Raw genomic sequence first — 72,089 nt, 5'->3', positions numbered from 1 at the left:
TCCAATAAACAAAAATATCAGTAACAAACATATTTTTCGATAGCGACTGATCTGAAGGGCTGTATGGAATCATTTATAAGAGCCGAACTTCAAATTTAGTCCGATTCTGGATAAATGGCAATTTTGTGATTGGCTCGAAAATTTGCCCAAAAATCAAAAGCTTGTGACCAGCGACCGGAAGTTATTAGCGCATCTAATTGAGAAATATTTGCTAGGTAGCTGCAATAGCTATATATATCTAGTAATGACTTATAGCCTTGAACCTATCTAGCCCTGATAAATATTTTTATGAAGATTAAATTTCTATATGTACGAACTTCTCCTTGTGCCTTATATTACGTGCTTGATAGTATCGAAGATTGCTATCGTTGTCATTCCGATTTTTTTTTCAACACAATAGAGGCCTAATATGGATTGGTTATCTATTAAGGAATAGTATAGAAAAAAAGGGGTCAAATGAAACGACGATGCAAGGTTTAGTCTCTGAGCTATTTGACCGAAACTGATCAGACGACACAATTTAGTAAGCACTTTCTAGTAAGCACTCAAAAGTACTCATGAGACATCAATTCTTTCTGCTACTCTTACTTGATCAAAAACAACCTTTAAAAAGAGTAGAAGACAAATGTCTAAATATAAACCGTACGTCCTATGTGAGGATGCAGCATTATGTTCACGGTCTGATTACTGCCATCTTTTAATTTATATCATATAATAGCCTATATTTATTCTTTCGCTTCTTTAAATGTCCTTACGACCCTTGCCAGTGTGGCTTATACGCGCGGACGGCTCATCTTGGGGGAAAATATTTTTTCAAATATACTTGCTAAACTTGCGGAGCGGTTTGCAAATTTTGTCAGATAATATAATTATTATAATATAAACGGTGTTCTTTAAAGCCAACTCATTAATACGGGGTCGGCTTTTGTTGGCCCAGTTGATCCTTTTAGGCAATACATATTATAAAATTAAAGCCTTATTTATTTTACGTTTTTGTCACTCGTATAGTTTTCTTTGGCCTTCGTAGAAACCGTGATAGTTGCCGAAATAAATTAGAGTGGGCTTAAAGAAAGTAAAGCGTGTAGTTATGTATAAGACGCACACGCACAGAGACGCACACCAAGTGAAGCCCTTTCGCAATAAAGGATTTCATCTCTCTATGGTCCCTGTCTGTGCTATGGGGTCGAAGGAAACTCGGGTATTCAGATGGGATATGTGAGTCTCTGTGGCGTAGCATCTCTGTTGTCACTGTAGCCGCTGAACATCCCCACTTTTTTCCCTGCTTTTTTTGTAAAAAAGATCCATCGATTTTTCTTGGACAGAGTCGCGCTAGCGCAGCACTAAAGGCGCAGGCCCATCACTCCGTTTTGCCCTTGATCGGATTTCATACCGAAAAAAAGGAAACACTGGACTGCTTCAACCACTATACCATGATGCAATTTCACAACGAAATTGAAGACATTTCACCCTATTCCTGCTTCCTTTGGCCCTCTTTACCAGACTGTCGGCCAGTCGGATTATTCGTTGCTAGCGGATGCACGTTACCACGACGTCGAAGCGCGTACACGGCAGCGCATGCTATAGCCGCCCACGAGAACCCTCACGTAGGCAATGGAACGCGAGCACACATACCCGTATAGACAGCCAGGCTGAGTAAGTGAACGCTACACGTCCTCGTACTCTTACCGTTACGTGGCACTTTTCATTGATGGCTTGTTATCCACATGGAGCGCGTACTTCTGCACTGAAAAATTGAAGCTGGTGAGTCTGACGGTCAATGCCACTTCATATTTTCCTGCATATCTACAGCAACAGTAGCACCCAACGATAGGAGCTCTTAGTCCTGAAATGTTGTCTATTGACTCAACAGACAATATTTGAAGAGTGTTGATAAATATAAATAATACGGCGAACAATGAGGAGTAGCAGTGCATTTTTTCAAGGAATTACTCGTTGAATGCCACCAGTGAAGCACTATCTAATGCATATGATACAAAAACATAGTAGTATATACTCATACGAGCTCTGTTCCTCCAACCTATATATATAACTGGTGGGCTAGTCAAATGAACGGTTTTACATTACAGCAGCGCCGTTCAACTTAACTGCCAACTGGTTTCATCGACATATAACTAATATTGAAAGATAATTTACTATATAGCCTTTCCTCAGCCCGCGGAAATTCAAAATGGTTACCGTAAATACAGTGCTAATAACAACAGCTGATTCACTAACTTCAGTCAACACTTAATTTAATCTTTTAACACTTTCTTGCCCGATTGCGGTCCTTAAATTTTTCGCTTTTCTGGTGTACACGTTATTTTCAAAAGCACCCACAGCGAAAAAATTATTGGCGTCAGGTCTGGGGAAGAAGTAGGCTCTTTTGTGAGACCTCTTTATCCAACCCAGCAACTTGAAATATTGATTAAATTCTGTTGAATAAAATTCACTATCTACATGGGTGTCTGTGAGAATGTGTAGTAAAATAGATTATTTGAATAAATTTTCCTGTCTGTACTTTTTAGGAGCCTTCCATATATATGTAATTTTTGTTATGATCTGTTCCCGAAACCGTATCTAAACAAAGGCAGATATTTAGGTAATAGATTTCCTTATGTTAGAAGTATATTTCCTAACGGTCATGTTTGTTCAATACAAACATTATTTACCGCGATTACAGTTTTAAATCCTAAACGGTTCACAGACTCGTTCTAAGTGATCTTTTCGCGATACTGCGAACGTTTTCTTAATAGCGTGAGTGAACAAAGTGACATTGCTTTATCGGAACTTGTAGGACTCTCGCTTAATAACGTTCCATGTACGGTAACTGAACGGGCTCAACTCTGAGCTGGTCGGTGGCCATACGTGCTCAGTCCTGAGCATGCCTGCATTGTCAGGCGGCCAAACCTACACGTTTGTCGACTTGGATCTGAAGCCTTCGTTCAGGCACTCTAGCTGCCTGCGGTTGTACGACAGTGTGTCGAGCATGCAGATAAACTTCTTTAGTGATGTGATTGCTGCAAGTATGGCTACATGACGCCTCCTTTACTGGAAACCAAACTCAGCGAACGAACTTCTGCAGAAAGTCTACTTTTACTCACAATAGGCACATTCTTTGGATCAGGAGCGAGCCAAAAGCGATCATTTCTATGGTTTACTTTCGCATCACGAATAAAAAGCTTTTATCGGAAGAATGATTTTAAAAAGAATTGGGTAACAAACAACCGGGTTAAATCCTTTGTTTTGACTGCCTTTAGAAAACATCTGACTGACCAAATTACAAAAATGGCACACTGTTATTCACACGATGTAAATCGCTTTAGAAAAAAGGCCTTAGCAAGACCCTTTTTTAATGTAGTCATTACGAGGTTAAAGGCTGACCGCCGCGTTGGAATATAGTTAATATCATTCCTGTAAGCTAATTATGGACTTCTGTTCAACTCGTACTCAAAAAATTGCTGAACTTTATTATACCATTGTCTGTCAGTGTTCTATTACGAAGCAATTCCTTTTTAATTTTTATGATTAACCTTACTTTTGAATTTTCTCACACCTAATAATACGATGTTAGCTCGTCTGACATGATATATATATATATATAAGCATTGCAATAATCTAGAATTCATAGGCTTAAATGTCTTTAGCTAACGTCCCGTTAAGCGTTCTGTTCGACGGGTGGCTTCCAGCACGAAACGAAGTGTGTCTATGTCCAAATGCGAACCTCGGCCATTTTAAGGTTAGCAGGCAACCCCCTAAGCTATCACGGGGAACAAGAACTCGTAGGTCTAGTCTCAGTAAATCCATCTTCGGAAGAAGAATTGTAAAATATTTAAAAGTGACATCAACGACCCTTTGCCGCATAATGAGATAAGAGATAGTTATTGGATAGTTATATAGACGCAGTTGGTCTGGAATCGGGGCAACTCCAAGACCCATGCTTATGTACAGATGTAAGAATATATCCTTTAAATCGAGAAGAAACATCATTTTCAGAACAGCAGAGAAATGGAAATAGGTTCAACCGAGGTCAGCTAGATCTTGGGATGCTACAAGCGGAAGTTAATAAGACGTGATGCTACATATCCTTTTTCACCTGACGGAGAGCAACGTTATTAATAGAATCGACCGTTGATCCGTTCTATTGATGTTTGTCGGTAAAGTCCTTTTGCTATAGCCCGTTTAAATCTATACGCTTTCCAAAAGCCGTACAGAATTACAGCTCCTGTATTTTCTCCTACTTCAGCATAACATCGTAACGAAAGGGGGTATTCCGCTTTTCGACACTAGGTACTCCTCTGCGTAACGAGAGAAGCCCCTTTGCCTACAGAGTTCGATTCCGTTTTTCCCAAAACAAAAAGCATTAGTTGAAGCCTTAGTCAGCTTCTGAGCTAGCGGATGTGGACCATCGGATGCATGCGCTTGATGAAGGATGGTTGCACGACCAATACTCTGTAACAAGTTTACCCTTAAGGTACTCCAGTACTATGCTCTATGAGGAGTGCAGGTAGCATGCGTGAATGATTAGTATCAGCGATATTTTTTAAGTCAACATATCAGAAATAGTCAAAAACTTGCTAAGTATCTCCAATAGCTTAGTATTATCAATTTTAATGCTTTAGCTATAGATATTGTTCCCCTAGCAGAAATTTCTTTCTATTTCTACTGCGCTGTCTGTCACTATTGGAAAACAACGAAACGCCAATTGACGGGGTAGTTTTTATTAGAAGAATCGCATCTTCTGCAAATACCCTTAAGCGGTACTTGCATGTTATCATGAAAAATAATATATTGTTCTTGAGAGAATAAATAAATAGGTAAATACTCGTACAGCGAGTTCAATAAAACACAGAGTATTCCATATAGAGTTGTAAAGTGAACGCGCTGCTAGGTTTTAGCCGAAGTAGAAACATTCACTAATTTTATGTACCTTAAGCACAAATATAAGAGGCTGTTGAAAAATAGGCGTTTAGCTAGCTACTGTAGGGGTCTGCAGGCTTGGCTCTGTGTCTATTTGGTCGTCGATTTGACTTCTGAATATTAAACCTAGCCTAGAGTAGTTTCCAGTACATATCGAGAGTTGTCCTATAGTCTGAACGGCTAAGGCGCAATTTTTCAAACACGCTGTCATGCTAACCATGACTAACAAGCATCCTAACTGAGGACTGGCCTTTGATGTTATTCCTAAAGGGAGTAGTTCTGAACATTTTCTCGTTTAAATAGCTAAAGGTATTAACGATCAATACGCTCGCCCACGTAACTTGTTTATTTCTTATAGTTATGTTAACAGCTTGTTTTGACACAAACGGATTTAGTCTGCATCACACTAGCTAGAATAGCTAAATGGGGTATTACAAATCTACACCGGCCGATATTCTCTTGGAATTTTGTAACTCAACCCCCATCAAAAAATTCGTGGTAATTATCGCGTTACATAAATTCGATTGGGTTGGTCCAGTTCTTCTAATTTTGTTTCAGTGAGCTCGCTATAGCTATCTCGTTTCCTTGTTCCGATAGTAAGTCTATTACAGTTACCCAGTACTAGAGATGCCGTTATCCAATAAAAGTAGTCTAGTGACCTCTTATTCACTCCGTCTCAACTGTCCCGTTGCTTTGGTTTCTCGTATACCCAACTTACCATAGATCATCGTATCGTCAACTCTAGTTTTCCGCACTTTACCCTATCAGGTCCGTCATTTTCTGATTGGAGAAGTCATTTTTTCTGATTAAGTGAATTTCCCACTTTGGGTCACTAATTCCATTAGCTTGTTCAAATATTGATCTGTTACCCTGCTGGCATGTATCTGCTTTTCTGTTGAAATACTACAGTAAATAATCTGCGTTTCACAGAAAATGTTTTCCATCAATTTAGTTCCCATATGATTTATTAAAAATAGAATCGGTATGTAAATAAGCTAAGAAACATTAAGCTTACTCTAGTCTAAGTAGACAAAGGCTTTTGGGTTGCTTCGGTACCACGGTCAACGACGTCTGTCGACCCTCAGACCGTGGACTGTGCCTGCACGTTCAAAAAGCATGAGGGAACGAGAACATATTATACCAAAGCCATCACTGATATAGCAAGCTTTGCCAGGCTTTGTGCGCCCTTCAAGTGCCCTTAGGAACGCAAGGAATCGTGCAATAGTTACACCGTACGAAGTTGTCAAGGACCAAACAACTTTTATATTGACCCTAACGCTAGTGAGCTTTCTTATATATTTATATATTAGGAAGTCATCATTTTAAATTATGATACAGATCGAAAGGACAGAAATAGTTCCACTTAGCCAAACAAACCTCTGTTACATGGACAGGAAAATGTTTTACACTAATTGACCATTGCATTCTTTGAAATTCATCTAACAACATCCTTCTATGAGCACTCTTCTTAGAAACACCTTCGATTTTATCATGACAAGTTTACACGACTTTATCTATAATAATTATAATAAATAATAACATACAGAAATTTACATACCAGCCTCACAGAATAATACCATACTATATTAAAAGCTATAATCAGTGTCAACTATGAAAGTATAATGTCTATATAAATGTATCGACAATCAGCTCACTAAGGTAATAATAATAACTCGTTAATTTCTATATCCTGTTTGACCCTCATTCCTCCTCTGTCTCAGCTATATACGTCTATATTATTCGTGCATTGCCTATGATGAGCGGACGAAAAAAATTCTGTCGAAGATCGATCTACTTTTTTTGTATGTTTCTTGAAATCTTCCTAGTGACTGCTTCGTACGGATAACTGGATATTGCTTCGTCTTTGTTAACGACCAGCTCGCCAGAAAAACGTGGCTGTTGCTTTGTGTCGTATATTTTCGTACGATCGGCTAGAAAAATAATGGAAAAACGTGAATTTCTCTACAAGTGTTACTCTGGATCCTGCTGAGTTCATATCCAACTTCCCATTTCACTCCTTTTTCAAATAGAATCTACAGCTCGACCGTAACAAGCCTCTTATTTCACTAGCCTCATTGACATCCGGTCACCTTTTGTCAAACTTGACTCCGTTTTCATTGCGCTGGCTGGCAAAAGAAAAGAATCAATGCTCGTTTTATCAGCACTCGTTGTTCCTTATATAAGGAGGAAATAGACTCCAAAGCAAGGAAAGGAATCCGTTTTTACTAGGAATGTATAACCGACTATCAAGACGGGATGAGGTGAGGAAAAAAGGGAGGGACGAAAGGGTCTCCTTGTAGAGGGCCACCTATACGCATGAGCCAAGTATATAGAGAAATATAAAAAAATGACGAGGTTTTCTCACGGCTCTGTATATATCGTCTGTCCCATTTCAGTAAATCTTTTGAGTAGATATGGGGTTGTACTGTAGAGGCACTCTAATATTACTAAAGGCAGAACTACAATTTCAACACCTCGCGACAGCTAAGCTTCACAACAATAAATAGGCAAGACGGCCCCTCCCAGCCAGCTTAAGGCTCATTCACTGCGTCGAGCTGCCGCTACTTGAGCCAAAGCGACATATCTCCCAAAAGAAGACTGCTTCCGGACGCTATCAATGGACATAGCGTGATCAATAGGTTCTCATCGACGAAGCCTACTTGCCTAGGCTCTTCAAAGCTCTCCATTTGAATGGCGTGCCTAGCAGCTTTTCAGTCGGCAAGATTAAACTGGACTAATGCGATATGTGGAATGAGGAAGAGGCGGGAGCCAAGAGTATTAACAAAGAAATAGTAATGGTACAAAGCCGTAATAAATGAACGGCAATAGACTTGAAGTTACAGTAACCTGTATTCGTATAATTTTATAGGTCCTTTACGCTGCGGTCTATACTGCATTATGCGCTAACTTATATTTGTTTGTAAACATCGATACTACAGAGTGTTAGAAGTTCTACGCAACTCTATGGGATCCTTGTCAAGTCTGACGTCCTGCATAAGTATACGATACTAACTAGATACGTATTTAGAAAAGAAATGGCAAAGATTAGAGAGAGAGCAAGCTTCAATGAATAAAAAATCAATAAAGCAATGTTTTAATTGACCTGGGTGAGTCAAGTGACAAGGATTAGCCTACCTGGTCTAACACATAGTGAAGTCGACGTGTAAAATTCTAAGACGCCGCGTTTGTGCTTAGCTCAAAAGCGATTCTAGTTTATTTACAATTGCTGAGAGGTTGTGCATAGGTGCGTCAAAACCACTTATTAAATTCATATGTACAAGTTCACATGTAGGCTCATCTTGTATTCAACTTTTGCATTCGCTACACGGGAAGGCGGCTCCCAGTCAAAAGCATGTCAGTCAGACTGAAGTTCACTATATTAAAACAGCAATGGGCGCTCTTATCTGGGACTTCTTCGAGGTCCCATGATCGTTGTATACGGCTTTTCGACCATAGAGTTTAGTTACGTCATGCTCCGACACTAATTTGCCTACAAATTGAATAAACGCAAAACAGTCGAGCGGAATTATTGCGGCACGGGAGTATATTGTCGGTCTGTGTGTGCTTGCTGGTCAACATGTCTTTGTACAGCGTAAGGCGTATATAATATGAGGCGTAGGCGAAAAGATGGCTCGTCTACAAGGCTCTATCTCTACGTAGTCGCAGTATTTATTTGTTTTCTAACCTTCGACGCGAATGGCTGGCACTTATATGTTACAGGTTATTGGACTTACCATAATTAGTGTATTGGTTCGTCCTTGGTTAGGAGCACGAGTTCTCCCTTATAGCCGAAATAATCTAGTTGTTTCTCTTTGATGAATAACCCAAGCAGAAAATTGTTTGCAGGCATCAAATGCATGTTCCACTTCATACCACAGAATTGAAATTTTCGGGCCTCACATTTTAGGATAACTGCCAAACATACTTCTGTTTAATGACTTCTATGTTCTGTAGTTGCGTCACCCTCGTATCATAGTGGCCTTGTTATATAATAGGCTACCTCGATAGGTTATAGTTAAATATAAAGCAACGTCCCTATATATACAAACAGAACATGAAACAATATACCATATCTTGCTGTGGGCAATATGCAAAAACCCCTTTCGTTTTCCTAGACTGCAGGGCATCGAAATAATAACCCGATCTATATCGATTCGTAGCCAAGATTGATTGATTGATTGTTCAATCGTTTAAGTCGTTAATATCAGCTCACGGTGCAATCATTTGTCGTCGTCGTCGTCGTCGTCTGTTGTTTCTCAAAATTTGTTGCTATTCCGTCACGGACAATATTGGACCCATTGGACGGTTTCGGTCTCAACAAAAACCGCCCCTAAACATCGGTTCTATTTATAAAATACAATAAATAGAATTGCAGCTTGTATATTTTACAACATTTGTTATTATTCAGTACCTCCACGTAGTTCCATCGTAGAATACGTCCGTGCACTTGCCTTCTCTTACTAAGGTAAGAGAAGGCAATGTAGAACATACACACAGTGCCTATCTGCTTTCTTAAATGTCTGCTAAATCTTCTGAGTATATAAAGGAATAGTGTTTACCTATATTTGTAAATCTATATTTTTTTAGACCCTTACACTAGAAAAGAGCTAATATCTACATAATAGAAAATATATTTCTTCAACATTTCGATCTCTATGCTTCGAACTGTACATCCAGTATCATCGATCAGATGGCTGGCGCCCAGTACGAAACGAGGTATATGCAGGGGTTCAAACAACATGGCCCTATGATTAGTAGGCAAATATGCTATCACGGGGACTTAACAATACGACCTAGAAACCTTTTTCGGTAACGGACGATTGCGGGGCACATCGCAAGCACTATAATTAAGGCTGGATGGGATTTGTTTATGTGTCGATCCTTCCATTCAAAGCATTTTTATCACATCTTCTATAGAGTCGTTTTCTAGATTTATACGTAATGTGCTATGGAAGTTAACGTTTTTCGGGTGACCATGTATTTTTCACACCTGTTCATGGCCTTACCACAGAGATTGTTTAGCAGATGTAGCGAAAGCCGTTTTTATCTCGTACGCAACGGAAAGACGCTAACTCAACCAGAAAATATGCAGTTCTGCACGTTTCGCTTGAGACGAGGTAGGCTGATGAAATGAACTTGCCTAGGTTAACGCCTGACCAGATATTAATAGTTCAGAAAAGACTACATAGTCTACGTAAAATAGCTCCGAATTTCCCCTTTAAGACAGGGTTCCAATAGTTATTGAAATTGAACATTGGACAGCCAGACGCTCAGAGCCGCGAATCTGTTCAGAAAAATTAGAAGTAAGCGTACTTACCTTTATTCAACGACGATAAACGCGTCTCTCGCGAACAACATGAAAATTCTTATCGTAAAGTTTAGGATAAATGCAAACAGCAGCAGCAGCAAACCATGACCGACACGAAGAGCAGCTTAGTCGACAGACCTGTACAGTCTTGCGGTACCGCTTGTAAATAAACTATTGATAACTGGAGTTTGACCCGTGATAGGACAGAGCAGAATCCTATTCTATCATGGCAGTTTCCAGCGACGGAAACGTCTCGACTAAATAAACGTTCTGTTCGATATAAGTGTTTTCGCAAAAATCGCCAAGATGGCACGACGTCGTAGATTTTAAAAAATTTCTGAGAAGTCTTATCGTGCTGATTTTATGTTCTGACGATTCACATTGTATAAGTAATACCATACCGAGGCCATATATATACGTTCCTTATTATCTGTAAGTTCCATGTCAGTAGTCTGTTGCTAACTGCATAATTTGAAAATCGTTAAAAGTACCTCGCGGATAACGTTTTACTGTGATATTACAACAATGGCTGAAACCTAATTTTGCACGCATGACAAGAAACTATAGGCATCTAGGACAACATCTGTGCATCTGCAGGTCACTCAGTTAAATCTGCCAGCATTGTCCAGCTCAAACTCTTCACATCAAATTGCCCGCCGGGCTTTAAAGGGAAGCTTAATACTTGACATAACTCATACCGAACCTGACATCATCTGCTCTTCTCTGCATCGATTCGTCTCGACCCTACCATATAAATCCGCGATAAGCATAGTGCTCAGGCAAGATCAGCGTAGACTTCGTGAGGCACAATGGGGTATAAATGTTATGTATGCCTAGGCTGTGAGTGGCTGCCAACCTGTAAGAGTGCTACATAGTAGACGCTTATAACGCTGACCCGATAGCTCCAGACAAGCTGGCTGGTATTATCGTTGGTCGAGGCGTGGCGCCGCAACACCCGCTTCGATATAAAATGCATTATATGAATCATACATAGGGTATGTTGGTCCTCTATTCTTAATGGATCGTTTTACCTTATGTACACAGTCTACAGTTCATATTTTGTGATATGGGACAAATATACTATGTAGTAATAATGATAATATGCATATATTATTGTCATTACGGTTATTGTTATGTGTGCGTGCGTGCTTCGGAACGTGCACGTGCATCAAAGAAAAATTAGTTTACAACCAGTACGAGTCATGAGTAATGCTAGCTCGTCTTACAGGACAAACGCCGATCGAGGTGAGGTGCAAGATTGGGATTACACACACACGGCGGCCTCAGTCATGAATACGTTATTTTCATTGCAATACAACTAATCAAAATGGAAAGTTTGAAGTTACTTTTAGCCACTGCTATACACAGTGGCATAATGCACTGTATGTATATAGCGGTATACCTATTAAGGTGAAGTAGTGTTGCTTTTGTAGAGAATATGAGGTTAGCTGAAAAGGAGAAAAAATATCATTATAGGCATACGTCAAATACACCATTAAAATTAAGTTTAGGCTTACATGATATGTGTTCGCGTAGGACGTATGTCTGTACCCGCATATATTCTCCCCAGGCGGGGTGGTTTCCGATATTCCGTTTTATGTTTGGCTATGATTCGTTTGACGCTTAGTAAGTGTACCCTTGATCGTATCAGTTAGCTAAAGTTATTCAGACGTCATCGCTGCACCATATGTTTATAGATGATCTTAAATACGGTACGTAAGATTATTCCATACGAAACGTGGCTTGATCAACTTGTTGCAATGGTCTGTCCAATATTTTAACAGATATATTCATAGTCTAGACAAAGCTGCTCTCTTTTTTTAATGTGGATGCCCGCAGTATGCCCTCACAAGAATGATTACCCGCGCTTGCTCCACATGAACATGCAAAACGTAGTAAATTAATCCACGCCTTTTTCATGTTGAAAGAATCACTTCTTATTGCAACTTTGTTTGAAACAGTGTTTGCTATCGCTGAATGTTATTTTTGATCCCGTTTCATTAGCATCAAATCCACTAATATGGTATATATTTTTTATGTATATAATTTTTCCGTTTAATTACAGTTAGGGATAATGATATCCTATGATAATGAAAAGTACTTATAGAAATTCTACTGTCTCTCATGATGTTGCGTTGCCTTACAGCTTTACGATACACTCTGATGGCCGGTCCTATTCTAAATAAAAGTTGACAATTTGCAGGTATGATCGCAAGTGACTACGGAATTATAGTCAAGAGAAAGGATATAATATCCGCGTAATGTTTTTGTTTCTGCTTTGTTTCGCCACATCACATCGTCCGGTTGATGATAGATGAAGAGCCACTTCACGAGTACTGCGACCGACCAGATAATCGTCTACTTCAACGAGATTACCTAGGCTGCTGGTGTTTGAAGCTTGTTTCCTAAGAAAAAAAAGCAGGAGGGTCTCTTCACTTTTGCCTCTATCCCCTCAATACAGCGAGTATCTTTGATTTTAACAAATGTCCTTATCTAGGCCACCTTTGTACGAAAAAGGCAAGGTCAACTTGCACGCGCGAAAATTCCTAACTGGATAGTATGTTTCAAAAGAGGATAGCCATTTCGGTTAGTAAATATAAAACATGCATTCTATTCTCGTTTGTGCCATTTCTGCCACACCACCATTGCTGTTTACAATACACAGTGCTCAAGGTGTTTTTAAAAATTCGAGGACAGTAACAGGCGATCTATGGGGATTCATACTTCTTAAGCCTCCGCGAGCTTTAGGAAATTGTTATTACAAAAGATTTGAATTATAACTCTACTTGACTATAGCATACTACGATGTAGGACTCATTCGTGTAAGCAGGAACACACGCTTGATTTCAGATATTCCCTTGTGGCCTTCGGAACGTTGATTATCCGTGTGCTATTTTCCGGTGCTATTAATTATATTTAAACATTTTACGCTGGCTGCTATTTATGTCGCATATATTCCATGTGGACGAGATACCATAGCTGCGAAATGAAGAGAAGAAATAAACGGTATTTTGTTGGCCTACACTAGTTTCAACAACTATGACAAAACACGATTGGCGATCACCTGGAATCCTTTTTTGCTGTAAGGTCAAACTGCGTTTGTCTAACGGCTAGAAACAGGACAGGAATCTGACCTTTGGAAGTTCAAAAAGATTTATGGTTTTGTACTGTCATTTCTCTACACTCACCAGTTTCCAACGCAGTTAAAAGAATGCTCAAAGGTAAATGTATCGTAGTGCACTTAACGCAGGTATTCTGCGATACTTACTTTTTCAAACATATTAACGATCCTGGCTTGCCGTTTCTAGGGCTCAATCTAAATGTTTCAGTACATTTACTTTTATGCGCTGTAAGTGTCGTAAGTGAGAGTCAACTCGTCTAAGAATGAAGTTAACCTATAGCGACTATGACTCAATTCAGAACCTGAATTGATTCGTAGTTCTAAATCGATAAGTAATAATTTTTTTTTATCCGCTAGAAACGTCTTCGTACTCATCGTGCGTAAATTGTTATTAGTCGGTGTTAGCTCGCTAAATGTTGCGCAAATACCCTACGTATAAAATATTCCAGCGGAAATATATTTTGGGTTGGTAGCAGGGCAGAAATCTCAAACCGAACTTATTGGAATAACTTTATTGCTAACTAATATTGTCCTTTCGAAAACGGCCGTGAATTTCTCAAATAGTCAAAAATAGCTTTTCGAAATTATTCCTTCGTATTCCTTCCTATTAGGTCCTTTTCATCTAAAACCCTATTGCAAACTGTTCGGAAAGATCTTCATCAGCTTTGGTAAAAAGCGAAGTTTTTAATATTAGTGAAGATTCGCCGGGCGAAAAAACCGCAGGGCAGCTAACCTTCGCTGACATTTTTCGCCATGATGAGTCTCTGGTGTGGTTTAAAGACAAAAAGCTTTTTTCTAGTACAGTACCGCCATTTTTTGATTCGACCGCCATTTGAATATCCCACCCCATATTTTCGTTGTTAGCAGTTTCGATTGAAACTAACAGAACAGCCTGTTTGGTATTGCCACACACGTTACTTATGCGCACTGTGTATTTGCAGGTCGCTCTTGTTGAGGAAAAAGAATTCCAAATGAGGTCAAATATTGTTAAATATCCCGATCACGTCTAAACGGGGTTAGTAAAACACTCTCTATGTTTCGAATCTCTTACGTCCGGCATCGCCGTTAGGCGTTCCATCAGTCGGCTGGCTCCCAACACAAAACGAAATCTGTCTGTACGCGGGTGCGAACCTGTACCAAAGCATGTCCCACAATCACCAGGCAAATGTATTACCCGCTTACCTATCACGGAACATGAAAGATGGTGGTCCATTCTTGTACTTTTGAAACGTCATCGCTTCAACACAAAAACGTTCGTCCTTCCCAGAAAGCAGCGTAAATTATAATGTGCCTAGCTTTTTTGAAATTATGGGGTTTCTAATAAAATCCACTGATATATATATATATATATATATATATATATATATATATATTGAGCATTCTACATAACACAGAATCAAATAGCAAGGCCTTAAGAAACAATTTTTCTATATTAGTATTAAAAACTATCTGAGAAATTGTATTTTTGCTCTAATTCGAGCAGGTTTCGCTTGACAAATCGTCAACTTTTCAACGTGTAATTCGCCTGCATTTAGCTTAGGGTTCCCATTAGTCCACTGACCGGCATGGCCGAATGGCTGATTGGAACGACGAGTTCATCTTAATGTCCCGATCCAATTATAGTTTCAGTCAGCTTTTCGGTCGTGACGCGCCCTCCCGCCCGCTTGTTCCGAAAGGCACAAGCAACCATCTCATCGTCGTCGACTTCTTCCTCAACGTTCTTCTTTTCAATTGATTACCTCCATTCGTTTCTCTTTAGTAGTACCCTCGAGCTTGAATAGCCTGAGGGAAGTGAAACGTTATTACATGAAATAAAATTGGCTGACGGAGACCGTTTCCGCCCCTGGCCCAAGTAAACTGCTTACCCACAGAATGCTACATTATTGTACCTTTACAATGACGGAGAGAATAGAAGTCTTCTACTGATGAAATAAGTCTTTTTTAACTGGGAAAACGAAAAGTATTGAGCGTACAGCGTGCCATTGAAATGTTGAGGGCTGGAAGAGCGTATGTGCGTAAAGGCACAGGCGCAGGCGCGAGCGCGAGCCTGCGTAACAATCTCATTAGGGTATTGGTCAGTTCTGAAATTATTGGCTGACCTAAGATGACTTACGAAGCGTACGCTCTTTGCGATCGTAAACTTCTATTCTACAAAAACTAACATTCGGAGTCTACTTTGAAACACACCCAGTAATAAGATCAAGCTGAATTATATTATCACCGTTATTTATATTAAGCTTGGTACCTTTAATTCGTCCAAACAAATATATGCTATCATTTATCTGAATTCCCACTATTTATCTAATGTTTGTCCTAATGATGTTCTTTGCCTACGAGATGCCCTTGCTAGAAAATCGATCTGAAAGCGTATGCTGTACAAATCGGCATTACATCGCAGTATATCATCTAATCATATATAGCGCGGAAAGAAGTGTAGAACATCTTGAACTTAAAAAAAGGCGAACTTTAGAGTAATAGTTTATCCGGCGGCTTAACTGAAAAGTTAACTCAGTTTCGATCTTAGATAAGAAAAAGAAAATCGCAAAGCGTAAAAAAATTAACGTAATATGTTTTTGGTGAAAGTTCTGACGCTGAGTCGCTTCAGCTCTTGCGACATATATAGAATGGGTGGACATGCTTTGATGTAATCTATAGGTTTTTATCAGAGAAACATGCGACCTCGGACAATCTTCTACGGTATTAGGCACCTTAAATGAGATTACCTGGCTATTATGTGGGTAGGACGTATGACCTCCGTGTGGCCTAACAGCAGTAGCAGTTACCTGAACCTATTATTATTATTATTATTATGAACTTAATTGATATGACTGAGCGCGACTTACGCCATTATTTCTTCTTTGAGAAGTTTTTCACACACAACAGATAAGGGTAATTTTTCCAAAAGAGATTCAATGACTGGATTAACATAATCTACAGTTTGTCGTTGAATTTCGTTCAGTGCCATATAAAACCTATAGTAGTAAATTTTATATCGTTATCATACACCATATATTTGTGACATTATTGAGACCATTCTTTCAATATAGCGAATTAAGACTGAACATTAGAATAAATCTAAGTATTTTGCGAAGATATACGATGTTTGCCAAAAACATCTTTGCTGAGGTTCAAGAAAGCGAAAAAAATGTTCTGCTGTGTATTTTTCTCAGCAGAGGTGATCCGCTAGGACATGCAACAGCGTTTATCTTGATACCTAGTGCCTGAAATGTTATCATTCAACGAATTTATTTTCACTCTAAATTAGGTAAACCCAAATTATACATGTACACATAACCACCGACAGCTCGTATTCATAATTTATCATTGTCCGTGAAGTTATCATTTGACATTCGTGTTCCCGTACGATAGGAGATAGCACAAGCAGCGATACAAAAACACGTACAGGTTGGCTCGTGATAACCGTCGGGTGTGCAAAATAAATCCTAAGAGTCATGGGCTGCGAATATCGTCGCTATGTAACGATTTGTCCAAGCTACAGGTTCTCAATAATGACTATTGATTACTTCTATATATTGAGGAACACGGGGATAAAGTTGAGTAATTTTTGCTTGCGAGGTACTGTGATCTGTTGTTATTCTCGTTGATCAGACAGAGCAGGCTATTTTTAGAGTTTCTCCCAAGGAACCGCGTATCAAGTGGCAAGCCACTGAAACAGTTCATTCCTCAGGGACCGGTGAAGACCAAAAGCCTTTTCTGAAGGACCGACCTGATCTTGTCCGGAAATCCACGATGCACGGCCTGAAACTTTACTCCTTTATATTATAAGATATCGTAATTTCAGGTAATAGTATTGCATTCCGTTCATGTTGAATCCATACCTAAACATAAACTTAATTACGTGTACCGTATGTAAAACGTTCGTTACTGCAGATGGTCTCGGAAGTAATAGGATGACACCTATTGCTAACATTATGCTATTCATCGTATGCGTTCTTAGAAATGATTCATACCGGAAAAGGTCACAGCGGAAGATACTTGTGGACAAATTAAAAAAAAAAAGATGTAATAGTCATTGATCCCTATGCATTTTTTCGGCGTCGGAAAATAATACCTAACTAATGATCTCTAGCGGTATCTGGTTTGGAAAAGCTTATGCCTGGAGCGCCTCCTATGAAGTGAATTGTATAGGAAAGTGAAATAAGCTAGGTTTGTTTTTCATTTGAACGCCCTGTTGGCCCTTTTCCACTAACTCATCGAAACTGACGTACCTTCCTTTCCAGAATGGCCCATCCAAAACCACGGAGCTAACCACGCGGAGAAAGAAAATGATCAGGGCAAATACTTTTCAGAAACGGGAGGAAGTAGAAGAAGTGTCAAATGAACTCTTTCCCACCAAATCTTCTACTCGACTTCAAAATGACTGTGAAGTTCGTCGTACACGAATAGTTTGTCCAAAATATTAAACACTGTTTGTGCGTGAGTTATTGCGTTTTTGCCTGTTTTCGGCAGAAACATAACAGATATTTAGATGCAGTATAGTGGACACTTCAATCTTTATTAAGCAGCTAGGAGATAGGGAGTAGGTCAATCAGGCTATCCTAAGACAGATTAGCAAGGCATTTGCAACAAGGCGCGCTTTTGATCCTCTTTAGGGACGTAGTGTGTTTTATTTTATTGTCAACTTACATCGATGTCTATATCGGTTAGAATTATTTTATAACGTTGGAATCATATAAAACGTAAACCTCTAGAAGAGCGCTTCGATAGGTATCACTTTGACCACTCATGTGCTGATTGCACTGGTCCACATATTCAAGCAGCGTTGGAAATACATCCAGGAAACTTACATTTAAGCTAAAATTGTTCGATCTGCCATCGTAGCAATGCCAGCCCGAGGCGGTCCAGCTCTTCTCGGCCTGAGAGCTTTCGAAATAGACTAATATAAAAAAAAAAAACGAAGATTCTCTTCTACTACAAAAGGATTTAATCTGTCTGCGTTAGCTATCGTATAGGTGTTATCATCGTATTCGCTAAATACCCCCCTAGAGCATCCAGCATTCAAGTTCTAAATACCTTGTTTTAAATTTTTTATCCTCGATTATAACGCCTGCCTTATCATGGTTGCACAGCTAACATTTATAAGTAACGCTAGTTTTTAGTGGTAATTATTATTATTATGGTGAAAGCTTTTGAGAGACGGCGTTTTCTTAATCCGGCGTGCTGAAAACGAAGGACTGAGCATGACATGGAGGTGCTGACAAAATCCGAGTTTTAAACAAACGACTAGTTAAGTCTTTATAAGACGATTTGTAATCAGCCTTATTCGCATGCAAAAACATTATCGAATGATTTTTTGTTTACCCAAAAGACCTCTTCGTTGAAGCGGCGGGCAAGATTGCTTATGAAGGTTATTTGATATATATATATATATTTGCCGTCTTTGATGCCGTACGGCCATACAGATTTGCGACACCATATTTCCTAAGGATCATACCAATTGAAACCTCACTAACTAATTGTCCCTTTGATATAACTGAAGCCTTTAGACTAACCCGCAGTGGACCTTTGTTCCGAATCGAGGAATCATTTTATACCAAATAATCACAGAACTTTATTGGACGCTACGGAAATATTTATAAGTTGTACTAACTTCATGAATTTGAAATTCCCTTATCCCGTTATTAACCTGTTCAAAGCAGGAAGTAGTTTCTAATAAATGCATATACAATCAACGTACGCCAGAGGTCGCATCGTATCTCTAGAAAGAAGTTCATAGTTTTTCTGTCACCAATATTTAGCCTATAGTTGATATACCTTATTTTTCTGGAGCTTTATTTTTAATTGAGGCAAATATCAACGTGCGCGTTTCTGTTTACTCTTCCGAGTCGTTTGTAATAATCAATCTGATAACGAACTCACGCTGAACAGAAATTTGCTTGCTGGTATGGCGGGTATGTTTTAGCGCCTTGATGTATTTGTACCTACATAGAAAAATCCTACATAAATGGCGAAATTTCGTGTGTTCTCCTTCGGTTCCTTAAAAAGCAATGCGATGGTAATAGACGAAAAGAAAATTGTCCAGAAAGTCCCATTTTAGCGGTTACTCGTAGGTAGTAACGTGGACCAGATTCAATAGTGGTACTTCAGACTTGCGAGCATGACGCAGAAAGCTATAAAGGCGCTGCTAGTCCTGCTGCTGCTGCCTCCACCGACTTTGCCTGGCACCAGCTATGTATTGTAGCACAGATGGAGCACATGCAAGTTGAGAATGGCCCTGGTTCACATCTTCATCTGCGAGTTGGAAATAGTTGAGACTCTTTCCGCCACCTGCGCCCAGTTTCCCTATGCGGTCGACCGTGCGTCAGCCTGAGCCGAAAACGGAAAGCCCTATGTCTTCCGCATCTGAAATTGAGAGTATCTGTGAAGTGAGCGAAAAAGAAAGATAGTGGCAAGGACAGCGAGAGAGAGAGAGAGAGAGAGAGAGTCTGAAAAAAGTGGGAAACGATAGAGAAAAACAGAGAGCCGATAGGAGCGATTTAAGCCACTGCTGTAGCGTACTGCCTATTTTAGAGGCCATCTTTCGTCTACTGCCTGAAGTCGAAGGTCTGCTAACGCACACTGTTCTACAACGAGTAACGACTGGCGTTCGCGGCGTCCCTTACTGTCAAACAGAGGTTAAAAAACTTTGAGATTGTATTGATAATAGGACTTGACAGGTCGTTGACTGGTCTACTATATAGAGTGTCTAGAACAAACGACTATATGAAGAATCTCGCTATCCAAGTCGTAATACAAATTAAGCTCGACTGATAAATATCAATTCATCAATAAAGGTATTCGGTAGACGACAATTTAAAAATTAATAACGATGTATAGAAACAAAATGCATTACTTTGGAGTTTGCGTGTTATCTATATTTTAGCTTATAGCGGCCACTTACATGTTTTGCTCGATCGTATACATCGTTTGCACCGTTTTTCCTATTCTTTAGTTTTGCACATCCGGTTATAGTCGGACATTATTATAGATACTGGATTACACTCGCATAAGACTATCGTTACCCCTTATACCCCTAATGAAACGTTATCACGAACCAGAACATCAAGCCTGTAAATAGTTCTGCTCAAAGGCATCCGAATCTAGTTTCAAATGAAACGCTTAATTTTTAATTTCACGCAATGTAGAACACTGCCCGAAGATAACATTTTTCGAGCGTCAAAACTAACGGAAAAAGAAACCCTTTGAGAAGAAATGGATCGTTCTAAGCAGATTTGCCAGAAATAGAAAAACTGAGCTAAGCCTTTTCTGCTACATATTCAATATATCCTTATTAGATTTAACGTAGCGTAGCAGTCCATACACGTTCACACGGGACTGGCATGATCATTTCAGGAATTGCCATTTCCATTTAGTAAGAATAGAACTTGCCACTTACGATGAATACGCTCCTTGAACTTCTCTTGTAAATTCAACTTTATGATTGCCTCTGAAGGAGGTCATTCCACTTAACTCTAGAGTAAGTCTATGTTATAATGGATTAAATTAGTAAAGGTTCTCACAGCAAACTTATGTACGACAAACAGGCAGACGGTTGGCTTTGGAAAGCCAGCCCGTCGCTTTTACGATAATACGTTAAATGGCCAAGCCATTAAGGAAATTTGCAGACCACACTTAATCTTGCAAATGGAACTTCGTCAACTCTTACTTTAACCCACCCGGAAAAAAACGCCCGCACCAAGCAACATCATCGCTCATGGCAGTGCTTACAATAATTTGCAGTTATTCGTTTGGCCTTAGTATATTACTGTTGCAGAGTATGACCCCAAAAATGATGAGTCGTGCATTACTAATAATAAATATGCTTACAGTTAAGACTCTTAAAATAAAATAGACACTAGGATTAACCGGAACCAACTGCGTCGTAGGTCCATATAGGAATTATTGTTATATGGGCCAAAGGTGAAACTATACGAATCGCTATGGAAAGAAGTCAGTCATTCAATAAAACATCCATTCTTAGAAAACGCATCATTGTAGATAGAGCAGCAGATACTCTATAATAATTTACTGCCAAATTCGGCAGGTCGAGGATTATGATTTGCTTAGCACAGGTCTTGTTACGCAGCGTAAATTTGGCTTTTCAGTGGTCCAAGCACGGCCAGTTCCATTAAATGCATTTTGTTCGGAAAAAGAGGACCAACTATAATAATGTCCCTCCGTTCCTTGAAGCCAGCTTGACTGGACTGAGGCCTCTATAACCATCGTGGTATTGCATAACTCTGGCACGAATAATTGTCCATGTTAAATTCTATTACGTGGTCATGATTGCCTGCAGTGTTGTGCATATATCGACAATGCTATTTTATACGAGCAGTGCGTTTCGCCGATAAAACCGTTCAAGTCTCCTTCAAAAGTAACCACACGAAAACGACATGGGAAGCGGGGGTGACGAGTACGAAGCTATGGTGTCTCAGTTTAATTTGATATGTGTACCGTCTTTTCGCAGCACCCTCTAGCAGGAACGGCGTATAGTGTCGTATAGACGCGAAATGCAAAGGTCCGAATGGTCCCACTTCATTTTGACTCATATCATTCACAAGATTTCTATAATGCACATGTGGCCGAATTTCTACTGATTTTTGCATTTTAAATGCAGCTTTCCGACCGGCAAGTTTCTTGTGTAAAAAACAGAGCGATCATTATGCTTCTTTATGGTTTAACAAAAGTTCCATATTGTTTTATCTTTTAAAATGTATCCAAAGAAAAAATCCGCTAAATTACCTGTAAGTATCTCTATCTACCTATAAGTATCTATTAAGTTGCATACTGTCAATAAATAAAATCAAGCTTCTTTTGCCTGAAAAACGGAGCGGTCCATTTAGTCTTTGTTCCGTGTTTACTCCTCGTTGTAAATAACGTCAGTTACTCTATACTGCCTGCATATTTTTTACCAAATACAAACAATACTAATTGAACACCGAAACATTTATTTAGTTGTAAACCTACAGCTTCCTGATTATGTACGCGGATTTCTCGTACCTTCGAAATAAGCACTTATTTATTTTTGTAGGATATATGATTGCAGTTACATGCAACGCGGATTCCACGAACGTATTGCGGTGTTTCGACTTATTACCGGGTCTGCAGGCTCGTCTGCAGCTAGTTAGAACTTATCGAATCTTCCCTGCTCCATAAAAAGCCACTCATCTACGAGTAATTATCCGTTCATCTATTGCGCACTCTTCTTCTGCTACGTGAACGTAGCTTCGTCCCCCTCGTTCTCCTTTACGGGTTCATCCCCAAAGATGGCCAGTGGAGGATACACGAATATTTCGAATGTTGACGACAGAAGTTTTACTATCTGCCATTCCATCTGCGGCAACTCTGACATCCGCGACCCGTGTCGATGCAGCAAGGATTCAGATTTTATGGCTGGTAAACTACCCCCCGGCCACGGTCCTGGTAGTTTCCTCTGATAACGATGGAAGCTGCCCTAGACGGCGCAATCTGACCGCCTAACAATTGGACAATTACAATTAATCGGTGAATTTGATTGCGCTCGTTAGAGCGTGCCATTAGTGTGTTTCTGTACAGAAGCTGATATTATATTCTGACACAAACCATAACATCGAACTCGGGTAGTCTAAGCGACCTCGATGAACACCCAAGCCGAGTCACTATCCAGTTGTCGATGCCTGATATCACCGTCCTACGTGTGAACAATTTCTTTTTACATAGCACACATTTTTCCCCGAGAATGACGCTAACGGGAAAGCCTGCATTTGCGTTATAACCTTTCGCTTGACGCTACATTTGTACCAGCAACACTTCGACCATTATCCGATTGTAAAGACACTGAGAACTTTATATCGGAACAGATAGTGCGTTCGTTTTGTCCGTCGTAAAATGACGTAAAAATATGGCTAATCTCTACACAGAGGATACATCCGCACAGGGGCTTGCCAACGGTAAATCCAGTGACAGCGTTTCAAGGCATTCGAAAGGCACCTAGGAAATACCCCGTCACGTAGACCACTTCTACATACGAAAACATTTGCAGACTGATTGTTGTCCGTTTTGGTACGTAACGGCAGATCATTTACAGCTAGAAAGATGCTCACACAAGTTGCGCTTCAACTTAAATTACGACTTATATGATTGCCAACAGATAGACTGCGGAAGCGCAAATCATCCCTGACACAACGGAAAACTTTTCTCCTCGTACAAGATTAATTCAGTTATTTGTAGGTACAGTTAATGGCCTTGCAGGAAGCCATTGGTATAATATACGAGCGAATACATTTGTCTCGTTGGAAGGTCTATGACACACATTTCCTCATTAATCAGTAAGCAACTCGCTTCGTTTACCGGCCACTTCTCATCGGAAATGGTGAATATTAATGATGACGGTATCGCTTGCATTGATAGCGCCCATCCGTTAACGAACAAAGCGTCACTCAATGCTCGTCGAAGCGAGGGGGCGGTTTATCGGTTAATTTCGAATTTTATTGCTTTTTCAGTCATTTTTTTTCAATGAACAAGGAATAAAAAGACATCTTTTAAAGCTACCTCTATCGATTTGAGTTAATGTATTTTCAGACATAAACGAAGGATCTGAGCAAAGGCTGTTCTCAATGGCGCTACCGAAAATGTAAGCTTCACTTTTACGAAGCGGACGCTAACCAAGCGAGCTTTGCATTTAGCTATCAGTGAATTCGATTGATCTTCTATTATTTGTATGAGAAGGTTGAACTGAAAGATTTTAACAAAATGATCAGATCTTTTTTTGAAAAACAGGACACTCGATCGTCTGTGTCACCCATTTTTCGGTTACTGCAAAATAGAAGGACCCAGAAGAGCACCAGAACAGATAATAAGAGAGCATCGAGTTCTTTCGTCTTGCGTAGAAGCTCATCTTTCGGACCATTCGTGTACGTTAAAAGCCATACGTCTTATTCAGATAGGAATAGCGAGCTGTGTCGATGTTTTCCCAGGCTTCCTTCCATGGATTATAATAATCAACACCGAGAGATTTCTGCGAGGAATTAAGTTTAAGTTCGACAATGCCGATTGTGCCGAAGGCGTTGATGACTTCACCCTCTGAGATCAAAGTTAGGAAATTAGCTATGTTCTTTACATGTATGGCAGTTATTGTAACATTTTAGCTCCACAATAGGGCTGACCAGAATTTACTTAGCCATCAAAGCAACTGATCGCATGGGAAATTTTACTTGCATGGGAAACTGCAAGTAAGAATCGAAATTTTGACCCAGTTTATGGGGCACCGATTTGAGTCAGTTACAAAGAATATACGTATTTGGTAATGCATTGAAGCTGATTTTATTCATTTTCTATTCGGACGCTAAACGATCGTTTCGAGGTGTTCTTCTAGGGGTTCATCGTTGTTTCGGTCGACGTTATCCTATCGAGACTTGTTGAACGTCCGTTCAATTATGTTCTATGCATAGGTATCCAGTGGCTAAAATCTGGGCCGGTTGACGGCAGTACGTGCTCACCCCCCATAACTTCTTTGTATTCTCGAGCAGCTAATCCTGCGCCGACCAACACCATATAATCCACTTGCATGAACTGGTGTACCACCTTGTTGCAAGATATATGGTCTTCCTTCAGACACCTTAGCTATCCACGACGACACAACAAACTGCAGGACATGTAAATGAAATCGTTTAGTGATACGTTTGTCTTCTTAGATGAAGTACAATGTAATTGCCCTTAACTAGACAGAAGCTATAAAATGGACAAAACATTTGTTTCTAAAAGAAGTCGACACATTCTCTGTATCGTGGGTAAGCTAGCGATCATTTTTTTGGCTCATTTTTACATTAAGGATGAAAAATTTCGACACAGAAAATCGAAGAAGATCTGCTGCCTGATTTTTGAGACAAACGGTCAACACTCGCACTGTTCGTCCTTTATGATGTTATGCTGGAACTCTTTTTAAATTGCGGCCGTATGCTCACTTGCGACGTGACACATTTCCGATTCCGGGCGACAGTCAAAATTACCAACACAGCGTATCATTGTTGTCCGCGCGTAAAAATTTCTTGATTTTTTACGGCAGGCAGTAATTTCGTATGGCGCCAGGAAACGTAAATAACACCGTGTTCGTTAGCTATCATTTCCTATGTAGCATTATGTCATAAGTCCTGCCGAGGCAACCTAATTCTGTCGATTATACAAAATTATTATTGAGCCAGTATATTTTAGAGGAATAGTATTATTTAGATGTTTGACTCTGTTGTTAGTCTCACTAATGGTAGAGTTTTTGTCTGAGGGTAACAAGATCCACGCTTGACCAACATAGCTCATCGATCGTCTAGCTGCATGTACATTTCAGAGAGATCAGAGTACTAATGATAACAATGACGATTTACTTAGACGTCCATTAACAAAGGCTATTGTGCAATGTTTTTTCTTATTGATTTCTCCCCAAAGGACCAAAATGTCATCGTCGTATAATTTCAACCATCAGCAAAAGCGGGGCCCTACCGAGTCGTTCTAGAGGTCTCCGTCTGCGTCTGTTTCACCCAGTAGTTGCTTTAACAAGCCTCCCGTTCGCATCTGCTCGGCGGGCGCTGCTGCGTGGTAGTATCCTTTGGTCCGCTGGGATACCGGCAAGGGAAGAAGAGTCGGCCGACGGACAGAAACGAAATAGCGGTTAGATAGGGAAAGACGCTGATTAGCACCCCTGGGATTAAGGATGTCTCGCTTATTCCACTTATGCGACGACCTACTCCATAGAGGGAACTTGGTGAGAAAAAAAGGAAGCAAATACATTTTAGTTAGTGGTTTAAATAATGGCAATTATGGGGACCAGCGTTGTAGCAGAGTCAAATTTAGCCCGTCTGAAATTGTAGTTCCTTCTATAGGAACTAATTTGTACAACTTCTAAGCAATACCAGTCATAGATTTAGGTATCGTTCCAAGCTCATACAATACATATCATCGCTATCCCATGATTCTGCTTACTTATGCTAACGAAAAAAGAGGAGCCATACTTGTGGACATCTTGTTCCGCTTGTGTTTAGACGACTTTCACGAGAAACATTCAAGAACGTAATGCGTTATCTGAGAAGCAGAACTTTAAGGAAGTTTCGACAATAATATATGTACATTTGTTTAACACACACAGTGCACTACCTACAGCGTTTGCTTCAAGCTCATGTACAATTTTCGAATTTTGGCTCGCTAAGTAAGTGCAGTAGCAGTACCGACAGATCTCATACACCTTTGTCCCCGTAATCGATATTAGCCAATTATTGTAATTTTAATTCAAATATCAGATTGAAGTGATTCTTTTCGACGTGGTTGAAAAAGCACGTTTTTTTTATTCCCCTGACAAAAAGTTGTTTATGTAATGTATCCCTCGTCATTATTCATGACTTTTTTCTATCTTTCCAGCAAATGGTACATGTCGTCTCGCCGACAAAACAGCTTTCCGAGCACGTTTTGAGTTTTTCATGCGTATCGAAAGGAAGGCCAAAAAGGCGATTGCCTAGCGAGTGGAAAAGGTGGAAACCCGTCGGCGAAAGGTCCAAGAAATACGGAGGGTACTACAACACCTCCACAAAGCGCAGCTTTGACGTGTGTGAGCTCGCGCTGTGATGCAGTCAGACGACCTGACCTCATTTGTCGGCTCTTTTTTAATAGCCGGATCGACTCAATAGAACTGGTCCAAATAAACGCGCCAATCTTGTACGAAGCAATTCAAAGGCCTTCGCAATCCCGTCAAACGCAGTTTCTTGAATCAAGGTCTGCTTGACGAATATGGCTCAGCTTCTCTTCTGAAAATACTAACTAACTCCGATTTTCGGTTTACGTTGGCATACCAGTACACCACTTCTCATAGCTGATGACACCTGCGCACGCAAGTCGGTAACTGTGCTCGTGTGGTGCCGGACGAAATATTGATACCTAGCTAGAGTTCATGAAGTACCCAAACTCTAAGCTTCTGAGTAAATTCAGGGGACTTGAGGTGATTGACTGCTGTCCATTTTTTCTGCCAGCTTTTAAAGATTTGTTTGTAAGCCTTCTTCCTAAAGGAAGAGTCACCAAACCCAGATGCTTAGGTCGGAACGGCAGGAACAGAGAACATCTTCTGAATCTCGGACAGCATCGTTCAAACTTAGTTAACTATATATAAGCAGTCCTCTCGACCATAGCGTCGTTGCTGTATACAAAACAAATGTCCCGAGATGATCCTTACAATCATCTTTGACGAGTTCTAGAGCTGAAATTGTATTCACAATACCGCTACAAGACGCTTATAGGGCACAAAAAAAAAACGCTTTCAAACTGTACATCAGAGTTTTTCCAACGCAGTAACATTTTCCCAATCTGATCTTTGTCAGCTATACTCTACGAACTATAATTTTTCATCCTTGTTACATCATTAATTCTAGTTTATATCAGTACTTACTAAGCGTTTTTATACAGAGTCCGCACGGTTATTTAATGCGTAATATCCTATAGAAGGTTTCTAATATATGAACTTGTACGCCAACGACTAGGGGAATACCTCATCGTTCATGATTGGCCAAGGCGCTTTGGGCTACTGGTTTTGTTCTCTGCAGGATTGGCGCAGATACCTGGCACCCCATCACTTCCCCAGTCTTTTGTGGAACTCGTCTAGCGCAGCCAGCCATAGGTAGTAAGATAGCAGAATGTTTGCAGATCACCTTTTGACAGTCAAGTTGTGCTGTATTCGATTCTGATTTGAGATGCACCCCTCCATCCGAATTGAACAGACGGCTTCTGCGCGTGAAGGCGTGGGGGCATATGTAAAAGGAGGCACAATTCAATGCAACGAGAAGATTCGATGAAACAACCGGGAACCATTGTCACAACGAGCAGTAGTCGGCAGCAGGAGAGTTCCTTTTCGCAAGTTGACTGTTGCCTCTTTTTCAAGTGTTATTTACGCACGCAAATATTATATAAAGCGAATATTCTCAAAACATACCTCTCATACGGATATTGCAGAAACGATACTGAAGCCCCCAAAAATATTGGTCTTCAATACACCGCTATATAACTCAAACCTCTGTACAAAGTGTGAGTGAACTAATTTTTGAAAAATTTTTATCCGTTTTTAATATCGAATTTGAAAAAACTACTTTGCTTGCCAATAAATATCCCGTAATCAAGTTACCCGAGTGAAGTACAGCATGAACACAATTTTTACCCCCACCCAATTCTTAGCTTTGTCCATCCCTAGTATGTTTCGTAATATTGTATCTTAAAATTTATTCTTAGTATTGAAATTCTGCTAGAACTAATGGAATAAGCGTTGCAACGATAACAAATTACGCCTATTGGCGCCTATTACGTCCGCGTAGAACACAAAAGAAAAAATATGGTCAAACAAAACATTTCGATGAGCCCGTCCTATCAACTCAGAAATCATCATTGAGCGATTTACTTCGTCAGCTATCAAATACGTCTTTCCGATTTCCTCTCTCTTTGATTCGCCTCATAATCCACAGTACCAATCAGCAAGACAGCGTTATCTACACGCTGTCGCAGAGGGTAGAAGCACGAACGCGTGCTTCTTCTGGTATTTACCATAGAACTGTCTATTTGCTGTAAAAGAATAGGGCAGTCAGGAAGAAGAAAAAAAAGAATAGGACAGGAGAGGCTGAAGCGAGGTAAGTAGCATATAGTATTATTATCTACGGGCTGTTCAAGGGGCTGCTTTTAGTCCTCTTTTTATCTATTTTCACCGTTCAAAGAGTACCACCAGCTACGACGGCATCAGTGGCCGAAACAGCTTGACAACGCCGGCGGTTATGTTCCATCGATATCTTGCTCTCACAAAATCCAGTTGGGATGGTGAAAGGAAATACTCGCCTGACACTTCGGGCTTTAGGGTCCCCGTTTCCGATCCCACGGTTATAAACGTTATAACGCATGTCTTGCGCTTGGAAATTTGTCATTTGAGATGTATTATTATAATCGTTACTATTACTGTTGTTGTTAAAAGACAAGTTGCGTAAAATGCTATTGATAGCTTGACTTTGTTTTACATTTTCTTTTTGTGACAGCTCTGATTAACCGGGACAAAGGTGGTAATACTAACAACAATGCCGACAAGAGCCCTTGAACCATGGCTGAGCTGATTCAAGTTGACTCGAAGGAATGGTGCAGTGCCACAAAGTGGTGAGGGGAATGGCGTGCTCCAGCGGCCAGACCCACTTTTCTTCCGTCTATTTTCTCCTAACTGTCGAGTCTAGGACCGGAGAGTTCTGCTTGGTTGATCGTCGTTGTCACTCTCCACAATGAACAGTCGCCGTTAGCCGTTTCCTATACTCACTGGTATGAGCCTTTCGAAGGCGCTCATAGGAGGCACAACTAACCTGCAACTCTTATGCCGCCTTGTCCGTTGCGCTGCTCAGTCTCCTCCGTTTACCCATCACTGACCACTTTACCACTGTCGTCATGCCGACCTCGGCAAACAGCAACAGAAGCAATAACTAAAACACTATGTCTGCTCTCACTGCCCGCATTGTTGTTGTTGCTGTTATTGCTATTATGAAAGGCTTCGGTGCCTTAATCCTTAAATCGCTGCGAAAAATACGGTGTGTATTTCATCTTACGTTAGCATCACCGTCCGTTCGTTATTATAGCATAGGTTTATTTCTTGTTTGTTCAGCGAAGTTTAAAGTGAACGAACAAAATCGATAGTGAAGTACACACGAATGAAGCTTTTTACCTTCCGTGGAAAACGGACGACTCCGACATTTGCTACGACCGAGCGAATTCGTATAGCATGACTGAGCACGTGATGACAGCGTGCAGAAGTAGAGCATGTTGTCAATGACACCATGCGAAGCATTCCGCACGACTGTGTTTAACAGCATGGCTAGCGCTTATCTTTATCAAAGTAGAAATAATGTGGCCGTTATCACTCACATGCCGTTATTTCTGCTTATGAACCCTGCGGACAGCGGTTTCTGCTTGTTCATAATGAAGGAAATGATAAAGGCGTGATACCATTTTTCACCGTCATTAGAAGGCAAAAAGCACTTAATTATGAAAAACCTTAACCTAGCCTACCAGGTTTCTGTACAGCCGTTCGGCTCCCAGGGCACATTTTGCACATAATGATAATTCAAATCGCACAACAATTGTCTGCCCATTGTGAGCAAAGCTTTCAAAGCTCCGAAGTTACGCAGAAAAATATGGAGCAAGCTAAGTTGTCAGTCAAGCTGTGCTATTCTACGCGAGCCTTTCAAGTACCTATATAGGCGCCGAGAAGATTCTCACGTTCTCTCAAATTTTGCGGTCACTGATCGGCCTTTAGCGATGTCAGCCGTCCAAAAATCTATAACAGAATTTTTCTTTCGTAATTAAGATTACGCCAGCAACAATGCAATTTCGTGCTACTTTTTGTTCAAGTTCAAACTCAGATTAGCGCTGCAGTTACGGCTAGGGAGCTAGCATCAGCCCCCACCGCAGGGAGGCTGCTACGCTCAATAGAAAATGTGTACATGGTTTTAAAAACCAGCAAAAGCATCACTTAAAACATAGTTATAAGATCTGGCAAACACATTCACGGATAGAGCCTATTCTGTGCAGTAGAATAGAGTGAGAGCTAGGTTCCACGAGAAACAACGCAGTTCCATGAGGAAGAAAGACATTGAACTTCGTAAGACAACGCAGGGATACACATCACGAGCTTTACCCGGAACAATATTCAGCTACGATAGGTTTACGCGTCCTATAGTTCACGTGCTTTTTTACGACTACTAAGCAACTATTGAGTTTTTTTAATAAGCCATTTTTCACCGTCGAAAACCATGTCAAATATGGCGTGTCCTTATGTTTCAAGCATCAGGACAACGATTTCTGTATATGCAAGGCTTAATCTGTACCTGATCTACGACTGAGGTACCTATTTGCCGAGGAAAACTATTCTTACTGAATAAGAGTCAGCTGTGCGCAATTTGCTAAGTGATGCCTCACGCGTAGAACAACTTTCCGCAGAATCTGCACGTCCGATGATGGTCGGATGTCGTACGACTGACAGCACCTACAAATAAACGCAGATTTTTGGATATCTGCGTTCTGTTCGTCAGGCCGATCCATCGCTTCACAAAAGCGTCCATGTAAAACGTGGTAATGTTCTTTTTCAAAGCAGATTGAGAGAGCTCTGGAAAGCGTTTATCAGTGCACTAGCTCATTAAACTTCATATATGCATAGTAGATCGTAAGACGTCTCTCTCTTGTCTGTATCTATATTGATGTATTTGCTACTCCATTCTTGGTGCTTATATGCAATCCTTAGTTATTTATTACGTTGGGTATAGATTTACACTGATCATATCGTGTTGATAAAATTTGTGATGAGTAATTATTTCCAGTCAGAGTGGGCAGCAACTCCATTAGTGGTAGCTGCGTTCCGTCCCGAGCGATAGAATGACGAAGCACTTATTAAGCTGCGACGACCCATCTAAGTAAGCGGTAGCTCGACATCGACAGGTGGACGTCTTGTGATGGCCCGTCACTCACGGGCCTTCAGCTAGCCCGCTAGAGCGCTAGGAACTGCGCGAAGGAAATACGAAAATCGAAAAATGGTATCATGCAACGGAACGAACGATCTGTGTGTGCTAATATGACCAGTAAGCACAAAGAACATCTATGACCCAACCTCTCGGTAGCTGTAGCCAAACGAGTAACAACTGGACCTTTTATGGCTAGACGAAAAATTTGAGAAGAAGCTCAAAATGTTGTTGAAACACATGCGAGGAACCCAGAAGTAGGAAATGTAGGATGGTAGTGGTGTTGCTGTGGGAATAACGCTGAAATGAGCGACATCAGAAGTAACACAACCGTAAGCCGCAGACCGCTTGTTTCTGCTGAGAGTACGATGTCGAACCCCTCAACTCTGTGACGATATTTATATAGTCGTCAAATGCTAGCCTGATTTTGCATGTATTTCGATAAAGCTGATTGGTTTTGCTGTTCCTGCAAAGTCGAAGGTCTTATTTCGTTGAAGATATAAGAGATTTCATCCATGCAGCTTGCTCCCGTTCAAAAAACGTTCAAAAAACCGAAGGGTAATCTAAAAGCGAGATGTCTATCGGATCAGCGAAGTAAATGTCTGAAAGCACAATTTGGAGTTTTAGCCGCCAGGGAAACAACATCGTCCAGGTATCGTAGCGATACGCAAAAAGGACGAAGGGCTCCACAAGTTGTCAACGAGCATAGTAAATTTATCAGCTGGCTTTCATTGACGTCCAAAGCCTAAACGACGAAACTCTATAAATGATATGGCTGTTACTGTCGAGGCTAAAAAAAAATATGTATAACAAAGCAGAATTGTGAGCAACGGGGACGCCATATATTCCTGTTCACTAGCTGTACGTTACTTTGTTGGTTTTCAGACGACCAAGCACGAAAACAATGAAGAACATCTTGCTTGTACTAATACTGCAGATTAACGCAAAAGTAACTTGTTAGATTTAGCGTGCTTGTCAGTTAAGCCTACTGAGTAGAAATGTAGATTAGAGACAGCAATGGTAGAAAATCAGTCAGTAACAAATCGTGGCCCATTCAAAAACAGTGAACATTCTGTTCCTACTTATATAAGCATTAGTAATGTGAATAGTTGTACCCTCGGCAGGACTAATACTCAAGATGATCAGTAAACGTTCTCTCTTTTTAAACAATGATAACAGTAGATTCAGAACATACACTAGCCAGACTAATTGGTGCACTCTATCTAGAAGTTTCTCTATACTTCATTTGTCAAGAAAGCTCGAATGAGAACACATTTGCCCACTGTGAACATAAGATTGTCTAGATAAAGTTTTCAGATACAAATCTATCCCAAACATTACATTAATGAGTTTTACTTATTAGGTGTTCACTATCATTAACGAATCCATCCTCTCCCGTATTCGAAACATAATTATTTTTTCACCGCTATTAAGAACATAATGTCGACCGACATGGGTTGCTTGGCGGGGGGCAACAAAAGCAAAGGAAAGCGTCAGGGCATTCCGGCTCTACCAGTCAACCAAGATTCGGGAGAGCCCAGAGCGCGACAAGCGAACGAGTCCTTATGACGTCTGTTTTATGAGAACGTCGTAAAGTTTAAATAATGGCGCTAGCCCCTATGGTTCATATAAGAATTCCCCACACTGCCTAAGCACACACATATAACTCTCTCGCTTCGTTCTCATTATATAGAAGTTCAGAAGTAGATTAGGTAGCTTTAATGGTCCTATACGACAAATAATATCCTGCAAAATGCAGAAGTGATATATCAAATAAAAGACAATTTGTATTATAGCTATTTTTTTTTTTATCATTACCAATGCTGTGACGATTGCGGCTAACTCGAGAAAGGACAAATGGCTCGATAGGCATTTCCCCGGTTCCGTTTAATAATTTCTCGGGGTTTAATTAACTCGTCAATATACAGGCATAGATAAGTAAACCTAGGTTTACTTATCTATGCCTGAATATTTACGAATCGCTATGAATTACGGCTTGTAATGCATTGCATGTCTACATGTTCACAAGCCGAGCGATTTTGCTGTTATGATATACGGAGCAATGCAATGTTACAACTATTGACAAACTGCAAACCTACTTGTTAGTGTATTTATTTACTCAGGCACAGTGTCTAGGACGCACTCTGTTTTTAGCGGGAGCTAGGCACAAGGAATTGCTAATAATAAATGTACTAGTGGCAAATTCAGGTTTACACCGCAAGTAAACAGATAACCAATGTTTCAACAATGCACTAACACGAAGATTATCTCTTATTGAATTATGAGCATGCTATTATATAAAAAGGTGTCGCTGTGCAGAAGCGTCGCCAGACTGATTCGCGGGGGAATCTATTTTCGAAAGCGTTCAGCTCGCAGTAGGCCCAAATCAGGCTGAACGCGACGCACCGCTTCATTCATAACGTGAATCATAGTCACCGCCCTTGATTAAGAGTTTCCATTAATCAAGCAGACTTAGCGTAGTTTTAAAGCAGCAGCAGTAACAGCATCTGCGCTTACCTAAAGAATAGAAGCAATCTACTTGACGAAATAGTATAGGACACTAACAGAAAAGACAACGACGGCATGTTAATTCGAAGCTACGGTGCGCATATAACAGTAGTCTGGGTGCCGAGTGGATGGTCAACATCTCGCAAATGTCAATAGTATCTTATTTTGATCAGATACTATACACTTAGAATATGATGAAACAATGTTATTTTGAGCCATATGCCTCAATGCATCAGGCTGGGCTGGGCTATGGAATTTTCGGCAACTGGGTTTAACATACAACGACTGAGGCGAGGCCCTAATGCATCTCGTGGATGTGATGGGTCTAGCTGAAGGCACGCGGTACCGCAAAACCTTGCATTATTATAACAAACATCCGGATGTCCTCAAGGGGACAGTAAAAGCATTTTGTTGTTAGCATGCTTCCGGTAGGCCCCACGCTGAAACTGACCCGAGGCTGCCAAGCAAGCTCGGTCGTGAAGCATTCTTCCTATCGCGTTGGGATCTTCACGTAACATCCAGGATGCGTAACTGGCCTGGTAGAGAATGGTCAAAGCCTTTTGTTAACAAAACGAAAATGGTCATAATACGTTACTGTTATTGAATAGATTAAGAGAGAGATTATTGTAATAATGATATAATCCACTTGTGTTAAGCAAGACTACTTAGCTCAAAAGCAAGTAGGGGCATAACTTTGCGATTAACACCGCATAAGAAACATATAAATTTGTTGCATCATTAATCAGATTCCGTCAACCAAAACATGTGTGAAAGTAATTCAGAAAAACAACTAGCGTTTGTGACAGATCTAATAGTAAGTAATCTTCTTTGTACCATCGTGTTATGGCGCAGACTAACAGAATCGACGCCCAAAGAATCGCCCACAAATGTCTAAACCCCTCATTTAGCTTTCTTTGAATTCTTAGTCATTTTATCCATATGTCTCAAGTGGGTTAAACATACATATTTCAGTAGAAAATTAAATGTTATTTAGCGATTTTCGTTTTCCATTGTCATCGCACTCATTTCCGTAAACGACCGCATTCCAGAGTTATTGGTTACTTACCTATTAAATGGGTTTTGTGCAAAAATGTGATACGATCCACCCCACCCGGACTCTCATCATCATCATCGTCCAGCATTTCAGTTATGAACTGCAGCAGGTCTAATAGGTCCGCAGCTTTCTGTCATCCTATTACGCCCGTCTATTTGCTTCTTCGTTCGAGCCACTGCTATTTTGTTGGTAAGAGCATGTGGGTATTTCACCAAGACGCGTTGTCCATCGCCTATTATAATCCCGTGCCTTTCGCAGTCATCATCGAAGTCCAACGAAATATAAGAGAAGTCTGTCTATTCACAAGCGTTCTAACATCTTTCCTTCTTCGAACCAGCTGACGGCATTCCAACGCTGGCACAGCCCATTTACTCGGAAAGCGCGCGAGGTACTCGTGAAGCTCGAACATTGCCAACAGCTCCAAAAGCGTTCGTCGGTAATTTCACATACGGGGTGGAGGGGGCCTAGATGGAGCACCGTGGGCTTTTCTACACCTTCCATTTCAGGTCGTTTACCATCCTAATCTCACCCTATCGTGCCCATTTACCATTCTGGCTCCCTGGGTCACTTCTGCTCTTCAACGCTCCCCTACCGTCGATTATGGTTTGGGCCCTGTTCTGAACTTCCCGACTACGATGTAGTCGCTTGCCTACGCACTCCTTTCGGTTAGGGAACACATACAAAGACAACGCCCCAACGTCCTCAAGCTTCTCGTCGTGTAGATCTCTTTCTCTATACAAACGTCCCCTCTATATGCATAGCCTGTACGTGCCATCCGAGTGTCCTGGGAGACACCATTCACTTTCATAAGTACATACACTTACACATACAATGCGTACAGCTCCCTAACCCACAAAGACAGGCGCACTTACGCGGACGCCCACTCACAGACGCGTACAACGCAACGTCATATTCCATCTTGCGTTCAGTCAAAGTTTCGACACCCGTTGTCATCGTTCCAGTGTGGTTGGTCGCTAGCTACTATGATGAGGCTGATAGCGCTTGCCATATTCCCGTAAGGCCGCTCCATTGCTTTTACTTCGTTGCAACGAAATGCTGCGACCCACATGGTGAAAGGGTATGATAGAAGCGACCTAATTCAGATAAACATCAGCTCCCTATACGATGTCTCTCTCTGTCTGCGTCAAAGCGCTAACTCGACTTAATCAGAAGGCCAGTTACTGCGTTTGCGAGAACACCGATGTGCCAAAGTTTAATAACAACAACGCTAATCGTATCGATAGCTGAGCGGTGGCATTCAATTCCGTTTCGCAGCCGCCAACTAAAAGAAAAGTATATGGCGCTTATGTTATTAGTATTTTCTAGATTCATGCTCTTCGGTAATCAGCCTGAGGATAGCGATCGGCTCCAACTAGCCTGGTCTTAGCTCTTCAACTGAGTTGCCTGCCTATGTACTTAGCTGTACACTATGTATCTATGTAGGTAAAGGCTTTTCCGCCAGTAGCGGTAGTAGTTGGTTTGTTGTCACTCCTGTAGATCATTTAGTCTGACGGATATTATAAACGGAAACGGACCTCGGTGATCTGTTTCTTAGAAGCGATACGTCAACAAGCCGGCGAATTTTTATTGCACGCAGATGGTCTCACAGATAGACGGGGGTCGACGACTTCGCTAGCCCATGGGCATCCTCGTTACAATGCCTGAAAATTCTTCATTGAGCACGTACGGGTAAGAATGCACCCATCGATATTCGAACGAATCCATCCATCTTCGTGACCATAACCTCAACGATTCTGTGAAGAAGTTACAAAAAAAGATGGTTGCATAATTAATTTCTTCCCACGAAGAGAAACCATCGCCTTGGACAGGCAATTAAAACATGAACTAAATAAAGTATTTTTACTTCTTTGGCTGCGAGAGCTATGCGACAAGATATCAACTTTTTAAAACAAATTAGCCGAAAAAGTGAGACTGAATTAAACGTAATAATGTAGCTAATCTGTTTCGTACTGTCTAAACATACCATGGCGTACCCAATGACTTAGAAGTCGCTATGTTGATTGTCAGCTGTAAACACTTTTCTGATCATCGTGAAGTCCAATAAGAAACAGCTTGGGTATTGAAGAGTCGATTTGGGGCTCTAGCTATTCCCTTTAAGTGTTCAAGAATGATCCATTTAGGGCTGCCATTCGGATGACGTCGTAACGTCCATGTATAGACGTTCTATTCTCTTTACGAATTGCAATTATTTAATAATCGTTGATTCTGTAAAACGTGAGTGGCTGTATGAGTGTGTTGATTGTTTTGTTTCCTTCAATCTTGAGCTTATAATTGTCTACTAAATCTAGCAAACCCAGTAGACCATTTTACCAAATATCTGTCTATTCAAATGTTCAGAACAAACTACTACTTGTGTTCACCGAATTTATTTTTATCCAAGTGTTTAACATATCTTTAGTTATCAATTGTGATTAAATCGATCATAAATTTAGGGATAAGGAAATAAAAAAGTTGCCCCATAGACGTATCTCTTTCTACCAACAACCAAAGCAGAATAACTCTATGACCTGTTGTTTTGAAGCTATCAGCTAGCCCGACAGGCATTTAAAGCTACTATTAAGTTTACTAAAATGCTCTGTGTATCGCTTTTCAAGCGCAGAAAGAACTATGGAAAAAAGGAAGTAAATGTTAAGATATACAGATACCACTACCTTTCTATTAATTTATTACTGAGGATAAGGGCTCGTGTTCTTAAACCCCCAGACTTGAAAATTCCTGTTCGCCAAGCGGAACGTGTTATTCAGTTCAACGTCCGCTGCCAGTCGGTCTTTCGGGGTGAGGTGCTGGCAAAGACTCCTGTAGATTCAACGCTTCTCCAAGCAACATTATCGCCCCGCTCCTTTTGCTCCTCCGCCGGTCTAATAAAGGAAACATCAATTCATTAGCAAAGTCTTTCCCTGTGCTCCGTTGTGTGTGGTAGCCAGGCTGTTCCTTTTCGGCCCTGCTCGGTGGTAAGTAGGTAGATATCTCGCCAAAGAGAGCGCTTGTCTGTCACTCAGCTCCTTACTTGACCTCTTTAGCTTCCGCCATTACAACTGCCATTCGCAGAACCGTGACGGACTAAGACGCACGTTGCTGGAAAAAACAAACTGTTAATGAGGACCAGGGCAAAAATATAGCTATTTTCCTCGCGTCATTTTACTGTTGGCTGTCGCAATTCTGTTAACTGCGAAAATTTCGAAATACGAACCAGGACTACGATCACGAACCATGGCAGCGGCTGCTGGAGAAGTGAGATCGCTGGTACATTTTGAGCTTAAGCGTCTGCATTGGCTGTGACGGATGAAGTTACATTTAAATTTGCTAGATGCGCGAAGAACCGTTATTATGCTGACAAGGATCCTGCTGAAGCCTAAGGTCCTTAAGTAATATAATTTGTATATTCTAAGGTAATTCACTGTCTAACATTTGGCGTAGACAAATGAAACGTATTAAATAAAATTATATAAAATCAAAAGAAGCTATCTAATCTATTAGCTAGCATTAACTCTATACAAAAGAAGATAGAGCTTCAATACGCCAAAGAGCACGTTAGGTTTTGTTGTAATATAGAATCTGCTAGAATTTTCTTAAATACCACATCATTTAAATTCGACAAATTATCTTTGATACGTTTACACGCGAGGTCAATTACTTAAAAGATTGAAGTTTGCATTAACTGACGACCTTCACTGTATTCTCCACATTATGTATAAAAATATGGCCCTAAACAATTGTTTTTCTTTGATTGCAAACCAGTATAATTTTTCCACAGATCATTGTGACTTACGCACATAAAACTAAAATGAAGAAAATCGAACAACTATTTGCTTACTATCAAACAGGTTATTACCGTGTAAATTAAACTTGCGCCGTGGCCTTCGGTAACAGACATTTCCTCGTCCGCGAAAACTTAAGGCCCAATGTAAGATCCTATTATGTTTCCGCAATGGGGCGCTATCCAATCGTAGCGATAGTAGTAAGGCTAACTGACAGATGACGAGTTCTGGGGGGGACGACCCAAAGTAAACAACATCCCAAAGCTGACGTAGTCACTTGGTGCAGATTGCTGTGTTGCCCACTTATTTTTGTTGTCAGTTGTTGGATAGTGTGAGTGGGTGATAGCTGCAACAGGGCGGAGAAGAAACAGCCCATTTTATTAACAGTAAATATACGGGAAACCAGGAACTGTGGGACGAGGAGGAAATAGAGGTAATATCTGAGCAAGTATATCCTTATATATTAACACACGCCACGCACATAAACATATAAATGCTCAGGCTTACATTTGAGGACAGATGGCCCATGACAGACATGGCTCTAGGCCTGCAAGGGAAAATACGACGACTACGGCCATGTATCACGCGAATAAGGTTGACGACTACATCATCGAATTTTGGTTGCTACAGCTTTGTACATAAGCTGAAGCGGAAACCCAAAATGAGTGAGGAGTGATAGACATTAACTAACAAACAAACAGAAACACCTCAAATCATAACACGCCACCTGAAAGCATTCGGATATAGCTACCTGCTCATTAACTAATAAAGATGATCAGCTTGAAACAGTACTTCAATGTCAAGCTTCTGAGTGTGAACGTACTAAGTATGTTTCAAATAATGTAATTCTACAGATTTTTAGTTATATTTTTCTTTTTTTCGGGAAATTATTAAGCGTCTATTATGATGTGTAGTGTTATCAATTCTATTTGAAAAGGGAAATTCAAAGTGGCAGTTGGGCCATGCGTTAACTACAAAAATATCTTCTTAAAACCATATTGGCTGAAGCGAACAAGATAGTTATATAGAATTATTCGTCTTACGCAACATAAAAGCAAATATATTTAGATCTGGACGCTAAAATGGATAGGTACGATAAAGATAGTAGCGACAACGACAGCAACAGCCAGTTCTGCCATACTGTTGACTGATGTTTCGGAATCAGCGCAAACCTTATTAAAGTAAACAGGAAACTTACACAATATATATTGCTCAAAACTACGAAAGTTGGTGGAGTTTCACTGATAGCGGTAGGCACTCGGCAAGCCTCAAGTCGTGTCTCAGGGGCTGGCTTCGAGTTCCAGGCTAACTCTAACCATGTTCCCGATGTTTGAGAGCTGCGCAGTATCTCTTGATGGGCGTATCGCAATGCTAAGGCTATGCATATTCATCGAAGCTACCAGACTACTGCTCTATTTCTAGTCCATGTGTTTTTGGATTCTGAACTAACGAAAAGTTTTCAGCTATGGACATTCAACTGAGCGGTTTTAATGAACTGTTGGCTAGACAGTATCGTTAGTAGAATTGGCTTGTTTTCTATTCTAGTAGGTCTAAGGCTTAAGGAAACGTCAGTCGCCATATATTCGTTTCGGCTAAGAGAACAGCACGTGAAGGTGACTCGCTCAATCGGCCTCCATTTCCCCTTGAGTTATTCTTTCCAACCCCATCCTTCTGCCACTCCTGCTGCTGACGTTCGTTCCATTGAAACAAGAAACGACCCCTCGAAGCAAGTGCATCAGTTCCTGTAGTTAACAATCGAATTAATCGCAGCGTCAGCAGACGCATCTTCTAGCCGTCCTCAAGTCTAACTTAAATGGTTTCACTAGTTAGGCTAGGTCCGTGCAATGTCCTGTTTACACTGATCTCCTATCACGTTCTTGTGTATATATTTATTAAGCCTAATAAACCTTTAGTACATGCCTCACGTCTTGTTGGTTGCATTTAATTTTTCTCGTTTGAACGTGAATGTAAACGCCATTGTATGTGCAGAGTATGATAAGCATAGTTGGCTGTTCTAGAACACGAACATAGAAAACACCCGCTATGATAACTGCAGAAAATCTTCTCTGCACAGACAGCTACTGCTTAAAACTATATTTCAATATCCAACCAGTTTCTGACCCAGTGATAACGTGCGCCACATGCGGTACGATAATATCACATGAAACTGATTATCAAATTTTACCGTTGGATATCAGTGTTTTTTAACGTCCGGTTTACTTATGTGCATATCTTTATTTACTGCAGGTAGTGGTCTGTTTAGAACGGCCTTGGGTTATGCTTTCATAGATATATATATATATATATGCGCATATTCATCTGTATTTCCTATTCCAAATGTTATTATTGTGAGCACCGTTGTGATTAGTAACGATTTTTCTTAATTGTTATTATATATATTTGATGAAATATAAGGATTTTATTAAAACAGGAAAGAAAGCTGTTTATTTAAATGGGAGAAAAAAGGAATACATTTAGCTGTGGCCGTTTCTAAAGCAACCAGCGATGGCGAACGAATGGTTTCGAAAGTAAAACTGGACGAAACTTCCGTTCTGAGAATACCAATAGGTTAGGTAAGTTATTTTCGAATATAGCAAATGGTAATTAAAGAAACATCTCATAAATGTTAACGAAATAAATCTATACGTTAGTACTATAATATCTCTGAAAGCTTTCTGTTTACATAGCACAAGCAATATATAATATTTAACAGCGTTACATGTCACAAACAAAGGCTGCAAGTGCTCTTCTTGGTTGATTTCTGTTCAATTCCCTGGTCCAAGCATGCACTGTGGGTAACTGTCGTATACCATGAGCTGATACAGTCATATGCGTCCAGAAATGAAATTTTGAAAGCTACCCCACCAGGATCAGTTCGATAGCGGTAATAACAGAATCCGCCGCCGCTGCAGCCGTTTGTTGTCGTAGTAGTAGCAGTAGCGCAATGAGCGCAAAGCGTACAGACACCAAGACTTATCAACGATACCCGCGATATCATACCACGTTATATTGCAATTGCGACAGTTTTAACGATGGCAAGGACTAAAGAGAGGAAAATGATTCAACGAGTGACATCCGCCTTCATCCGGCACGGCAGCAGCTCATCACTGCTTCCTTTCCGGCAGGAAATAGACTTCGGACCGTTGAAGATTCTACCGCTGCTGCTATTGTTAGCTATTGTCGAACGCGAGTTTCAGGGCTGAAAAGAGGAAGTCGGTCATTATGAAGCTGCCAACACAAGCCGACCGCCCAACATCGTACGGCGTGTCATCGTACGAGCTGGCTGACTTCGCATGAAACAGAAATGATTATGGCAGAAGCGGCAGCGGTAGCTAAGGAGAAACTTGTACCTGATCAAAGCAGCATCGAGAAGTGACCCCCAAGCCGAACACCAACATATCAGTGATTCCCCTCGGTTAAGCCAACCTGCAAGGCCGACCAATGCAAACGTTTACTTGCGTAAAATGGAGCCTACGGCCTTCTTCCTGTTATGGCTTTTTGCGAGCGCAATACATCATCGGCTGACTACCGCAAGAAACATCGCTGACTGGGGACGAGCGTCACTTCCACTAATCCTCATTAACAACGTTTTGACGATGGCATACCGCACTTCTTTTCCGGCGGGAGCGTAACTACAAATTGGTAAACAGAGTTATGTTTTTAGCCATGGAGATATTGGAAACGACCTGAATTTTAACAGCAAAGTCCTTCAGAAAATATCAAGTTCACTAATGGACAGTTCTACAAAATAGTCGCCAGCTGCGTAAAATTCCAGTCTCGTTAACTCAACTACATCAGCCGTTTTCTCCGATTCGCATTCCATTATCGTTATCTTTGAAGAGATAATTATTCTATATTTTTTAATTATATTTCTAATTCTGGCGATCTTCAACAGGAGACTGAAGTGTTAACGAGGACTATGGCCTTTCATATTCTTGGTTAACACATGAACGGCCGTGTAGTGATTAAATGTACTGAACATAATTCCGTTGACCAGAGCCAACAAAAAGAAGATCATTAGATTTGTCCTTTCTCGAACACAATTGTATTAGCGTAATTAAGTAGTGAAATATGGACGCGTGCTTAGGAAAACCACGAGAACATCTGAATCGCTGCTGGGTCAGTTCTTCTAAACCGCAGCTACAACGGCATGGTACCAATTACCTTCCAGCCCAGTAGACGTCTTCTTATAGAAGGTTCCAGTTAAGTAGCATCGTGGTTTCAAAGTCTATTTCAGAAGCAGCCAATTAAAATTTCAAACAATATTAGGAAATTATAAGAAGGGGAACTGTCATAAAATTATATTAAGTTCCGTACTTTAGTAACTGTTTATATTGAATGCCACATTACGTGTTACGATGCGTCTCGACTATGACATATATCAGCTTAAATAGAAGCAATTTTAATTCTAAATCCCTTTTTTAAATTACAGTCGAGTAATCTTATTCAGAACGTTAGCTCCCTTAATAGATAAAAAATAACGGGCTATAATTACAACAATGAGACAATTAGGTTTATTAAAATGACACTTTCGGTACTAACAGGGGCACGATAATAATTCCTTTTTCCTGTCGTAAAGGCTCCAAAAAGGACGTCGTAGCACTATAGTTAGGACGAAATCAAGACAAGCGTTCAAACTCAGCAGACGAAATTGGCCTATGCACGCTCAGGCACACACCTACATGATTTGTTTTGCAATTGTCTTTCATAGAGCGTGAGTTACTGCTCTTAGCATGAGAACATGAGGACCTCTCAAAAACAGTACCGGATTGTCAATCTTACGTTTACCGGTTCAGGCTCCGTGCCATAGAGATCTTCACCACTAAGGATTTCGCTGAGACCTGTGATCATGAGACCGGTATCTTATGCTTATCAAAAGCCGACATCGGGAACCTGCAAGCGGATTCATATTGATTACAGTCTAACTAATGCGCAATAGAAACCTATTCGTTGTATCACCGTGAATGCTATCAAAACAAATTAACGCAGGTCGTTTTGCCTTATAGCTATAGGTCGGCAAATAAGCTCGATTCTTTGTTTTTTCCTTAATTGTTAATGATACGAATTGTTTTATACGTGCCGTTTTCCTTGCTTCAATAATTGCCGACTGGGCGCATGGAAAAGTACACTTGGCTTATATATATATATATATACTAATTTCCCTGGTAGGACAATGCCTCATTTGCAAAGAATTCTTGAATCTCGTAATTTGGCACGCTATCGCTGTCCTACGCCAAGAAGACATTGTCGTCCACAGCTGGTCCTTCATCGAGCCAGTCAGGCTGGTTGAGGTGACCAAAAAGGCAGCTTGAATACCCGCCAAAGACAGATTGCTGATTTCGCTGTAAAGGAGGCGGTAGCTTCAATTAGTTTCGTCGAGGGAAGAAGGAGAAAATGATTTGTCCTAGTATGGGCATTTCTAGGCAGATCCATGCAATCCTGCAGTCAGGGGAGGGGCGGCGTAGAACGTTAGAAGGGGTCGATACGTTGTAGGCTTGCATGTATGGCCATATACGTTAGCCTGTGTGCGTGTCCGATGCATGAGGCGATCATGCTTGTGAGAAAGCAGGATCGACATCTCACGTTATTATTGCTGCTCTCGCTGTTGTCGTTGCTCGGCCTAGGCCTGCTGTTCACTTAGAGAATGGGAAAAACAATGCATGCCTCCTCATCCGTATATAGATAGATGGCCTGTCGGCGTTGGCTACCCTCGGCGAACGAAGGACTAGCTGCGCGCAGCCGTTAAATGAGGAGTGTCTACTGCGCTCCAGCGAACTGCATTATCCTCAGCTATAGAACTTCCGAAGCGACACAGCAGAAAGCAGCGGCAGTAGCGATGTTGAACTGCCCCCTATAGCTCATTTGCACCAGTCTCTTGCTACTTGGTCGCTTGCCCACTGTATCGAAATCTATGCGTGTTTGGCAGTATGTGTAGTCATGGCTATGCCGTATGTATAAGCATGGACATATTGAATAGCAGCAGGCGGGCAAGTGAGCACTCCACCAACAAGTGAGCAAGCATTTCATTCCCACATCGAACGAGCACCAATGGACGCACAACAGTAGTTCGAAAACGGTACGAGTGATAGGCGATGACAATGCAGAACACAGCTCATAGCCAAATATGGTAATAGTAGAGTGGTAGACTCTAGGGGTCGCCCCACAGACATGCGCTGCGATTGGATTTCCTCTTCCCTTTTTCCCACTTTCCAGAACAACTGCGTCGCAGCCAGCGATCGAACAACGACAAAAAGCACGCAGTCGCTGGCAGCACTGGCAGTAGCGCCTTCCTCGGCCGTACTGCCGTAAAACCACGAGCCTGGTAAATGTTTACAAATATACGGGTATATACGAAAAACCGATCTTGCATAGTCGTCCACCACTTCTGGTACCGTAACACTATAGTCTGTCCACAACATTACTTCGGTGTTTGTTGTCCTTGGAGAACAGATGATATCTATTCATTATGTAGGCGCATGGCATTGAATGGTTGCCTTTGTTGGTATGTACCACTAATATGGTATAATGCATATGGGTACAAAAGCTAAAGGTAATTTATTTACCGACAAAAACATCTGAGCAGACCCACATTTGTTGGAAATGTACATTACTATGCTGGTTGTTATTGTTAGAGGGGCAGTTATAGAAAAGGTGACGCTGAGGCGAAATACAAGTGACTATAAATCGTGCGCGTTACCCTGTGATTGCTCATGCTCGGCGATACTTTTCATATCGACTGAACAACCCTGCGTGGAAAACGCGGATCGCGCTTTAGAATCCGTCGTGTCGGGCGAGCTTCGCTCAATATGGCCAGTTAATTTGCGATACGAGTGAATGGACTAACAGATAATTGAGTGAACGTACCGATTCGAGGCATGTATGATAATATAAACTTCTTAACCAGATTACACTGATATTATATACAATGAAAATGTGTAACTAAATAAATAAATAGATTTAATGGCGATATTAATGTCTCTAATAGAGACATTCTGTATCGGGTACCAGCAGCGTATACGATTTGTTTAAGGTCATCGAAGTTGGGACAACAATTTCCTCGAATGAAACGTACGCGGCAAATTTTAAAAACACAATGCTTACGACTCTCCTCCGACATAATACTTGTGTCAACTGATCGGGCAGATTTGCTTTTTGTTAACGAAACTTTTCGAGCAATTTATGTCCGCTCAAAATGTACGTTGAGGGCTTTCGACAGGGCGTTTGGCACCCTGCAACCGCTTGGTACGTCCCGCGCTACTGCAGGAAGCGATTCTTAGTAAATTGACGATGCTTGTTGATCAACAACTACCCATATGCAGGCAGTGCCACCGTGCGTTAGCATTTCTTGCCTAAATATCTGTCCATTAAAAGAGCTTCCAAACTGGTAAAACAAAAAAACGAATATTTAAGCAACTGATTCAACCATTTAGCTCCACTGCTGAGTAGGCTAAAGTTGCGGCAGATTTTGCACAGAATACTTTTTTCTATAAACAAGGACTTTTTTTTTAAAGGACCACTAATAGATTTTGCGATGGGTGGTCACTCGACTGGACTCTGAGCAGACGACAGGGGGGTTAACACGGCGAGATGCCTAATCTGGTCATCGCAACGGCTTCCATCTGAATAGTAAAGTTTGACCAAAATATATACTTTTTCGAAACGCCAATCTGATTACTGCATATAGCCGAAAAACATATGATTCGAGATAAAACGTTTTTCTTGGTGTGGTACATGAAATATTCCTTCAGGTCAAAGTACAGTATAATATTCATGAATAAAGTACCATAATGTTTGTCACCGTCATTAGAATAGAGCCTTATAACATCATCCGTCAGACTTCTAATAGCTTTTCCGTTAGGCGTTAGATAGATACCTATCGAAACGTAGTTTAATCACTTTAACACTTCTAGGTGACTCTCATTCACCTCCATGTACGGTTCCACAACCTGTTACCCCTGTAGACACTGTTAGATTCGTTCTTAGTATTTTAACACCCAAAAAATTATCCTAAGACTGAAAATTTAATAACATGTTACTAAGAAGAATGCTATCAATCAGCACAATTGGCTCGCCTCGAAAAGTACTCAAGTTTATATGCCAAAAAATATATCTGGACGTTGAATGGAATCGAATGAATAAAAACAATGATTTCTAGAAAATGAATTATTAGCTTTCTTTTTATTATTTATTTAAAGGAATTTTACAGACGTAAGCTTAACCTTAACGCTTAGCGTTTACAAACTGCCAAGCGGGAAGATATCAAAATCCCAGTGCGGGTGCAATTAATAGGTTTCATCTTATGGTTGGTACAAGGTTGTTTTCGTTGGCATTCTCATGGCCAAATTCCCTTTAATAAAACTTCGTTTGGACCAGCGTTTTTTATTAGTTATGATTCGTAGACAAGATACCGGTGTTTTTTTTAAGCAATTCAATTGATCACTCTCTGGCTGTTATTGCAGAAAGATGGCGAAGTGCGTAAAAAGCTTGGTCAGTCTGGGCTAATTTTAATTGAATGAAATGAAGGTCCTGAAGAGCAATAGTTTATTATAAATGACTTAAATTTATCTTTACAGCAACCAGCAAGAAGAATCGCCGGAGAAGGACGTCACTCTATTCTAAAATAAACAATCGGACCATTTGCTGAAATGTTTTAGGTTGCTTCCCTTACTCCAACAACAAATACAGAGATACGTATTGAATGCTCTGGAATATATTTTACCAGATCGTTTAGAATTGAATGATCGTTTTCATGATAACTTCACTTTTCTAATCATTTGCGCGTTGAAGATTAGGCGTTGTATACAGTTGAAAGGCTCCCATTTCAGAGATCAGAAAGTTCCTCTTTTGGAGTGAAAGGGCACGTTTTTGCCGGTGCCAGCAACCTATAATACCAAGCGAGAGAAGTTTGTTCCGCGTACAGTGTAGATTCTATAGCAGAGAAAAATAAGCTGACCTTCGCTGAACTCCAAGAAGCCAGAGCAGTGCATTCCTTAGGTCAAAGGTAGGCACTATTTGCGAATTCAGACAGCCGTCTTTGAGTAACGCTCACATCTACGAAGCATCCGGCACCTGCGTAACCTAAATTGTTATGTTTTTATTCGGATTAGATGTATCGAAAACGCTATTTTTGTTGTCCGACATATTCATCTTCGACAACCGTATTTAAAGTAAAAAATTATGATCCAAAAGCAGCTACGATTATAGCATTTTAAAGCAAGGTTAATAATATATAAGTTGTTAGTAAATTTTAGCAGTATAGTAAAATCAAAGTGAGTAATTAATAATCTACTAATTTTAATAATAAAATTAATAATTTAAAAGCAATCCATCAGTGAACAAATCATCACAAAAAAGGTAAGTAATAAGCACGGACGGCCGTTCTTTTTCTGAACAATCTCAAGATACAACAACGATGTTATAAACATTATCTATTAAGTTCTTTATTTCTCTGAAGTAGATATCCCCGAGGTGAAACGGAAGATATCACTGAAGCAATTCGTAGATTATATTCGTATAATGAAAAAGCGTTTATTTTCCTAACCAAAAAATTAGGAATGATCCGTTTTTACTACAAAAGTCAAACATTTTCGATTTATACGTTGTTAGTTCAGTTTTTAGTGTCTGGATACTTATTTTTTTTCTGGACGTCTAATCAGCACAGATCTTCCAGTCAATAGAGGTCATTATCTGGCAGACTATTATATCAAACAGGATTAATACTACACGACGCATTCTATACGATCATTGAAGTGTACCGTCATGAGCATCTACTTTTTATTCGCTCAGAGCTGTGTGAGCGCATGTCTTCAGTGAACCTGCCTGTTGTCCCAAAGCCTATCGTCGGTCCTTTGTAGATAACCATTTATTTCTTTTGTCTATTACATAATATGCATGACCATTAGTTAATTAATAAATCAGTTAATTAATGAGCGCGCCAAAAACTGCGCATATCGGACTGGCAGCCTTCCTGTAACTGTGGTCTAGCTAGCGAGTTCCCTCGAGCTTATCCGTTCTGCCTTATAATTAGTATTAGAGATTCTCTCTATATTGCTTGGCGATGGGGTCTGACGTAGCTCGTCTTATCACGTTATCCAGCGCTAAATCTATGCGTTTTCGACAATAGCCATGCTCACCCTTCATCGAACAGCAGTAGGTAATTCTTCGTTTCATCCTCGCTTGCACAATCATACACGTACAGGCTGATATGGTTCGGAAAAGCTGCAAGGTGATTTATAGGAAAACCATCTCCCACTTAAAAATTTAACCTTGCGAACTATCATGCCGAAGCATTGTCTACCTTCATCTCTGTAGTATTTGTCTCGATTTCAATAGTGTGTTCGATTCGCTTCGGATTAGGGTGGAACTTGTAGAGAGAGAGGAGAGAGAAGAGCATATCCAACAAGTTCAAGTTACTCGTCAAGCTTTTGGGCGTAACAGAACTGCTATACAGCAACACTGCCAAGGTATTTTTATATGCGATTTTATTTTGGTTAGCTTTGCAGTTGAAACCAATGTCATTCACATATGTTTGCATATACTGAGAAGTTTCTGGACACTTTGCTAATATATCCTTTTTTTTAATGATCTATTCTTACGTACGAAACTTAGAGACACGGGAAATAATTTAGCTTTGATATCGGACGTCCGAAACCGGCTGTAAGCTGACTTCTTTTATAGGTAGTAAATGCCCGAAATCCGGTTTCGTCTGAGACGTCAGCACGACTCACTCCATAGACTCGTTTTCCTTAAGTCGCCTGTTCGGATCCGGATATCCGCCCAAACACTCAAAGCCATTTTGACAAGAAATTAGCTGCTTCCTAATCGAATAATAGGACAAAGACGCAGAAGCACATCTGCTGAAGTTAAGAGGCCTAAAGTGCGTGTCGTACGGTTTTTAGTAGGATTCAAGAATACTCCAGATGTGGAAGTTGTGATGCATTCTAAGCAAAGCTAAAAAATCATTTTTGCTAACTTCTTCGGATGTAGGCTCATCCAGCTCCGTGCTGGGAGCGAACCCTCTAAATCGACGCTTATAACGGTGTCGAACGTACAACTCAAAGTATTATTTTCAATCTTAGATGCTATACTGAAGGCAACATGACATGGCAGTCGATCGCTCCCTGTATGCGTGATATTAATTGACAACCTTAATAATCATTGAGGCCTGATTTGGAAAACTAGATATTGCGAACCTGGTGCCACACACAGAGCCTTCTCGAAACAGAGTTCTGTCAAAACACTTTCCGTTTGATTTGCTAATTGTACAGACATCTGCGACTGTGCGAATAAACTGCTTAAGTATTAGTTAAATGTAGCAATGGCCTTTCTGTAGCCACTGCTAAAGTAAAACCTGTGTTGGTTACTCTTCAACACTCCATTAACACAGCACGCAATCAATCAACCTTGATGGTGCAGTCAATCAAGTTCATCTATTGACATTTGGGCGAAGGGCCATTTCCTCGGATGACGTCCAAAATGCCATATCTATGTTGCCATATTATCTAACCATCGAGCTAGGGATCTCCCTCAACATTCACTCTTATGTGTTTAAAAAGATCTTTTTAAACCGATAGTTACGTACGTTTGGGACGACGCATCTTTTTAGTCTTATTGTTCGGGCTCTTTCTTCTCTACTCGGGATCTTTTTAATGAACATGAAATTCTGATTGTTTGATAGTTATAGCTCCCGAATCTGTTGTTTGATGCAGAAATCAATGCATACATCCAACACGAAGCAAGCGAATTATATCCTACTTCTATCGCCGCCAGCCCTCTTTTTAGAAATGACTGGCATTGCTAACCTAATCGGCTCAACGTAAAAACCGTGAAGTGAATTTTGTGAATTATTAACATAGATCTATCTATTTGTTGCACGGAGCATTTTCAAGTATTTTATATAGAGTTACTAAGATTTATAAGGTACCGTGAGCAGTAACTCGATGTCGACTCTGTCATTATTATATGCTAGTTATATTATATAAGATCGTCATTTAATTCTTGGTTGATTCCAGCCTCTTCGGATTGTTACGGCCTTAAAGCTGGCGTGTTTTAGTAAAGTTTATTTAAATTCAGGGGGACTTGCAACTCGTCGATCTGACATTACCTATATCACGGATACCTTGGGCCTTGATCATCAATAGAAGTATTTTTCTTTAAGTATTATTGGGCCTGAAATGCACCAGAACAAGTCAAATTAGCTTCTAGAATTATGTTTAATTAGAAATCTTAAAACTGTTTAGAGATTAGGATGTTTTTAAGATAAGTCTCGAAAGTTGGACGACTTCGCTCGTGTTTGCGAAGTACCTGTTGAACTTATTGCAGAGTGCGTAACCTATACTTTGGTCGTATACTATCAATGCGTTGGGAAATGGTGATAAGTAGTACTAGCGTATTATCCGATCCTACGAGCAGCCCAAACTAATTAATGTAATTTCATGACACTTCTGCGATATTCGTTTTGTATTATTGACGTTTTACAGTGTCCCTGTTATTCGGCCTATTTTAATAGGTCCAGATTTCTTGAACGCCACCTTGGTAGATGCCCAGATCTTTAGAGATAACAGCAGAATGGTCCAGAAAGTAAGAGACCACAAAAACTGACAAAAACTATTCGTATATATATATATATATATACATTCGTTATTACCATTGCAAATGGAAGCGGAAAGCTCAGCGTTCAGTATTAAATAGCACGTTGCATGTAATCTGTAATAAATATGTCCAGCCACACTCAACAAATTGACTTGGGTCGCTCGCCCAGTATTATCAAAACTTCTCCCATTACAACCCATCTATGCATTGCGTTATCGCGTTTTTCGTCTCTCGTGCATTTTTATCTTTGACGGAAACCGTCAATTAAGCTAGCAACTTCAGCGTCAAGTTCCATCATACAAGAACCTATCAGGTAATGAAAATTGCTCATCGAAATTTTCCTTCCTCTTTCATGACACCGAGGGAAAGACATGAAGCAAACGTATCTGCGTATGCGATTATGTGGTATGAAAACGAAACGAACATTGGAAGACAAACGCATTGTCGCTAATGTGGCTGAGTTACGCTGTACGTACGATGATGCGAAGTATAGAGACGCAGTAAGAACAGCGTACTCCTTTTGGGTTGCATTGGCTGTCGATGGTACTAATGCAGACGAAGATCGGAAATGGTGCAGTGAGGGATCAGAGGGACACGGATGACGCATACGTCGGAACTGAATATCGAAAAATTAAATCTTTCGGCATAAGACCTTCATCTTCCTCTAGTGTACTGGCCGTAAGTCCGTCCTTACGGATGGTGTCGTACTTGTTGCCTGACGAACAGATTATTTATTTGTAGGCTGAATATCTCTTGGCTTGTGCTACTAGAGATCATCAGTGTGATTGTTATTAGCTAAGCCACTATTACCTGTATTGATGCACTTTATTAACGATCAGACGGAGGACAACTGGCCAGCTAACAATCAATATGAATATATTTAAAGAACTTTTGGCTCTATGATGTCTACGTCACTGCAGGCGCCTGTGCATGCTTTATACACAGTGGAACAATGCGCCACATTGTGCTTCACCAACGAAAAAGCCTAAATAAAGGCCGACGAGCGAATACACCTGCATACACCAATACAAATACTTCGCTTCTGTACCGCGTCAGTTGACAATTACCGTATTTTCTAATGATTAAGACACTCTCAGAGACATCTAAGTTCAGCGCATCTACATGTAGTTTACAAGCGGTGCGCTTAATAATTTTTTCTCATGTCTGAAAGTAGACGTTTAGAAGGAAGTGGAGCTTTTATGACTTGGCAATCAAATTGAAATTCCTAAATAAGACGCAAGTGAAAGCCCGTGTCAATTTTTTTAACAAATCCAACTATACACACCAGTGAAGCTTTATTTTCCATTACATCTAAACACAATACAGGTCGTGTGTCCCAAGAAAAGTTGTTTTTTCTTTAAAAAGTAGATAAAGGCAACATGTTTTACAACAACTTTCTCGCAAGGGTAAACTGCAAACTGGTAATTGACAACACCCAATCTAGATGCATTTGTATATGCGATCTGTCTGCGCATTGTCGTGTCAAGCAGAAAAACAACTTTCCTATTGTCATTTAGGCTTACCCTAAGTCGAAGAGACTGGATCGAAGAGACTTCCGTAGATCATTAGATGGTTACCGTCACAAAGGAGACATTCGAGGACAAAAGCAGCACTGAAGTCCCCTTTTTTTCCTCTGAAGAGGATTACTCGACATGCAATGACAAGCTATTCAAACTCTAAAATCTCGCGCGGATGCACTAAAGCAGGACCTCGAGCTACATAGGTCCAACGGCGGGCCGAAACAGAGTAAATGTTGTTTGTCAAGAAAGACCTTATCGAAAGATGTAGGAATGGAGCGCCCCTGAACGATAGCGGCATCTGAGTTCGAATGGACGGCGGTAGCTATTTATTAAGCAGACTAATCACTGTGAACCCTATCTTCAAAATAGTTGAAGTAAAAAGCACAAGCAGCCCGTGGGTATCGAGTATAATTGCACTTTACAGAGCTTGGGAAACTTTTAGTAACTGCGAATGTATTCCCGTCTTTTTTTTTTGAAGGGATACGGTGGTTCGAGGTAATTACCATTATTATCGGAAATGCAGATAAAGTAGAAGTGAGCAACTTGACAAAAAACGAACAGTTAGCTGAAAGCAATATATAATGCGTCCGAGTTAGAAGGTCGTACTAATGCAACGATCATTAGCTAGCCAATATCATATCTTCACTAAGCTGTTCATTAGTATATTTCTGTACACAGGGATCTCAGCGCTCTGTCCAAGCTAATCGCATGTAACCGAAAAAACTGCAACCATCGCTGGCAGTAATCGTTAGCGTGCCTATTTCTGTCTGTTTCTAGTCCTAGACGATATCCTAGCAAATCGAAGGCTCAGAAGCAGAGGCATATTGACAGGCTGTATAATCCTTTATCCATAAGACGACCTCGTGTATACAAGCCATCATAGAATATTCAGAGCGTGGCAGACCGCTCTTGGATGCGAGACATGTACGTGAATGTATACTGAGGGATACAATAAACGCATAGGCAACTTTATTCCTCATAGGATCAGCACGCATTCGATTGATAATGGAAGCGTCCAGTTCGAGGATGTTTGCTAACTTAAAAGAGGTCGCCTTTCGTCTTTGTATAGCTAAATGCGTGTATCTTTTATATAGATAGCATTTATTTACATATTTTAGATATGAACATTCACTCTGACATGAGCCAATAGTAGCTTCATGAGGCTTGTCGCAGCCCTTGTCGTCGTCATGATGGCCATTAAAAATCAAATAGTTCTATATCTGGAAAGCCCCACATATTTGCCCGTATAATTCACAATTAACTATCAACAAGACACTGTACTAGCTGTTCACGAATTCCGGCACTGCGTTGATTCTTTTGGCCGTAGCAGGCAACGAGAGTATGATTTCGAGCTGGCCGAATTCGTCAAGGATTCACAGGTTCAATACGGTTTACACCAGTCATATGGGTAATGTATCGCAGGAACAAATCATTAACCGCAGAACTTATATCTGATAAAGAAATAATACGTTATCTCTCTTCGTCTTATTTATAGTAACAAGGATTGCTAAATTATCTATCATCACAATAACTGATAAAGCAGAACTTCTATAAAGTCTTTTATTCTATCGTTTAACATGGCACGTGTGATAAAATGACACCCTTTCAATGATATTTGCTCATTTACCTACGTCTGTTCTAGCTTCCACGGCATAAATTAGAGATGATTTAGGCATCTCTGAACTGAATCTGCAAATAGGTTCTCCTGTCCTGCAAACCGAGCCTCCTGTGCAATGCAAGTAAATTTAAAGTAAGAAGATTAAGCGACTGAACCTCGATGCTTCAGTATATTGTGAGCCACACAATAGAAATGTTCTCTAACTATAATGAACATCTATATATATATATATATATGTATATATATATGCGGTGAATTTGACCTGTGAATGCAGGATCTATTGTTTTCGCACGGCAACGGTGGACTCATCGGTCTTTGTGGTTCCTGATACCTCAGATTCCCTCTTAATCCACGTAAACAGGTTCTTTAATATTATTCGTGTTGGTCTAACACATTGACAGGTAGCATATTTAACCAAAAAAACACGAACGAGCTCAACGATACTATCGCCACGTGCTCAAAGCTATCAAGACGACAGATACAATACTCAAGCACAATAGTAGCAGCTACATTTCGTGCATGTACGTTCCTGTTGTATAAATGCATGCATTTCCATAGGGCTGCTTTATTAACTGGAAGTGCAGACTCTGGGCTATTGCTTAAGTGTCGCACGCTGTTGATATAAACTTTGTTAGGTGTGTCGCTCTTAGTCTTACGAGCGGGAGGTGGCAAGCAGCGTTCGGGGGTGGCGACAACGGTGAAACTCAGCAGAGCCTGCAGGACCTGGCTGCTGACGCTTGTTCGGAACACGGAAGCAGATTGGTCGGCGGAGTGCTGCAGAGCTGAGAAAATGAGGTCTCGCCAGACTCCAGCGACACCTTTACAAAAGCTGACCGCATTTCTTTTTTGCTCAAAGAGCACTGTGCCGTTTGTCTTGAGGAAATTACTTGAAGGTGCTCAACTACCTAGGATGCTCGTCTGCTCCATTCCGCCATAGTTCCGCTTTCGTTGCTCTCGAGTCATTGAGGCACACCCATGTGTTGTACATGGACAAACCAAGTTGAGTTTGCTCCTTATGTTCACAACGGAACGATGTAGCATTGGTAGATCGCTAGACTATGCAAAGGGGAGTAAATTACTAGCTTTTAAGTAGTAAATCAAACGTCTAAAATGCAATACTTTTTGAATGCACTTTATTTTTACTGGTTTCAGAAATGACTATGCAGGCTGAGAGTATATGCTCTTCTCACGCAAGCCGAGGGCTACTGTTAATGTCTGTTAAGCGTTAACTGCCAGATTTGATGGCAGTATGGGGTAGATCGGAAAATATTCATACGCAACCTTATGTATTCGAGGCAGCTAGACGAGAAGGCACAACATTCACATTTATTCCATTAGCTCTAACCTCAGATTAAATTTCGGACGGACTGTCTGCGACCTTCCAGTTTGCTAAATAGAAGACTTCTGCGGCGGATGCCGGCACAACGCGCTGTCTACGATCTTGTACCACGAGGTCTATGAGGCTGCGCAGTAATGCAAGCACGAGTACTAAACCTACCATACTCTAGAGATTAATAATTATAAGAAGCAAGCTGATATTTTGCCAGCATATTCGACATTATCTCGTTCTACGAGTTCGTACCAGCTGCATTGGGCTAGAAGCCCTTAATACAAATAATTAGATTCTGAATCTTCTCGTGCTTACCTCCGTTTGCGGTGAACATAAACGTGATTTACGAGCGAGGGCAGCAGCAGCGCCATGTTAGACGACAGTGCCTTTGCATAGGGTGGCCCGTGCACAGTGTACGTACCACCAAATGCATCCATGCAAAACACGCTTTCAGCAAGCCGAGTCGGGTTTTCACGAATAGCTGACAGTACCCTATGAAACTACTTTGGCATATTCGATGGCACGCCTATAGGTTAAGTTAAACTCATGACTCGTCGCATTGTAGACAGGCTGCATAGTCATCAACCAACCAACAGATAGTGCAGAGATGACGAAATAAGTGCCGCGAGCATAGCTATACTTAAAAGCACCACTGGATCCCATAGTTCGAAACATTTAGTTAGCATCACTCAGCGTTTGTCGTAGTAGCTTCATTCAATAATAATTTCCCTCTCCATAACGCACTTAAAGGCCGACCACTAACCCACTGCTGAATTTTTTTTACGTGTTCTTGGCAAATATAATATCATAGTTGGAGAAAAGTGACACTTCACTATGCAGCTTCAACGAGAAATATATATACAAAGTACCGTTACTTATCTACGTCAGCAAACTATTCGCAATGTAATAATATTAGCAATCGAGACAAGTTACCTGTTCCCGTATCGCGGTGTAAACTGGAATTACGGCTAAGTACGAACTTTCTTCGTTTTTTTATCCTTGATCCGTATCCAAACTACGGCCATAACGTGGGACAGTTGTTATTATGAGCGCATCCGCAAAGAAACGGTCGCCCGCGCCAATGCTCTAGTGAAACGAGAATCTTTTAAATCCACCTCATTTGAAAGCCTTTTCCCCACTTCGTCATGGAAGACGCTTACTTTTCCTTGAGGTGAGTCTGGTTTTTTTCAGTGGTTTCATTGGAATAATTGTGCAAAGGAACGTCACCAACACAACTAGCTAATGGAAAAGAATAGAAGGCGAAGCAAAGGTAAATAAAGAATATAGGACAGCAGTATTAACAGACAGGACCTATATTTCTGTAACCGACAGGGGCGCCAAAACCTTTCTCTTTCCAGTGCAAAAAAGTACCGTTCTTTTTCGCGACCGAAGTTCGTTAATTACAAGATTCTTTTCACTCGAACTCCTACTTCGAACAGTAAATTTACTATAATAGCAAACATTTGATTGTACAGTACGAGCATTGGGTAACACCGTGAACTGGAACAACTTCGAATCTGGTCGATGAATTTCAGTATAAAGTGGAACAATTTTTTGTTTTTGAGAATTTTGCAAAGATCCACACGATACTAATCGCTGCGAATTAGCCTAGTTCAAGGCATATGTAGAACTGTCATTAAATAACATATTGGAGGAGCTTTTCGCTGGCCTCCTAATAACTCATCTAACCCTATGTCGAACTGTCTTTTCACAGAGCTGAAATGGGTACCTGTGGTGTGGACACTCAAACAACACTTACGTTTCGATGTCTTACAGACAGTCAAAAGAATCGTTTGTCTTCTGGTTTACATTAAAGTTTGTGGCAAGAATGGGGATACCTTTTAGGGCCAAGCATATGTCGTTTGTTCTTAAAAATATAACTGAAATATATTTTTTCTTACATTCTTACAAGTATAGAATATATTCAGCGGTAAGTCAAGTTCCTTGCAAAACCGAAACCATAAGTCACTATTTCCAAATATCAATCTGACTATCGATCTAATAATAAGGCACATTTTAATGTGATTCCGATAAGTATCTAGTACTTGAAGCCGGTCCACTGCTTAAAACAAACATTCGTGCGCTGAAAAGACGATTAGGAAAGTGAAAGGTTATCGCTGGAACGCCTCAGGCCTGCAATTCGTTGGCCATAAGGCACATTCGACTCTGACCTTTGTCAAGGTTTTGACCGACCTGCCTAGAATGCAACAATGGCCTGAAAACACAGTCGACCAGCAGCCGTTGTATTCCTTTAGAGGATCATTTACCGGTAGCTTTTTTCAAATTCTTCACCTGCACGAACATCGTACCACGAAGGCCTAAGGTACGAATCTCTAGACTGGAGCCTTTTCGGTTAGCATTTCCACCGGTGTTAGACTGACTAGTGAATAAAATAAATCACTTATAAACAGGATCAATCTTAAAGTTTCTTTACTTAAGTTATCTAAAGAACGTCTGCTACTAGCGAGTCCGCGCGCTCTCACACTCGCTGTTTTGGTACTTAGAAACTATTAGGTAAGCAGCCAACACGAGATGCTTAACGTTTGGTAATTAAAACTGTGCGAAGCTTTCAGGGGCCCCAAAGTGAACTATATCTAAAATTACCTTGCTCTATTAAGATCAGCCGACCAGGCTTCAAGTCATTTCAACGCAGGGTATCACTTGTGTTCATATCTAAAGTCTCACCCATATTTGTCTAAGATTCAGCTATCGCTCAGTTATATGTACATTAACGTGCTACGAGCCTGCGTAAAATTGAGCAAGATGCGGCGATTTCTAAGCTGTTAATTTGAAAGCTCTTTCTTTTTGAAACACGACTGCCACAGGGGGCGGATCAAACAGGGCGTCGAATATCAATTTGTAACAGTGAAATCTTTCTAAAAATACGCAAATACAGAAAAACGTATTTCTCTATGTTCACGTGGTGTGCATATATGCAGAGACAATATTAATCGTGTAAGCACGAAGGGCTAAAATAAAGGCTTTTTTATCATCGACATCCAATTAAGCAGACTACTTCCCGTTATGAACCACTCCTCCTTTTGTCCACCAGCCGCTCGTTCATCTGCTATGGCGAGACACCAACTGAAACGGCTAGTAACACTACAAGTATGATTGTCAGACTCTCCGTTCACTTAATGTTTGTTAGTAACATACGTATGTTAACAAACTTTACCATTGATCTGCTCGAAAGCAGGTGTGGTTCAAGGAATGAAATGCCGGGAGTGCAGTATCGATAGTTAGAACTTTCCATCAGCACCCGCTGGTTCGTCCCATTTGCGGAATGCCCTCGTCCGACTCTGAAGTGGCACGCAGCCACCAAAGCCACCAAACCATTACGAATACATCCTAGACGGCGATCCCCGTCGGGTCCCAACGACGTCTGGTCGCCATGCAAAGTTGACCGCGTACACAGGAGCAACCGTTGAGTGGCGCGCTAGGAGCCTCAAGGACATATTTATAAAGAGGCATAAAAGGGCTTCCCAATAAGACGAGGATCCAGTTTCAACCATTAATTAAAACGACGCAACGTCATCATATGGCCGCTAATAAGTTCTCTTACTTACTTACTCTTACAAACTCATACTCAACTGAAAGGGCTGACTATAACTCAGTTGCTTCGTGTTTATAGTAGCTGAATGCCCCACTGACTACGGATCTGTAATGCTGTTCGATTTATTTGCGAGCTCTGAATGAAAATTTTCATCCATTAACTAGTGTATGTAATACGTTCTCATTGCAATAGCCTTTTTTCTATGGCCATAAATATTAGATATCGAGCGACACCTAGGGGCTAAATAATCTACTACTCTTTGTTCGGCTAACTAACCTCCTTTGAACTTAATAGGTAGAGAAAACACTGTACTATTGAGCATAATTACATTGTATATAGATAATAAAAAAAAAAATATATATATATATATAACACTTACAGAAAATTATGCTTTTTTGTTACATAAAAACGATCAATGCTATTTCAATTTTATCCTTTCTTTTTTTTCCATAAACTATATTACTTTTGGCTTGAAGATAGCAAGAACTATCATTGGATTCACAAATCATTATCATATGTTAGAGGGATATTTGTTCCTTTAGATGTTAAGGAAGTTTATCCAAATAGGCTCAATCTTGAATTTTCCTTTATGAGGAGTGCTCTTTTTCAAACGTCAGAGAATACTATGTTGCTGGGTGGGTTCCGCCGCTCTCCGACTGCAACGGTTCTTAAGGAAAACTGGTTCTGCCACTAGTTGCTTATTAAACGAGAAGACGGATCACAAGTTAATCAATTGTAAGGTTTGAAAATAATAAGATCTTTCGAAAGGCAGGCAAGCTAGCTGTTGCTTTCCTCGGAAGAATTGAGACCGTTAGCAGGGACAAATTCAATAGTCTCGCACTATAGTGTTGACCAACCTGCACGAGCCCGTCAAGTGGACACTTCAGTTAGATGCCCAGCGAACAACGTGACAAAGGTGATTTCTAATTTTGTAAATACTATCCGTGTGGGAATTATAACCATAATATATATCTATGTCTCACTTGTTCTTTCGTAGAGTGAAATAAAATGATTTTTCGAAACTAATGTCGGTTAAACGTTTTTCGCCATTTTCAATTAGAGGGGCTAGTCGTTACTAGTGGCAGCGCACGTAAAACATACGGTAATTGGCCGTAGTGATGCAAATCATCACCGAACTATTCGCGCGTGTGTTCGCCTTCGTGGTGGCCTGATATGGCTTTTCATATATTCAGCTCGTAGGAGGAGCTGCCAGACGTTAGCCATCAGCCCCTATGCTGCTTGTTGTTGGGCTCTCGCTCGGCCCCCATAAATCCCATCTGCGATAATTCGAACCGATGTCCCCTGTCGCCGCCGCTATCATGGTACTAATCTCCTACGTGGCACTGACGGGAACGCATTCGGCGTACCACAGTATGGAAAAAGTGCGAGCTACAGCAGCGTCGGGCGTCAAAACGCAAAATCCACTCTATTTCGAATCACGACCAAAATGCTACTGGCGTGGAAGCTAGCTATACACACGGCGCGCGCGACATCTGGGGGCCGTTATTGCACGTTTAGGTGATCTAAAGAGCCGAACGGTTGTTTGGACGGACAAGCCACGCTTGCAAACTACAGTCAGCTCAAACAGAGATAGGCGATACAGACGAGTATAAACGAAGCACGAATTAAAAGCGTCCTGATCCTGTACGTGTGTGCTACTACGTTCGACGTCAATTCGGCACGATACAGTGACGCTGGATGGTGTTGCGATAATGACAATAAATTACTGGCTTTTCTTTTACGTCTGCATAGCCAAACACGATATCGCATCGAAAAGAAGGGACAGAGGGAAGATTGGGGGCTGCGGAGAGCGAATGAGCAGATGGGAAAATGGAAAAGCTTGTGAATTTGTCAACGAGATACAATTCGCTCTCAGGTAGTTTTTAGTACGAAAAAATCTGGGCGTGCGGGATGGGTGCAGAGTAGCTTTCGCCCCAAATATCGATCGCGAGCAAATTTCTGGATTCTTACGAACGCAGTTGGCTAAAACAATAATAATAGCTGTTGCTTAGAAGCTAGATTTGCCCACGAGCATCACGACTTCTGTGCCACTCGCAGCTTCGTTCAGATATTCATTTCGAGCGGTTACAAATGTATGAATCATCTGACACAACTTTCCTCGGTAAAGGAGGTTATCAGAGTACAACTGATCATCGCTCTTTTTTGGGATTGTATAATTTTCCCCAAGATAGGCTTCGTTCAAGAATACAGGTTTAGAGACCAAACGAGCTACCGTCAAGTTGTAGGTCAGACAAAAATGTAGACATATTAAAGTCAAAGCTAATCTTCATTGCTTAACTTGCTGGCGAACCTAAATACACCTAGTTTTTGCTTTAAGGCTATTACGGACTAAGCGCCTTTTTTGGGACCTTATTTTGGGCTAACGAATGATATACACATTCATGTTACATTTTTACTCACAACATAAAAATGTCATATGCAACTTTGCATTGCAGCGGAAGAAAAATCTGAAATTTTACTGGCCAGATATCTTTTGCGCCTGTCTGGGTCAAGCGCACGTCACATTCACACGATAGCCAGGCCCGAAAGCACGCATCGCCACCGCGGACTGTTATCATGTAAGTGCGCCGCATTGCTTAAATAGGGTAAAATTTAGCTCGGCGATTTATTTAAGTGATCCTAGTTGCGACGCTGGTAGCAGACAATCGTTTCTGTAACCTTTAAAATTCGCCGCGGTAAATTTGATGGATAGGTGAAACGAATTCTATTAGTAGTGTATTGCATCTTACTCTTCTGGTACATATTTGAATTTGCCTCCCTTCTACCAAAAAGGACGCCGGACAAAGCGGTGATCATAATTTTACTAAAATATAAAATCGATGCTATTAGCAAATCTTGCTAGTATTAAAAACATCATTGGCCTGACTAATTGTTTTTTTCTTTTTGTAATAGCACAAAATATCCCTCGAACGTCGTGGGCACCTTTCTGATAGATTAAATATTTACATATTTCATTGGTTGACGTGGTGGTACGCCGAACAATCTAGCCTACTAGCGTCGCCATTGTAAACATAGATTTTAGTTCAATGGTTTCGGACAAGTGGGTCGGACAAACGTTAAGCAGTCTATTATATGGAAACATTATAAACTCTGAATAAATAAATTAATCAAGTCAACTAATTGAATAATGACGTTTGCAAATCTAAGTCACATTTACGTGGGACGCCTTCAAACTTCACTCAGGGACAGCGTCTCTTTGAGCGCAACGTATTTTCTTTCTATTATTACCATAAAAAGTGGAGACGTCTAGGAAATGACGCAACAGTATAAAATGTTTCAATGATCCTCCACATTCATGAGCAGATCCACTTTGCGGAACCTGTTTATACGGTAAGTGTTTTTTCTTTTTTTTTTTTTTTACAGAAAACATATTTATGCATATAGTGCTTTAGAAAACAGCGACTGCTTATACTGTCCTTGTTGGAGCGTCTACGTGCAAACATCATCTAAAAACGTCTTATCTTCAGCAGTAATTAGAGGATACAGCTTTTGCTCGGCGACTAGCATCATTGTTGTGATAGCTATGAGGACCTAGAAATACATACATCCTTGTATTTTATACTTACAAGATATGTAATGGGATTTAATCCACGATGTATTAATATTGATAGATAGTTGCTCGTTTATGTTGTTACCAGTATCTGTTTTCGTTATATGTTAGCTTTTCCTGTATCTAAAATATAAAGACAAAACTTACAAGTAACGATATAGACGTTTCTCTGCAAAATCAAGATGTGTCATCGCACTAGTGTACTCCGGCTGTTATTTGGAGCAATGTATACACGCATATAATTAGAAATGATCAGGTCCAAGGTTAAGTAGTGGGTTGAAAGGCTGGATAACCTCTAAACCTGATGTCATTAGCAACGAAAAGTTGGCAAATAGGCCCACTTAGTTGTTTACCACCTTAAATTGACTGAGTGTCGCCAGAGAGAATAATGCGTTTAGAGAAAAGAGTACTGTTTAAAGCTGAAAATCAATACTCCGTAATGATGTATTTGTTTTTCGCTAATGAAATCTGTCGAAGATCGATTAGAACAGCCTCAGCAAAAAGAGCTTTCTTACTGATGCGATCGCTCCGTGTACAGAAGAGATGGCTAAATCCTAGCGCATTAAACGGGGGAACAAGTTGCCGTAATCACGAAGGTTCAAAAAACCTCGCTCGGTGTGAGGCTCTTCAAGCTACGTATAACATATGAGATTATAAGGAAGATAATCATGATCAAGAGAGACAGAGGAGAAAAGCAAAAAATAAGTTCCTTGCCAGTTATGCTCTAGAGACGCCAGGAGCATATCGTCGTCGTCATCGACGAGATACTTCAGCCCGTGGCTTTTGAGTGTCAGTTTAAGAACAGGGCAATGGGTAACTTAGTGCATTCTACCGTTGATCCTCTCGAAAGGGCCACTGATAATGTGACTAGGTATGGCAACCTAAATCATACGTATACATATGCTATTGAGAAGCTCTCGAAGCGCTGGCTCGAATAAAGCAGACGCATCTAACACAAAGCAGAATATCGTTGATTTAAAAGGAGAACAACTTTCAAACCCAGTACGTGGCGGGGCTGGTCAAAGCTTATATAACCACAGTATAGTGGAACATTAAACTGCAACGCAAATGCAGGCCATCCATATACTCAGCAAAAAATGCATTGTGTTATTGGAATTCTAACAACAGGTTAATTTATTGTGTCACCCCCGGCGTCACTCTCTGCAATCTTTTCCCATTTTTCAGCCAATTTATTAACTGTTAAATCCTATATTGAAGAACTTGTCTAGTCAGCTTTCGAGCGTTTTCACACTGTCCAATGTACGACTTTTTGTACTTTCGGACTCGACGGACGGCAGTTACAATGCAATATTTGCCATGTGTGGTCTAATGCTGACTTTGCGTCGTCTATCTGGCCTTTCCTGTTGGAAAACTATCGATCTAATGGATGCGGTTAGGCGATATACAAATTCGTATTGATCGTTTCATCGTCTCAAACATCTGCAAGTGTACAAGACCCTTTCAATCACGCCACACGAATCCCGCCATCGACTTCTTAAGATGGCGAGTAGGCTTAACTTTGAGCTTGAGTCTATATGATATAGAAACACCCATTATTTTCTCTGCCGTTTATCGACCGGGAGAGACAGACCAGTTCTTATCACCGAGAGCAATTCTGTGCAGAAACCTGACGCGGTAGTCGCGTGTAAGTCGGTGCCGGGCAAAATGTTGATAGGGAATGAGAAGTCAGGTTTCATTGGGGTGTTCACCACCTTATAGGGCGTCAAGGTTCTTGGTTTTTGAATGAATCCCATCGATTCAAGATGTCTATCGATAGCCATATAAACGCAATTAATCTTTTCGCCCAATTTGTGATCTCTTTACCGATTGTCTTTCTTTAGAGATGCCTTTAGACACTTCTCGTCGACCTCAGATGTCCGTCGTACCAGGGCGGGGCGCATTTTCCCCTTCCGAGGCGTCATTACTAGGCTGCGCTGCGTCTGCCGCCATACCTACATACGTATGTATCAATGGTCCTTTGAGGGCAACCATACGGGAATTCGCGGCTGAGCCCATCGATGGCAAACGTAAGCTTATACACAATCCTTTGTTTTGCAGAGAAGAACTGTCATTGTCGTTAAAGGGTTGACTATAAAGCAATTGAAAACCTGGCTTAACTCATTATGACCAGAAGTACCTATTTCAACAGAGCTTATTTATAGAACCTTTGGCCCGTCTAGGCACTCATTTTTGCAAAGCATCCATCGTGTGGTAAAGTTCAAATCGATCCTATACAACTTTACTAAACTTCATGTGAGCAACATTATCAATACCTCCCGCACCTTTTAATACACCTTTTCTTGAGGTATAGCTGTGCTAATTCGAGATTCGACTTTACTCGATGGTAGCTAGCTTGTATATTGTTGAAGTAATCGCTTTGTAGAGAACGAAGACGTGTTTTTGTTGCCGCTTCTAAGGTGCTTCTAGTCCTATTCTACAAAGAGCACTTTGTTAATATCACACGGCACAATTGTATTAGGTCCTAAATTTTGCCCACAGGCTTTACTTCGAGATTGCCTGCGTATTATTCCTATACGATTTAGTTTACTCTCTTATTCATATTGCTGTGCCGTTGCACATAGCCTAGAATCCCGTGGCCTCCACCTCCTAACTGTCGACAATAGCTAAGGTTCTGTTTATTAGTAATGAATTATGTATATACCTACCTAGAAAATATCGTCAATGGCCTGGTTGCTATGCTATACCGAACACTGGTAGCTCTAATTTCACAGGAAACGCTAAGAAAAAAATTAGGTTAAGTATTTTTTTGGTGATCTATGGTTCTGAGTGAGGTAACGCCTGTTGTTCAAATCTGCTTCGCTGAGAAGGCATCGTGATTCATAAAATTTAGGTCTTTTTGCTTGGGCGATCACTTGATACTCGAGAAGCTTCTTCACTGGCCCTGACTAACAAACAGGTTGGTATTTGTATCTATTTAGACAAAAAGTGCTTCATAGTGGGAAACTTTGGTAGGTTAGAAGGCGGACCAAAGACTAACTCCACAGTGTAACTGATTGTCCTTAGGTTTAATCAGTGCCAGTTCCTCCATGATTTGACTGAACCGCCATGTTTTTGTACACTTCTAATTATAAGACCGAACTTAATATAGTTCACTGGTTAGTTAGAAATTTACGTGTACAAGATAGAGAAAAACAATATAAAGTACGCACAATTCATATAGTACGTACTGCGCTATGTATTATATGAGCTGTGCGATAGGTCTTTAATATGACTCTAGAGACAAAGGCAGCTGAACCTAAAATGTCCACGCAAACTTGTCTGTTCCACAACTATGACACTGAAAACACTCGACTTCCAAAACGCTAAGTCAAATAGTTGTACGGCAGCAACGATGTCAGAGTTGAACTAAACAACTCGACAGGCCCTGGGTTAGGCAATCGATCCGATAACCCTTCTTCTGAGTGACCCTCAGCAATGCAGACTACGGATGGTTTCGACAACTAGAACAGCTAAGGGATTTTCACATACGTATTTCCCCGATTCGATAGATCAGGCAACTTTCTCTAAATGGCAGCCATCTCCGACCTACAAGCAGTTCGAAGGCCCAGCGAGTGCTCTTGTGGCAGTCACATAGATACATACATTAAATTTCACTATTATGCAGACGAAAACGCAACCCGTAGGTCGATAATCTTCTCTCTTAGACAGCCCCGCTCAGTTCCGGGAAACAACACGCGCTTTCTAGTAATTTGCGTTACTCACATACAGATGGACAGATACGTATCGAGTTCTATTAGTGGGCCGTCACCCACGCGTTTTGCTTCGCGCTTGTTTCAGCACTCAAACTGCATAATAAAGGCAATGCAAATTGCCCCAGCAACGAGCGTGCAGTCTGACACCCGAATCTGAAACTTTTTCTCCTATGACCCCTTTTTACACCTGGAAACGGCTGAGAGAAACAACAATAGCTTTTGAACGACTATCGTTACAGACAAGCGAGCATTGAGTTTTAGTATTATCGCATTTGAATAGATCGATAGAGCATTGCTTGTGGGCATTGCTCCATGTTCATTTGACTCCCCTTCCTATGCGCTGAAGGCAATGAAGCTAAGCAGCGGGCTGAATGAAAAAGCGCCCAACCGATATGATAACGTTATGTCTCACGGAAAAAGAAAACGTTAGGCTTCGAAGCGGATCACGTGCCAATTCTGCAGATAGAAACACACGAAATCTTAGCTTATAATACTAAGCGATCGATCAAAGGTGTTGACGGCGAAAAGTTTCAAATTTTCGCATTGTTGTGCTAACTGACCGGGCCAAAAAGAATCTCTCTTGTGGATACATCATCAGTAAGTAAGTAAGGGTAGCATTAAGAGCAGGTCGGACTACAACTGACGATGATATGCAACAAGTTAGAGAACGATCAGCTTTCAGCCGGGAGGCTAAATGACATAAGTTTTTATTTATCAGTGACCCAAACGAAGTACAGGCGAACGTAAGTCTATACATCTATCGAAGCCCATTAATATAATGGATGGCCACAGGTAAAATTTCCGTGAGCTGTCGGTCTAGGCTAAATCGCGTTTGCCGGCAAAAAGCGTAGGCGCCGTGTCATATCTTGTGGTCACTCCTCTCCTTAAAGGAATAGTCGAGCTTAGAAATGAGGCAAGAAGAACCTGCGCTGAATAAGGACAAGAGGACAATTTTGGTGATGATGGCGCTGACGATGCGTCCAGATACTCGTCATAGACATACGAGGACCTATCCTGTGCCGAAGCAGCTTCCTACAAAGAAGATAAAAAGGCATAGAAACTAGCATCTACATATGCTTTCGGCAGAACGCAGAAAATAGATACTCCTGTAGGTAAAATAACGACCGAACGAACCATACCTATACAGCCCACAGCGATATTCTGAGTGCGATCGTATAAACTAAATAATATAAGGTGTTCGACTGTAAATACCGACATACATTTGCTGAGAATATTTGTCTCGACGGAGATTTTCCGTTTCCACAATAAAACCACTAATTCACCGAAACGGACGCAGAAGACCCATGTTTGCCATATGAGCGAATTCAGCTATTGCTTAATGTCAAATTATAAACCGAAATTATTACTCTTCTTAATTATTGCAAAACGAAGGCCTACGTTAAAGCGGAAAATTTTCAAAAAAACAGATTAGATTGAAAATAGTGGATGTTTATGCAGAAATTAACAGCTGCCTCCGTGAAAAGAATATATATGACCGACTCTAACAGTTCCAACCTTTGCGCCTCCTAAAGCTTGCGATCTTTTTAGACCTTTGAATTTTTCGTTTTTTTTTTTTATCTAGAACTAAACGCAGCTCATAAATAAGCGATATCAATTTTACTTCCCTTGAAAAAAGTTAAGTAGAATCTTGTATTATGCATAGCATTGAGATGGTAAACTTGGTAGTTCATTATGGCCAGGTTTCAGCTTTTTTGTTTTAACTTCTATCTATGCAAATAAAACCAGCGTTCAGAGGTGAACAAGTAAAAGATCGAAAATTACGTACTTTAAAAGAGTATCTCTAAAAACAATGGGTGTGATTTACGGGAACAATAATCCATCACAAGAAACCTGCAGAACCAACGCATGTCCGCAATCAATATACCTTATACGCAAAGCTGTTCCATCCTCCTTAGAATATTGATTTCATTATTTGTCCACGTGTGTCGTCGAATATCGAGCTACAGCCATGACACAGAAGCCACACGTAACTGAACTTGGCTGAGTGCTAGCTAGAGAAGTTTGAAACGAAGAGACGGCTTTTCAGCAGCATTGCTATGCATCATTGAAGTGACCAGCCGGATGATGAACCAGGACGGGGAGGGCGCTGGAAGGGACGCGAACAGGATAGGGACTGCAGGAAGAAGGAAAAACGAAGGAAATTCTGATGAATTATTCAACAAAAGCAGCAGCCGAGAAAGCAGTGGTCCTGCTAGTATTAGTGGCTGCCACCATCGCCATTACCGCCGCTATTGGCGCTATTGTATCTGTACGTCTGTGCGTAGAGGAGCGCAGTAGTCGCAACGGCGATGACGACAGCGGTGACGGCAAAGAAGCAGCTTTGACTAGCACAGAATAAAGGGCCCTATTATAGTCGCTTAGCGCGATAGCAGCAGCGGAACCGCTTCTCTGGAATCGTACGCCTGCAGCCGTTGCAGCAGCCATTTCGCTTACAACTCATGAGTCCCTACGGATAAATCGAGCGTCTATAGGTAAAGATATGATGAAACGGGGTGTACAGTGATGGAAAACGACCTACAGTAAACTGGACAGAAACAGAGGGCATGGGAAGTACGAACATAGTAGGGAAAAGGTACGAACCTCATGGGAATATACAGTCCTCGTGCTGTGTATTGTCTGCGTTGTTTAGTCGATTAGTCAGTGGCCACTGACGCTACCGTCGGAACAGCAGCACTGTACGGATACTCGTCCAGCCTTTTTCAATACGCATGGCCGTTAAACATTAACCCTCATCACGTATAAACTGACGATAGATTCAAGTTACAAGAGTGATTCGGAGTTTCAGAAAAGATTGAAGTTTGCTATTAAGGACTGCCTCCTTTAACTCTGACAGCCGCCATAAGATATCACAATTGTTGTTATATCTACAGTGAGCGTATTGGTATAGTCACGAACAGAACGCGTGTAAATGGTTAATACTTATCTTGTACCCGAGTACATTGGCTATTGGTTATTATAGTTAGTTACACGTGCCAATATTTTACGTAAATCGGATCGAACTGTTTAAATTTCCTCCTGCCAATATCCTCAATGTGTTCAAAGGATTTCGGCTGTGTACTCTTGTATATGCTGCATATTTATGATGATAACTTAGCTAGATCACTTACAATTTACCTGAAACAGTTCGAGTAAATTTTATTGGTTTATTTAATTTAATTGGATGGCCCTATAGGTGTTTTTTAGGCCACAAGAGGCAAATTCAGTGGTAGCACATCTCAAACCAACAAAGACCTCAGCTAACATAGCGCCTGTATATGTGGCAAGTTTTATTGTGAGGAATGTTAGCTGAACAATAGTAACTTTAGTCAGAAATTGTCACGAGCGCATTACAAGTATGCTAAGCGAAAATGTGTAATCCCCTTAAGTTAAGTAGAGCTCAAAAACTTTGGATTTTATTTTGTGTTTTGCTGGGCATTTTTTTCGGATCAGAGTCGTACGGTATCCATCACTTCTGTGAGTATAGAGCTGTAAAGAAGCTGGAATCCCCTATTGTTTCCTTATAGTAAACTCACACGTCTGCTTTCCTGCAGCGCTATCTCTGCTGACATTGCAGAACTTACAGGATATGTGTGTAGTAACTTTCGAACATGAAGATCTGAATCCTATATCGTTATTTCTCGTGAGGCAGACGGTGGGCAAAGTCAGGCATCGCCAAGGCGAGGGTAAGCTCCTGCGGGTGAGAAGCGCCCAAGCGCAAAACGTATTGCTAATAAGTAAATACCAACTGCCAGCAGACTATTCGGCTAAGCAAGATGGTACACGTTTGTCACTCGCACCAAAATCGGCATGCAGTAAGGCTTACGCAACCATTCTTAACGCTCGGGTTTAGAAGCCGCTAGGACAACGACCAGCAGTGGCAAAGAAATAGACGTCTGGTAAGAAGCTCTGAGCCCTTACTTACAGGGCAGCTGCGCATGATTCAATCTCTAAAAAATAAGTTCAGGTCGTATAGGAGCTTTTGATACGGCTTATGCATCATAATGGCCGCCATGATTGTCGCAATTAATGAAGACTGATTTCCGCTACATTTTTAGATACACCCAGTTTATTTATTGTTAGCTATGAGAAGCTTTGTGCTATATCGTGTGTGGCGAGCATGGCCGAAGGAAGATGCACTTCACCAAATACACATATATATATATGTATACAGATACCTCAAAGAAAATACATCAATACATAGAAAATCAACAATTGGACTTCACAAACCTAGCGTACAAAAGCTACCGCTAGTAAATTTTACGTATTTACTTCGTACTACTTAAATTAAGCTGTTAATATAACGTTCTTTGTTACAATCATCTAACTGTAACGAAACAAATTATATTCTCATCTGTCTGTGACTTGCTAAATAACGGTAGCCAAATCGTCAGTAAATAGTTCAATGGGTCGGCTGTTTCACATAGTTTAAGAACTGGTCTAGCCGTTTCCTGTTTTATGACTCTACCTTTGACACAAGGCAGGGCCGGACGCAGCTACTGGCGGTGATGACAAGTTAATCCATCGGTCCTTAAAGGAGCAAGATCGAATACCTTTAGCTAGTCATAATAGAATAACTATAATTATTCTAGTAATAACATCTCGACTGCTTAGGTAATAGGCTACTGCCTGTCACTAAAGCAAGGGCGCTTGAATAGGTTTCAACACTTTCACGAGCGAGCATGGTAAATGTATTGGTCGACCTAAGTCAAGGGCTTGTTTCGGTTTTGGACTTCTCGAAAGCGTTGCACGGTACCGTTGAATGCTTCAGTGAAGCACTTTTCGCACGCCGACTTCTCACCTGGCAAGTCGTAAATAAGCTCTTGCAGCTATTCTGTATAAACAGACAGAACAACAGGTTACTGCCATAAATGACGCAAGAAAGATGAGGTTTAATGCCGTCTCTATGAAGTACATGGACACTAGAACGAGCTACACATTTCCGAGAGTGTTACCTCTATATAACAATCACGTATTCAATACAAAATGGGAGTGTAACAAACGGAATTCAAGACGAGGTTAAGTAAGAT

General features: G+C 40.8%; 2 long non-coding RNA genes across 10 annotated transcripts; one reads left to right on the top strand and one right to left on the bottom strand.

The window, feature by feature from the left end:
* Nucleotides 1-18,770: 18,770 nt before the first annotated feature.
* LOC111255506 (uncharacterized) lies at nt 18,771-45,473 on the bottom strand. Of its 9 annotated transcripts, none has more exons than XR_015317164.1 (8): nt 43,709-45,473; nt 42,517-42,798; nt 39,674-42,365; nt 38,060-39,512; nt 37,372-37,613; nt 35,400-37,141; nt 25,818-25,931; nt 24,636-24,969 (listed from the first exon to the last, which is right to left on the bottom strand). It is a non-coding gene; the product is annotated as an uncharacterized LOC111255506 (long non-coding RNA). The 9 variants fall into 9 exon arrangements; XR_015317159.1 differs by lacking the exon at nt 37,372-37,613 and having other exon boundaries at nt 38,060-38,483; nt 39,241-39,512; XR_015317180.1 differs by lacking the exon at nt 37,372-37,613 and having other exon boundaries at nt 38,060-38,266; nt 39,241-39,512.
* A 15,034-nt stretch (nt 45,474-60,507) lies between these two features.
* On the top strand, nt 60,508-68,732 carry LOC147758498 (uncharacterized). The gene is made up of 3 exons (XR_015325173.1): nt 60,508-60,694; nt 62,235-62,357; nt 63,163-68,732. It is a non-coding gene; the product is annotated as an uncharacterized LOC147758498 (long non-coding RNA).
* Nucleotides 68,733-72,089: the final 3,357 nt, after the last annotated feature.

Source organism: Varroa destructor, unplaced genomic scaffold (assembly GCF_002443255.2).
Source record: "Varroa destructor unplaced genomic scaffold, Vdes_3.0 BEIS01000001.1, whole genome shotgun sequence".
In the NCBI taxonomy this organism is placed as follows: Eukaryota; Metazoa; Arthropoda; class Arachnida; order Mesostigmata; family Varroidae; genus Varroa; species Varroa destructor.
The sequence above is the reverse complement of the archived record's forward strand: the minus strand, read 5'-3'. Positions and strand labels throughout refer to the sequence as shown.